A 57,715-nucleotide genomic window follows, 5' to 3' on the forward strand; every position below is an offset into this window, starting at 1 on the left:
TGAATGTATCATATGATCCCACACGTGAATCTCCCTGAAGACTTGATGCGCAGCGGAGGCGCAGTCGCCATGGTGGTGGTGCTGTGTTCCCTTGCCAGGCCTTCTTCCTCTGCCCAGTTGCTGGATCCTGCTCTCCTTGGCCTGATTCAAAAGCTCAGACACCAACTGCCTTCCTGCACAGGCCAAGTCTAACTGTTCTTTTTGACAGTGGGGGCTGCGCTCCTGGTAAAAGCACCAACCAGCACTGTCATCCTAAGTGCCAACTTGTGATGGGTTCCTCCCTTTTCCTGCACAAACACTCCTCCTGCCGCCTCCAGGAGCAGCCGCCACCACTGGAACTTTCTCTTTCCTGTCTTCCCTGAGCAGATCCTCTGGCTTGCTTCTGTCCTTTTGGGAAAGGGAAAGGAATCCAGTGGCAGAGACGGAGCAAGGTGGGGGGCAGTGGGGGCTGTGGGGGTGGTCTGCCCTGGGTGCCATCCTGATGGGGGGTGACATTCTGCATGCTGTGCACCCACATGCTGTTGCCCCCAGTTTTATCCAGTTTTTTTACTGTCTCTGAACTGCACTTCTGTGCTGTTTCCCATGCCCCCTCCAGCTAATCTCTGCCCGGCTTGCTTTGTTTCTTTTATGTTGCTGCTGCTGATCATTTCTGGCTGCAACTTTCCCTCCTATCTGAGGGCATTTACTCTTTGCACTTCGTGGGGTATGCTTCTGAGCTGGAGTGCCTGAGACTAAGGAACACAGGCTGGAATATCCTTTATTCACTTGTAGGATCGCGAATCAGCAAAAAGTCTTGTTGCGGAAGTGACGTTTAGCTGGAGTGCCGTAGCAGTCTAACGGTGCCTTGAAACCACATGCATTTTCCTTATTTTCAACAGGAAACATTTTGACAGCCCCGCGCTCCCAGGCTGCTGGAGGAAGCAGGGGCGTAGGAAGGGGGGGGGACAGTCAGCCCCGGGTGCCATCATGGAGGGGGGTGACAAATTATCGAGGAACAATTACTGCCCTACTAGGGCGGTTCATACAAAACTTTTTTTTTGAAAATGCCTGCTCCAAAGGTCTTATCTTACTACACTAGGGATTATATAGCTATATATGAAATTTCATGCATATCAGTTAATATCTTGACCCTCCTCCACAAAAATAGCTGTTTACTTGGCTAGTTTCCTATGTCATGAAGGCTGAAATTTCAGTTCAGTGGAGCACTTACAACCCTAAACCTGCGGAAAGCCATCTAATTATACTTCAATTTGATTTTGACATGGTTTTAGGATTAATTTAATTATTGTTTACTTTTATACCAATGTTACGTATCTGATGTTAGCTGCCCTGAGCCCGACTTCGGCTGGGGAAGGTGGGATATAAATAAAAGTTTATTATTATTATTATTATTATTACTATTACTATTACTATTCCTTTGTAAGAAAATATGAAATAACAGAAAATCATTTTTGTAGGCAAAAAAATAAATCAATCAATGGGGGGGTGACAAGAATTTTTTTGCACTGGGTACCACCTGACCTTCCCCCACCTCTGGGAGGGGGGAGGGGGGAGGGACTCAGAGAGGACGGGAAGGAGGTGGGGGAGCAAACAAGCGGAGGAGGGAGGGAAGGAGAGAAGCCAAAGCTCCCTCAACTCAGGACCCAAACCCTGGAACGCCCAGGAGGAGAGGTGGGGTGAGAGAACAAAGTTAGGGGGGGGAGGTTTAGGTGTTTATGCTCACAATGTTAAGTAAATAAACCAGAAAATAATACTTGCAACTGTAAGTTTCTTATTTTCCCTTCTTTTAATAATTTCAATGGGGGGGGGTGACAAACAATTTCCGCACCAGGTACCACTTGAGCTTGCTACGCTTCTGTCCAGTGGCTTGGGCCTGTTCCCAAATGATCCAGGATTTTGAAAATAAAGGGTAGGGGGCCCCAGTCTTGCTCCTTCCCCAGAGTAAAGGCCAGGAGTGTGGATGGCAATGTTTGTGTGCATGAAAGAGGTGTGTGAATGTTTACCAGCATCAAGTGTGTGTGTGTGTGTGTGTGAGAGAGAGAGAGAGAGAGAGAGAGAGAGAGAGAGAGAGAGAGATCGTGTGTACTCAAGGAGCCCAGCCCCCCCCCCCCATATGACTGGACTCTTGATCTCATGGAGGCAATGTCAGGAGTATGGGCAGATCCTCCTTCAACAGGTGGAACCAAGAGGATGCTTGCAACACCAGGACAGGGACAGTGTTACAATCAGCTTCCCCATTAATAACATGGGACCCCATCGCATGACATAATAACTTGGGTGTTCTCCAGTTCTGATTTCTGGAGCCAATCCATTATGGCACAGCTTGGAAGTAGCTATTAAGATAGGGTTATATAAAACCTTCTAGGATTCAGAATCTTCTTGCACAGCAACATTGCAAAGGGTCATCTCCCTGCTACACAGAGTCATTTAGCTGCAATGTTCAGAATCTGCTCCCTGTTAACATCCCCTCTTAAATATGGTGCTGACTGTCTGAGGACTGAACTAGATTCGTCCACCCATAAGCAACAATTTCTCCTTATATTGTTATATTGGGCTGCAGGCTAGGGATAGAATAATCTGTCAGTTTGTGTTCTCTGTTTCTCATTTTTCCAATCTTAAACTCAGTTCTCCACATTTCTACAGAAATTTGAAAATTTCTTTTTCTTTTTTAATTCCCAGGAAAACTCTCCATCATTTCAGGGTGGATTTTGCCTAATCAACACTTTTTGCTTGATGTGCACATTTCTGCAGGTAAATTCTCCTAAATATAAAGCATTTGGTGTGTTATTTATAACTAGTAAACTGATCTTTCCTTCTAATACATGCACTTTTGTTTGTTTTTTTTAAAGCTGTTTGGCTGGAGAACTACATCACAAAATTTGGGTAAGTGTGGATTTCAAAGGATCCCTGTGATCAGAGCACAACTGGTTGGCCTGAGAGGGTGCTGCAGCAATGATGAATAATGGAAAAGCAATGATGAATAATGGAAGATGAGCACTGAAATTTTAAAGCCCAAAGTCTGCCACTGCTGTGCTTCGGTTCCCATACTGCTTTTGAAAGTACAAATTCGAGGGGGCCACCAGGTGGCGCGTTGGAAGATGGCCGACAATAACATCTCTCTGACCCATACAAGTAATTAAGGGGCTGCTATGGGAAGTATGCAGTCTTCCTACCCCCCCCCCCAGGAGACGGGGGCGCTGCCTTGCCAGCGGTGTTCACAATGCACCCCCTGATCCAAGAGATGGGGGTGCCGAACACTTGGCACGAGCCCTCGGTGAAGTCAGATCTTCCTGACGCCGATTCCAATTAGCGCGTGCTGGTTGCTTCAGCTCGGAATTATAATTGGAAACATATGATTGGAATGAAGCTGAAGCACATACATCAAGTAATGTTCGAGAGATAAGACTGCTGATTAATGGATCTCTGTGACCGGGAGTGACGGATGGATAAGTAAATCTTCTGATGAATCACCACTAAGAGACTGTATGTTTGGAATGAAGGGGGGTGGAGGAAAAAACTTTTTTTTTCTTTGCACGATGTGATATTAATAACCCTTCACCCAGATAGAAATAAGATCGTTGCGTTTTTATTCATCACAAGCAGGAATTCAAGAACTGTGTGGGATGGATTATAACAGGAGAGAGGATTGGTGAACGGTAAAAAAGAGGAAAATTTTTATGACGCAGTTAAAAAATGGTGTCTTGCCAAGACAGGCTTGCCGGAGAAGAAGGACAGGGGGAGGAGAATCAGGATCGTTCGAAAGAGAAGGAATGTTGGAACGCAATCTTGACCTGACAGAGCCTCCTGATTCATTTGATTTATTTGGCAAGCCTGAGAAAAGTAAAGGACAGACCGAAGATTTTTTTTTTTTATGGAAGCGTTGAACAGAGGCTGTCCCTGAGCGATATGATCTTTGAAGAGTACAAAACCCACACAGAGGATGCCTGTTTTCAATCTGCTTGTGAAAATTATCAGAGATCGCAAAGAAAGGAATATACGATAACAACAAGAAGAGGAAGAAAGTAATAAAGGACTATCTGGATTGAACTGGATAGAACTGTCTAATTAAAGCAGTAATATAAGTGATGTTTGGACTTGTTCGGAGTTTTGGACTCGTGCGGAGCTTGATGTATGGGTACCCCCAACAAAATTTAAAATTTGGCTGTATAATTTGGAACTAATGTGATTTGGATAATGTGATGTGATTGGCCTGTTAATAAAAATTATTTTTTTTAAAAAAAAGAAGGTACAAATTCGATCGATATGCCTTTAAATGCACACTGAATGAAACTGATTCCCCCATCCCTATCTCCTTGCCAAGATCCTGACAAAAATAAAAGGTGCACTGTACACTCTAAATTTAGGCTCCATGGTATCAATGCAAGCCTATTTTGCAATGCACGTAGTAGCACTCTAACCAGGTAGAGCAATACTACTGGTGCCTGGCTGGGACTACTGTAATGCCAGGCCAATGTCACTAGAAAAGTCATTTCCATTGCTTCTAAAAGCAACAGATTTTTTGTTCAACTCCCTAGTCAGCATTTGTAAAAAAGAGGAAAAGGTACATTTAATCCCCTATTTCTGAAGCTACAAGTAACAATTGCCACAAATACCTTTCCCTAATCTAGGGTGCTTACCAGTATATCTTCACAACAATTGCCAAGGTATCATTTGACACCTCTGCAAAGCACAGACCTCCCTTTGATAATCCTGGGCTGAACTTCAACATTTTCTTAATATTTTCTTTAAGGGGTGGCTGCCAAGATTGCAAAATCAGAATGTGCTGATGAGTCGCTGAGGATGATTTAGCAAATTACTTCAGGTTTCACCACTTGTGCATCAGGCAGTGCATTTCCTTTTATACCAGATGCATTTTGTGCATTAAACAGCAGACCAAGTGATTCCAGAATCAATATTTACATTTCCTGCACCATAATATTGAATGGAAATAGTGCATTAACCAGAATGTCAATTTGTTTCTTCAAAACCGTTCTCTGCTCTCCACATCACATTAATAGCATAACTCACTGGAGACCAAAAGTAGTTTTACCATGATTTGTAAATATTCTGATTGTCATCAATGCAGTTGTAAAAAAGAAACTACCCAGTTTTTAAAAAATATATTGTTTGTTATATATCATAACCACTAACATATTGGAGTTTGCTAAATAAATCATTCAAGGGCTTCTGTCAGCTAATGCCTGTGTCTGTTACTTGAGCAAAGAGGGATACTGACAAGCAAAACAGCTGGGATGGTATTCAACAAAGTTTTACTCAGAGAAGACCCACTGAAATTAATGGATCTAATTTATTCAAGTACTCAATGTCAAGTAAAATTTAACTTGATATTTTTAATGTGGGTGAAATGTAGGCAAAAGTGGGGCGGGGGGGGAGGGGAAAGGGATTTGCAGCTTACAACTCTTGCTGGTCCTTTTCACTGCAAACACTGGGGGGGGGGCAGTCCAGCCTGGGTGTCATCCCTGAGGGGGGTGACATCACCACAGGCGGTGCCCCCCTTGGGGTGCTTACCACCACTCCCCTGTGAGGCTCGCTGCCGCTGCCGCCCCTCGGACGCTTGCTGCTGTCGCACCCCCGCAGCGGCTAGCTTCGCCCCCGTGGGCAGGGGCAGAGCAAGGGGTGCAGTGGGGGTGGTCCACCCCAGGTGTCACCACTGAGGGGGGTGACAAAATGCCAGGCGGCACTCACCGCGGGACCTGTAGCACACCCAAGCCATGTGTCTCTCAGTGGCTTGGGTCCTGCCCAAATGGTCCGCCCGCTGCCTCCCTGCCCCCCAGCTGTAGGGCAACTGAGTGGGAGGAGGCAGGCAGACTACTTTGAATGGGATCAGAGTTTACTGATAGGCACCTAGTGCCTGCCCCCCCCCCCCCGCGGCTGCTGCTGCTGGGCAAGCGGAGTGGGGGGGGGTGAGCAGCAGGCTCCTGGCTGGCTGCCTCGGAGCTCCAAGCTTCCCCTCCCGTCCTCTCCCCCCCCTCCCCTTTGCTCCTTCATTCGCAGCTTTGGAGAGCGCAAGGGCTGCTGTTCCTGCTGGCCTGGCTAAAATTAGCTGCCGCAGCTGCCTACCTGGCGAGCAACAGCCCTCTTAACTTGGGGGGCTCCTTTGCACAAGACCCAGCCCAGCTTTGGGGCTGCTGCTGCTGCCGCTACTGCTGAGCAAAAGATGCACTGAGATTGCAGGGCTCAGGCTGGAGTGGGGCAGGGAAGGAAGGAGGCAGAGCATCTTAGCAGGATACATTTTTTGGTCTTGGTAGGCAGGCCTATAAATTAAGGAATACAGGCAGCAGGTCTGCCAGCCAGCCATGGTGGACTGCATAAGAGCCAACTCCTAGGGCCCAGGTCCCTTTGGTTCCCCCCAGAAAATATTTGAGCCCCCCCTCCCGTTAATGGGCATTGCCATTCAAATAATAATGGTGTGTGCACACTGCATCTTGTGATCAGTTTTGCAGGGTGGGGCTTCCTTGGGTCCATGGGCGTAGCTGCCCCCCATTAAGTACATAAATAAAAATCCTTAATTGAGATTCTGCCCTCCTAACATAAATGCTGACTGTGCCCATGCCTGCCTCCCCAATATTTTATTCAAGATTGACTGTAGTTACCTGTGCTGTTCACTGCTGCTGCTGCTATTATTATTAATAATAAATTTGTACCCTGCCCTTCATCCAAAGTTTGCAGGGCAGTTCACAACATAAAAATGCAAAATGAGAACACAAAATGCATAATAAAACAAAGACAAAGACAAACCAATGATCTCTCCTCCCACAAACATGTTTAAAAGGCCACAGAATGTTAACCAGCCAAAGGCCTGGTTATAGAGAAACATTTTTGCCTGGCACCTAAAGATGTCAGGAAGGTGCCAGGCGGGTCTCCCTTGGGAGAGCATCCCACAAAAGGGGAACCACGGCAGAAAAGGATTGCGGCCCGTCTTATGCACCGTCGGCTCGGGAAGAAGTCCCACTGATCACGATGAGACTCGCAGGCGAGTAGATTGCTGCTGTGCAGTCCTGCTTTTTAAATAAATGTTTTCTTTTTCAGATAATACAGAGCATAGTGAAATCACAATAAATAAAACCTCCCCTTCCGTAGTTTCAAGCACTACTACAGGTTCCACATAATATCTGTACTACATTGTTTAGTGTGGCAGCACCTGCAGTTTGGAACCCCCAGCCTATTACAATAAAGCACGTCCCTTTGCTAGACTCTTTTCAGACACCTGCTAAAAGCATTCTTGTTTAGGCAAGTGTACCCAGATGCTTAGGAAGTTGAAGTAATTTTAATCTGTTTTAGTACAGTGGTGCCTCGCAAGACGAAAAGAATCCGTTCCGCGGTTCCTCTTCGTCTAGCGGTTTTTTCATCTTGCGAAGCAAGCCCATTGACGGCTTAGCGGCTTAGCGCTATTAGCGGCTTAGCGGCTTTTAGCGGCTTATCGGCTTAGCGGATCAGCTGATAAGCGGCTTAGCGGCTTAGAAAAAGGGGGGGGAAGGGAAAAAAAGTCGGAAAAACTCACAAGACATTTTCATCTTGCGAAGCAAGCCCATAGGGAAATTCGTTTTGCGAAGCGCCTCCAAAACGGAAAACCCTTTTGTCTAGCGGGTTTTCCGTCTTGCGAGGCGTTCGTCTTGCGGGGCACCACTGTATTTTAAAGTAGGAACTGTTAATTTTTCTTGATTTTACTGCTGTGGTGGTGTGTTTTTGTGTTTTTTGGTAAACCACTTTGCAGGTTTTTAAAAATAAATTTTATTAAATAAATAAACAATAAATATAAATAAAATAACACAAGCCAAAACACAATCCATCCTGTAGATTTAAGTATCCGTCCACAGTTCCCTACTTGTTATCAGAGGCCCAGAATCCTCATTCCTTTGTAAGAAAATATGACATAAAGTCAAACCATTTTTGCAGGCACATTTTTTTAAAAAAAAAAATCTTCACCTTGGTACCACCTGACCTTGCTATGCCACTGCCTGCAGGTGTCTAGCCCCGCCCAGCATGTGTGCCGCTCCAGGTGCCAGAGCAGCTAGCTCCGCCACTGATTGCAACCCCTCGCCTGCCACTTTTCCCATTTGATGAGGCAAACAGACACATGGAACACCTGGACAGGAGAAAAGAAAATGGGGAGCAGTTTCAGGAGTGAGGTGGCAATCCCTAATCCTGCAAATTCCCCCCTGTTGTTTTTTAGTTGAAAATAAACATCCCAGCCTACAACCAATTTTCAACTGACTCTGAATACCTTTCTGGAGGCTTGGCTTGGCTTTAAAGGAGAAAAGTAAAAACCCCAAATCTAGATACATATTGGAAAGGTCCCTACATGTGACTTTCAATATAATGAAATTGTGCATAGAATCCAAAGGAGTTCCCAGAATAGTAGCTCAGGAAAAAACACAAAGATTACCTGAGGTTATAGAAGATTATCAAGGGTTATTGGTAAACTGCTTAGAGGTTGTACAGTGGTACCTCGGGTTACAGACACTTCAGGTTACAGACTCCACTAACCCAGAAATAGTACGTCAGGTTAAGAACTTTACCTCAGGATGAGAACAGAAATTGTGCTGCAGCGGCAGCAGGAGGCTCCAATAGCTAAAGTGGTGCTTCAGGCTAAGAACAGTTTCAGTTTAAGAACGGACCTCCAGAACGAATTAAGTTCTTAACCCAAGGTACCACTGTATTACTGTTGAGGGGTATGGACATTTTGTCAAATAAATAAAGGAGATAAGCACTGAAATTGGTTGCCACTAGGGATTTTCAAAATGGAGAACTACAAGAAGATTGGACACTGAGTCTCCGGCCCCTTCCCATCTATGCTGTTCTCTCATGATACTTTTGCTGTTCAAACTAGAATCGCATTAGCTTTTTATATATTTATAAAGCAGGAGCATATGATTCAATAACATACAAGAATTAAGAAATAAAGATAGTACAATTGGGTAAAATTAAACTCAGAGACACAAAAGACATTTGTGGGTTGCTTCATTCATAATCACATCACTGAAAAATGTTGTTGTTGTTGTTAGTGCTGGGGTAGTAATTTTTTTTAAAAAAAGATTTGTTTTATTAATAAATATTAGTTTTTTTGACCACCAAGTCACACTGCTGACTCAAATTTAGCTTGTGGTCTCCTAAAACACATAGATTCCTCCTCTTTATACGTACTGCTGTCAAGCCAGATGTCAGCAATCCTGTATTTGTACTTCTGGGTTGTTTTTTAACTTGGATCTCTGTTCCGTTTCAGTTTGTTAGTTTTGGCCCTGCTCCTATCCAGGCAAGGCTATCTTGAATTCTCTTTTTGTTTTCTAAGCTGTTAGTTACACCACCCAGTTTGGTGTCATCTCCAAATCTGATGAGTATCCTCTCCACCCAAGTGACTTACAAAGTAGTTAAACCACACTGGACTCAAGAGAGAACCTTGCAGCACCCTTGCTTGTCACTTCTATTCAGGTTGACAAGGAAACATTGATGGCCCCTATTTGGGCACAGCCCATCAGTCGGCTACAAATCCACCTAACAGTATCAATGTCTGGCCCACATTTTACCACTTTGCCAACAAAAATACCACACAAGACTTTATTGAAAAAGTCTTGCTGAAAACAAGTTTCATAAATTCATATTACCATTATAACCAAAACACATTAATCAAATCATAAGAAAATCAATACTACCACTTCTGCTTAACCTTATATTTTTTCCAGGTTTCTTGCTTCATTTGGGTGAATTTTTCTTAAGAACAGGACTGTTATGAATTTAGGTCCCAAGGTGGCATGGATTGGCTAGATGCAGAGGAGCGGTGGGAGGAAAACCCCAGGGGAAGAAAGCTCAATGCCAGGGAATTGGTGGTAGGATAGTGATGAGTGGCCAGAGGTAGAAGGAGCAGACTGTGCGCAGGAGATGTCAGAAGCAGAAGAGGTGACAGGCTTTGGTGAACAGGAAGAGGCTGTGGCAGAGCACAGTTCAGACTCTGAGGCAGAAGCGGGGCTGGAGACGAGTAGGCCTGGGAGACAGAGAGGCAGGCTGCTGAAGCCAGGGAGTCCTTCCCTCTTGCTGTGACCAACTGCCCTTGCCCCTGGTCTCCTAGAACAGGGGTAGGCAACCCACGGCAGCCCATGGGAGTTGTTTAACTGGCCCACGAGCTGCCCCCAAACCGAGCCACCCGCTCAGTGAGTACTTGCGCGCTGCGCTAAACCAGCGCAGGGCGGCGTGGGGACTCACTTCCACGGTGCCGGAAATTGTGTCTGTGCATGCTCAGATGCTGAAAATCACGTCTGCACAGACACAGACACTGGAAATAATGTCTGTGCAGATGCAGACACCAGAAATTGCAGCCGTGCGATCTCTCTCTTGTGCTGATCCAGCCCATGGAGGGCTCTCTGCTGGAGTGAACTGGCCCAGGCGAGGTAAACCTTGCTGACCCCTGTCCTGGAACATGCAGAGAAAGCAAACGGGCAGAGCAAGTTGTGCACAGATGCAGCTTGAGACTTTGTTGGAAAGACCCTGGAGAGTCCTTGTGGGAACTGGGGAGGCAGGGATCTTTTGTACTCACAACTGCTTCATCAGGGTGAGACCTCTGGGCCAGAGTTTTACTTTAAACTGAGCCATCCCCAGACCGCCTTTCAAATAGAGGGCTCCTACAAATAAAAGACAGTCTTCTCAAAAGTAAGACACATGGGCCCCTAGACCAGCACAGATACTTTCTTCTGTAAATTTTTTGACAGAAGGCATTGGCCAGACATGAATGGTCAGCTGAGTTTCACACAGATGTACTGACTGAGGAATCCTAGGTGTGTTTACACAGAAGTAAGTCCCATTATATTCAACAGGTCTGACTCCCTAGTAGGTGTTGTTAGGGTTGCAGCTTTAGTAGGTAAGACAGGTGGGATTTAATTTCAAAAGGGGTTTAATTTTCCTTCTGCAATTCTGGACATGTTAATACAATATTTAACCATTTCTAGGTACATAAACAAGGAAAAGCTTAAAGGGGATTATAGTGCTGTTACTAACTTACTGACAGGTATTTAACATGGGCTTCTGATTGGCCTAAAGCTACTCCCACACCCATTGTGTTCCCCCCACCCCCCCAAAAAAGCTAGCTGTTGGGTATAAATGCACCCAAACTTTGTCACTGTGCACCAGCAGTTCTAGAGAGGAACGCAAGTTTGGTAAGATTTTGTACTCATTAATTTTTTTATAGGGAAGTATGGATGTAGCGGGGAGTTGCAGGTGCTAATTAGATGTGTTTCATTCTCTCTCTCTCTCTCTCTTTCAGCTCCAGCATTCAACGATCCATTCCAAACATCTGACATGGATTTCAAAAATTCTTATGCAGCTCTAGTTAAGGCCGTTCCTTCTTTTGACTTTAGTGGGGGGTTCCAGCCTTGTGAGCTTCTGCTTACAGGAGATAAAGCTTTCCCTGTCCTTGTGAGTGCAAATGGGCAAGTGCTAATTGCTGCATCCCAGTACGGGAAGGGGCGCATGGTAGTTGTGTCCCATGAAGATGCCCTGAAAACTCCCCAGTTCTTGCCATTCATTAGAAATGTTTTGCAGTGGCTCAAGCCCCCCGGGGCATCGCAGGTGGGTGTCCATGCAAGCTTGGACTCCCTCTCTCAAATGCTCCTCCGTGATGGTGTGAAAGTGCAGGCAGGGGCAGCGCTGGGGTCTTCCCTGGGAGTCTACTGCACAGATGCCTATGAGGAGGTGCACACGGATGACCTTGTGCAGTTTGTGAAGAGTGGTGGGGGCCTGCTCATCGCAGGGCAGGCCTGGCACTGGGCAAGTCAACATGGCATGAAGAACGTGCTGCTTGGGTTTCCTGGCAACCGGGTGGCGAGTGTGGCTGGTGTGTACTTCACTGGCAACGTGGGAGGCAATGGGATCTTCCCTGTGTCCGCACAAATGCCGAGGATTCCACTTATCACCCAGTGAGTAAACCTCTCATCTGCATTTTTCATTTTAAAAAACCCTGCAAGCCAATTCCCAACATTCCATCCATGTGTGTGTGTGTGCGCACTCAGGAGAAGCACTCAGATGCTGCGCAGGGTCCTCCACAAAATGTGGGCCTCCTCCCATCTCAGTTGTTGCTGTTGCAGAGCCTTCATGTTCTCTTCTGGGATGTAACGGAGAAGCCAAGGGATCTGACAGTGCTTGGATTTCAAACCTGTGTGAGAAAAGATTGCCAGGGATGTAAAACTCTCTCTCACAAACCCCACCTTTGAGGTTCCCAGAAAAGTTCCCAGAGGTTTTTCCCCCTCCCAAAACCTACCTTGGGAGACATGCGAATAAAAGACAAGTTACATATAAATTAGCCAGGCCAGCTCACCTGCCAGCCCATGTAAGGTACTGGTGGTCAGGATGAGCCCTAGGCCCAAAAGAATGATTTTGATAATCACTGAAGCCAAGTTTCCTCTTGCATCTTGCTGGCCATACAGCAAAAAGAGCAAATCATGCCAGTGGGGTGTACGCATCTCTCATTGGAAAAGGTCTGGCTCTTCTGGAACTGCCACTGTAGAAGTCTAAGGAATTTGCTAGGGAAAATGTAAAGCAATGAATTCCAGCAGTAAATTACATATAAATCCTAGTGACAAAACTGCAATTTGTTGTATTTGAAAGTATATACTGTACATGAAATTGTAAGAATCTCTTGAGATCCTTCAGAAAGGACAATAAGATGCTGTTTTGCCATATAGTGTTACTCCTCATGATAAGAATTGATATTGCTTTTCTTCCAGGCATGGATTAGATATCCAAAGTGATTTAATAGCTCTACTTAGTGGAGTGAAAGAATTCAAGATTCAGGATGGTGTTCCATCTGAGCTGCTAATCCATGGAACCTTGGCATTTCCAGTTGCCATAGATGATGCCAACCAGTCGTTTCTTGCAGCTGCTCGTTATGGGAGGGGACGGGTTATCGTAAGTGCTCATGAAAACCTGTTTAGCACACCATCCATGAAACCTTTTGTCCTCAATGCAATCCGGTGGCTTAGTTCTGGGAAGGGAGGAAAGGTGGGTGTTGGAGATTATCTCCAGGACCTTTACTCCATGCTAGATCAAGCGAAGATCACATGTGAGCTAACAGACCTTAAAGATGGCCTCAGTGTGTATTGCTGCACAGCCTACTATGACACAGAGGTGGAAAAAATCCAAGAGTTTGTCTCTGAAGGAGGTGGTCTCCTGATTGGCGGACAAGCCTGGTCAAGTGCTGCTGAAAATACTGGTTCCAGTATTATTACTGAGTTTCCAGGAAACAAAATACTGGAGAAATTTGGAATTGGGATCCTTGGAAATGACATCAGCTCATCTGATGAAACCTTCCCAGCTAGACCAGCCAGAGAAGTTGCTTTGGCCTATCACTTCCGGAAAGCCTTCTTCCAATTCCAGCAACACATTGAGAAGCGCCAAGCTCTGAAGTCACCATATTCCTCATGGCTTAAGAAGCTAGGGCAAGATTTGGTTACACTGATAAAGATCCCAGCTGCTGAATCCCCTACTATATTCTCTGTGCATGAAGATCTGATGGAGCTGATGAAGTCCAGGGGAATTCCTGAGATCAGTGCAAGCAAACCCATCAAATCCAGTTCAGAGGAGGCATTTTTTATCAAGCTGTCTTCAGAGCTCTACAACGTTTCCCCAGAATTCCAGAAGCTAGCGCCCAGCCTGAATCAACAGCTAGGAGCAACTTACCCTATTTCCCCTCCTCAAACTATCAGAATAAATGGAAAGAATAATGGTAAGAAGTATTTTCGATTTTTCACTCAGCTCATTGCTTGATCTGCTGGCTTTAGCTACCTGAATACAGTATCTGACATCCTGAGAATTTGCCATAAGCTGGGAAGGGCCTTGTTGAAATATTGTCTCAGCCATAAAGTCATAGTGACCCTGAGCAAGGCAAAACTCAGTTAATTCCTCACCTGCAATATGTGTGAATAATTACTAATTACTGCTGAGCTGAAAGGTTAACACAACAAACTTTTGGATTGAAATAGGGGGTGCAAGGTGAACAGTGTTCTGAAAACTATTTCTCATTTGGCTCCTGATTGTGGGACTTCAGGGAATGACTTAACTGGAGCTTCATGCTGCCGTCTAATAGAGATGTTTTGTTTGTATACTCAGGACCTCTCTTAACAACAAACCACAGGCTATTTAGAATATGTAAATATGCAGATATGTTCTCTGGGAAAGATGGTAACTAACTGAATTCTAATAAAGTCCAGCTTCCTGAAGCTTTGTTCTGGGGATAAGCGCCACCAAACCCAGAGAGAATTACTTCTGAACAATGTTGGGGCCGTGCAGGAGCAGCACAGATGCCGTTTTGGAGAAATGGTGGAATCAGAGCCAAAGAAATTGACATCCTCCTGTTGCTTACAAGACATTCCAAGGATTATATAGTAAAATCTCTAGTTAACCTATACAAAGTTTGAAGTCTTGGACTCAGTGGGAAAGTATTTTTGAAAAGGAAAGCTAACTAAACTGTTTTATTTGTACCAAACAACTTTTGACTGATTTATACTCTGTGTTTCAACTGCTTTGACCTCTTTGCAGGAAATGAAGCATGGAGAAGCACGGGCCTCTATGTCCCCCCAATGAAAACAGCCAGCTTGCTATTTCCCTACAATGCCATCGGTGCTAAATTACAGGTGCTAACCAACTTGCAATAACTTCAGCTGAATTGCAAACAACAGACTCTGTACTGTTTTTACTATATGGTTCAGATCTACTTTGGGGGCTGGAATTTCTTGTGAAATTATTGTGTCAGAAGACACAATAGGTACCTCTAGCATGCTATACCTTGCATTCTTCCACTTTCTGTTTGTTGAAGACAATCATTGAGAGCATAGGAGCCAACTCCTAGGGGCTGAGAGGTCTTTGCCCCCCCCCAAAGAAAAATATTTAAGGGTGCCAGGCTTCCCCCAAGTTGATAGGCATTGCCATACAAATAGTGTGCATGCACCACATCATGTGATCGATTATGTGGGGCGGGGCCTTCCCTGCTTCCCCCCCCCCCCATATTGGTGGCACTCCTGATTGAGAGGACTGACCCTGATCTGTAAGACCTGGGAATAAGGCTTACCTGGGAATAAATCCCAATTAAACTTGCTGCTGAGTAGACAATCAATGTACTGCATGGAAATGGATTCTTTCTATCCCTGGATCTTTCTAACTTAGCATCAACACATCAGTTTCAAGATGGGAGTCATGCCAAAGGGACACAGCAGACCAAACAGTGTTGAATGGCCCATTGTCTTTTGTGGCAAAGTCTGATTTGAAGCATCATCCTTCCTTTCTCTAGGTGCAGATTGGTTGTCATTCGGATGACTTAAGTGATGCTGAGGAGCTGAAACGTGCTCCTGTAGTGACCAGGAGGTTTGAAGTTAAGGCTCAGAGCGTGGAAGTCTCCAGCCTGTGGGGTGGCCTCTTATACATCATTGTGCCAGAGAAGTCATCGGTGGGCCTGATCTCTGTTACCATCAAAGGAGCGGTCCAGGCACCGTATTACAAACATGGTAAGTACACACCCACGGGTTGTGCAGAAGTCTCAGTGGCACTTCTTTCTGAGTAGACTTGCATAGGGATGCCCTGGAAATGTCCTTTGAACTATAGGAAATGGATCTGAATTCAAATGTAAGGGAATTGGCAAGCTGGTCGGAGCCCCACTGCATTCTGGGAGCTCCGCAGAGCACAGCAGGTGCGCACAGTCCGATGCTGCCAGTTTCTTGCCTGGTGCTGCTCATAGAAAAACAAATCTTGCAGATACTGCCCCCTCTAGACTTTCCTACCTCTTTGGCCATTCTTCTTAGAGGGAGAGAGATAAAGTAAGTATGGTACAATTTTTAAAAAGTACTTTTGAATATGTTCAGAATGCCATAGCCTCACTATTGCACCATTTCAGCCTGTCCCCCACTCCACCCCACACATTAATCCTTAACAAACAGTGTGTGGGGCAGGCCTGGAGTGTGGGTTGGTCCTTCTGTTCCACCACCAAGCCACGTTCTCATGCACCGCACCTGATCACGTGTGATTGTTTTCACCTTTGTTGTAATATCTGAGCAAACTTTGTGCAACTCCTGTAACCATAACGGATCTCCAAAGGACCAGCTGCCATGTCTAAATTCTGTTGGTGTTTCCAAGAACTGCTCCTCTCTTTGCAGCCACTTATGAACACTTTGCAGCTCCTCCTATCATTGCAATGAACCTGACATCTATTGCTGCCTTCAGCCTGAAGTGCCACCTGGCCTGTACTTTGAAAGGATGGTGGAATCAGCTGAGGCACTCCAGGACTTGTGAATCCCCTTCTTTCCACAAATGGATGCAAATTCTGTTAATGAGTGTTATCTGTAGTTTCTTTTTTAGAGACTGGTTATTTTTTTCTTTTAAATGAACTTGCCTAATTACTTGGTGTTATCTGCATAATGGAAAAGTACGCAATGTGTTTTTTCAAAATAAACATCTCCCTTTAAAATATTTCACTAGGTGAAACCAGCACATCTGCCTGGCAGAACACTATCCGCCACTTTCCTGCTCCCTGGGCTGAGCTAGAAACCACAAACGTTATTTTGACAGTGCCAGCGGACAATGTGCGGACTATGGACAATCCTGGGGTTCTTCTCACCATCTGGGACAACATGATGAAGGCAATGGCTAAGTTAGCATCCGTCCCTGCTGTTTTCCCCAGGCCAGAGAGAATTGTGGCAGATGTTCAAATATCAGTTGGCAAGTACAATATTTAAAAATTCATACATATGTGGCTGAAAGTGGCATTTTGCACAATGCAGCAGTTTTTAGACAAGTGCAACTCATCCTAGAAAAGCAGTCCAGAGGGCACTGATGTGCTGGAAACTTAAGCTAGCTAGTTATTTAGCCATTTCATTCTCCTGACTTACCCCTGAAGATTTCTGGGAGTTGTAGTCTGAAGGGCCAGGCATGCATAAGAGGAATTTGGCATTCTACCAGATTCCCTTGGATCTGTGCCACCCGTTTCACATCCTAGGGCTTGGCAGTGAGCAATCTACATGTATCGCCCTGTGATAGTTATAGCCCTGTACAGTTATAGCTTCCCTTAGGTCAAGGGTAAGGGTCTTTTTTGGATCTACAAGTCAGATCCTTAGTAAGATTGGCCAGTTTTGATGGGTGAGTGGAGCCACCTGTCAAATCACCAGCTGTCACAAAGATGTCCACTCTTTTGATGCTTTGAAGTCCCAAAGTTGGAGGGGAAAATGGAGAGGAGGGAGATACTCCTAAGCAGGAGTATCAGTCCAGTCACCTTCCCAATGACAAAGGATTTGCATTGAAACTGCTGCCAAAACCAGGGGCATACTCCTCCATTTCAGCAAGAGGGAGGAAAACCTTGAATAATTGAAACCATCAACTGACATCATACTCTCCATCACAGTGACATCAGCTGATTGACAGATGGGTTGTTTTCTTAATGGTCTTGTGGGCCAAACTGGCTGGCCGAGATTGTCCCACAGGCCAGGCAACTCCACACCACTACCCTAGGTCCTCCTTGCCCAAAGGTCTTTCATGTCAGACCACATGAACCTTTGCCCTAAGGAAGCCTGCTTGCTATACGAAAGCTGGTTTCCCACAAGCATCTAGTTGGCCACTGTGAGAACAAGCTGCTGGACTAGGTCTCTTCTGGTTTTCTTTAGTTGTCAAAGTGTTCCGTTATAATGGGGCATCGCCTGAGGCCATATGATACAACCACATTACTAAAACTAAGCAAGTTTGGATTGGGTCAAGTGCTTTGGTAGGAAGGAGGTTAGGAACCATGATGGAAGATAGAAGAGAATTCAGTCTTCTGTCCTACTCTCAAAAGGCAATGCACACAGGCGAATGCACAAATCCTAAACCTGGCTGGCTTGGTGCCTTAGCCAATGCCTGCTCTGCTCCAACAACATTTAAGCACATCAATCTGAGTAGTTTCCTCATGTTTCCCAACAAACAACATCACCTAACCAGAAAGCCATTTGTGTTGCCATGGTTTCCAAAGGATGGCCCTCAACTGCATGCTTAGACTATGTTTTATCTACAGCTGGTTCCTTGGCATTCAGCTCCTAAGGGTCTATTTTGTGTGTCTTTCTCCTCACTCACCGCTCCTTAGGTTGGATGCATGCTGGCTACCCAATCATGCTTCACTTGGTGTCAGTGCAAGAGATGATAGATGTGCAGTCCATACATGCCAATGGCCTATGGGGCCCCATTCATGAGCTAGGGCACAACCAGCAGCAGGCCGGATGGGATTTTCCACCTCACACCACTGAAGCCACCTGCAATCTATGGTCTGTCTATGTAAATGAGACTGTCCTGAACACCCCAAGAGAAAGGGCCCATGAGGAACTTCTGCCGGAGCTCAGAAAGAAAAGGATTGAAAATTACATTAAAAATGGCCAGCTAAAGGACTTTGAGCTGTTTACTGCACTGGAACCATATTTGCAGGTAAAATGCAATAAAAGTATATTAACATTCCATGCCTGGTTTCTGTGGGAATCGAAGGCTGTGGCTATGGGAGAAGCAAGAACCTCTTGGGCTGTTAATGCCATGAGGCTCAGGTGGTATATATGTGTAAATGAACCCTATATCATAAAAACAGCACAGTCTCCATTGTCCCTCATTCTGAGGAAACATGAACCTTGGGTAAGTGCCTGGAACCCCTGGAATCTTGCACCACTCAGAGATTGGGGTGGCATGCAACAAAATATTAGACAAAAAGGGCATTCTGAGCATAACTTATGGGAACCTCTTCCTTGCTTTGTACACAGAAGCCATGATGAAGTACTTAAGAAAGGGACTGAATACACTTTTTTTCTGATTTTCAGCTGCAGGAGGCATTTGGATGGGAGCCCTACATGCACATTTTTGCTGAGTACCAAAAAATGACCCAAATCCCAGAAGACAACGAGTCCAAGATGAATCTGTGGGCAGAAAAGTTCTCCCAGCAAGTGAAGAGAGATCTAGCCCCCTTCTTTCAAGCCTGGAAGTGGCCTATTAAGAAAGAGCTTTCTCAGAAGCTGGCCAGAACCTTCCCCACATGGGCAGAGAATCCAATGAAGCAGTATGTGTCTCCATAAGGAATCAGAAGAGCTTGGATCTGAATGAATGAATCTGAATGACACAGTTAAATGGGATGAATCTGAATGACACAATTAAATTGAATCAACTTCAAGAAGAATTCCGCTTAAAATTGCTTGCTGCTGATTTGGGTTTGATGATTTGCCTAATGCTTTTTTATGATTAGTGCCTCTTTCCTGTTACGAGTCCTATAGTATAGCTATGATACATAATAAACGTGGAAATGATTATGAAGTCACCTGGCTGTTTCCATCTCCTTTTATGGGTGTTCTTTATACAGCACTGTTTTCTGCATTGTGTCTACATAAACTCATAATCTGGCAGCTAGCTAACATATCAGGGAACAATCTGGTCCATATTTTCATGCATGAATCTTAAAGCAGCTCTTGCTTTCTGGAGCAAACACCTTACAATTCCACCTCCTGTCTTGGCTTGGCTTATCCAAGACAAAATATTAACATAAATAGCACAATACTCTCAAACTGTATTGTGTGTGGCAATAGTCTTTTTATGGCTTAGCAGAATGAAAGGACAATCCAATCAGCTGATTTCAGTATTTTTATTTCAGGTTCATTTATTTCAGTGGGAGAGGTTTAACTGTGTGTTTTAAATCAACAGGCTTCAGAAGCATTTACCTGTGGTTGGATTGCTCGATCCCAGTGGTTTTCAAAGGGTGTGGCAGGAAGATTCAAGGAAAATCAATATAGTATAATATCAAAATATTTATTTGCATAATTCACGTAGAAATATTTTCAAAAGGAAAGCAAGGGCATCAAGTGATACTGAGGACAATCCTAGTTGTGTTTCCCCATGTGTTTCTTAGCAATAAAGAATTTGGTGTGCTGCGAGCAAAAAAAAAATTCTGAAAGTGTGGCCCAGAGGTAAAAGTTTGAGAATGAGTACTCTAACCAATAATATTAAAGATATTGACAATTTCTCTGACCAATATGCTGCCTGCTTCCTCTCTTCCTTTTACTTCCGCCTTTGGACTTGCCTTCTGCACCTTCTTAGCTTTGTCTTCTCCAATAACTGCTCTGTCTTCAACTTCTCTGCTGCAGAATTTCTTTGGCCAGACCACCACTTGGCAGATTCTTTTGCTTCGAACTTTGCTGTATTAAAGCTATTACTTAAGGACAGTGAAAATATGGATTCCAGTTGCAACAAGTGTAAAATCTGTAGCACTTGGCCATCGTGTGTACTAAAAATTCCGGCATCTGACAGACTTCATGACGAGGCATATGATCACTATGCACTTTCAAGAAGAGGCACCCAGCCCGCCACTTTCTCAACTGGGCTTTCTCTCACAAAGAGAAAGAGCCCAGTTAGTCATTGTAAAGTCATTTCTCCACTGCAAGTTGGAGCTGTCACTTATAGAACTGCACCACTTCCTTTGCTCCCCTTCTTGGAATAAGCAACAGCCTTTAATACTCGCTAAAACCTCACTAAAAAGGAACTGCAAGTGGCCTTCCCAAGTTGTGAGTTTTGTTTCTCTTTCCCCTTTCCTCCTTGCTTCTGCTGCAAATAGTCTGGGCTGATGCTATTAAAGCAAATTATCCAGTTTATAACTATATGGCTGCTTCTGTCTTCCTGGCTGCAAAGTCTTGCTTTGCAACACCCCTCTCCTCCCTGCCTGGACAGTTTGGAGATTACAAAAATGTATCAAATGGCAACACACACACACACACACACACACACACACACACACACACACACCACCACCACCACCACCACACCACACACACACCACACCACACACAGTCTCCCAGGTCTCTAAGGTGGATGCAAAAGTGACCCAAAAACCTCTGAGGCAGGATCTTTCTCATCCTTACCAAGTAAGGAACAGCAAATTATGGCAGCTAATCTTCCTTTAAAAGGCTTTGTTCGTCTTGTTGCTGTTGATTTACTACTACAGTTGTTGATTACAACTGTGCACTAAAACTTATATTTGCAAATTCTCCATCCTGAGGACAAATGATTGGCCACTCTTTTACAACACTACTTCCAAATATCCTGAAGGCCAGTCAGTTGTAAAGCATCACACACTCCAGCAAAGATTCCATTTCTGGCATGGCCAAGCTAGCTTCCTGCTGAGGTCATGACCTTTGTGTTAGATAGCAGGTGGATGGCCAACTCCCTCAACCCACCCCTCTCTTATTGTCCATTCTGGGTTGTCCAACCCCTGCCACAGTGCCTTTTCTCCTGGCAGATCAAGAGGAGCAGACAATAGCAAAGGTTGCAAGGTTTTTAGCAGGGGCAATCAGAATAAGATCCACTGTTTGACTGATGATTCAGGACCCTAAACTGTGCTTTATTATAATTGACTTTTATTGTGTTTTGTGTACATTGTAATGCTTTTTTATTACTATGGCCAATGGCTAACGCAAATAAAGATTCATTCATTCACTCACTCACTCTCCAGTAGTTAGAAGATGAAGCTCAGAGTTGAGAGTGGAGTTAGGTGAGCTAGAACATAGAAGATGGCAGGCTGCAGGCTGGGCAGAGCCAGGCCTGATTTCTGCTGGAATCCAAGGCTGCGGCTCTGGGAGAAGCAAGACCCTCTTGGGGTGCTAATGCAGTGAGCCCCTCCATCATAGGCTCAGTATCTTTATATCTTTTAATATTGTTATGCGTTTGTGGGCACCTTGACTCCCCTGAATTCCTGGGACTAGTGGGTGTTGGAGTTTAATCAATGTTCGGAGCATTAAGATGGGCTGCCAGGTATTGAGTTTAGCAGTGCCAAAGTACAGGCCAAATCAGTTTTTCCTTGCACAAGAAATTGCATGGGAGAAGGGGGGCCATCAGCAGGGAAGAAAGGTAGGCTGATGAGCCAGTAGCAAAGATGGCAGAGGGGCGGGGGCCCTTCTCCCTGAACTCTGTGTTAGTTAGCAGAGAAAAAGGCAGAAGTGGTAGTGTTTCAGGATTGAAGGGGGAAAGGTTTTTCAGTCGGCAAGCAGTGATGCAACAGAGAAGCAAGCTAGGCGGCTGCCTGGGAGTCAGGAGTTGTGTGGGTGGGAGAGCAAGGTAAGTTTCAGGGCAACAGGCAGAATGGCTGTGTCTGTTTGAAACCAGGGCTGCATCTATGTGAGAAGCAAGACCCTCTTGGAGTGTAAAGCTGGGAGCCCCTCCATTGCAGGCTCAGGTTCTATATATGTGTAAATAAACCATAGATCCTAAAGACACCACAGTCTCTGCTGTGCCTCATTTCCAAAGGAAACATGAACCCTAGGCAAGCGCTCAGAAACTCCCACCGCTTTACCCCACTTACCTAGTGGTAAATCTCATTGAATTCAATGGACCTTACTTCTGAGAAGATGTGGTTAGGGCTGGAGCTACATGCTATGGCTACATATTAATCACTTTCTACTGAACTTTGGATTCTCCCAATCATTTGAAAATTTCTATACATTACATTTCTTTAGGAGCACAGTTGTGGAATAAGAATGCACGCCTTTCTTATGTGGAGCCCATGCTCAGAATGGATTTAGTCTGTCCAGTCAGGGGGCCCATGATTAATAGTCTGAAGTGTTCTTTTGGCTCTAGATCATCCTTTAAATGGGAAAAGATACTGTATTTGTTTCACAAACATAATGATGACTGTCCACTAAACACTGGACATCATTCCAGTTATTCTTCATCTTGTTGCCTTTTCCTTTACCTATATGCATGACAACACAGTTTTCATCAACATTACTAGGTTCGTTGCTTCTCCAGAACCTGAAAGAGAAGAAAATTAATGAAAGAAGGATGCAAAGCTAGGATTTAGTAGACAAGCCCTGTACATCGGTCCAAATAGCACAAGGCATACCCAAGGCTCATTAAACTTTGGGTTCTCAGAAATCAAAGAGGTCTCCAACGAACAAGTAAAGGGCAGAAATGGAGCCGTTTGAGAGTTTAGTTTTCAGATGCCAAGATGGAGAACAACAACAAACAGATAATAGAAGCACAAAAAATGATGTTTTGGACTTAGCACCCCAAAGAAAGATCATGCTGAACAAGCATGACATATCCAAGGAAAATAACAATGTAAATATGCTTCTCATGGAATAAGAAAATACTTACCTCAAGATATTCTCATAGACCTGGCTCTGCCTGAATTTGGAGAAGGTTGACTGGAGTCTGAATGACTTCAGGCTGCCTCTCTAATTGCTACCAGGGACACCAGCGCTGGTGAATATGTTTTTTATTTAATCCTCTAATATATTTTTACTTATCTTTTGTGACAGGATTGTAGATTTCTTGTTTATGGCTACGTTGGTGGTGGTGGTGGCGGCAAGGAAAAATAGGTATATAGCTCTGCCACGCATTGCACCAATCCCCCTCACCCCACCAAATCTCTATTTGCCTTTTAAAAAATACTCTATTAATTTTGCACATAGTTTAGAAAACAATAAAGCACAGTTGGGGAGAAATGGTGAATAATGTTTGGATGGACAGTAGATGTAAATAATATAGATGACTAGTGTATCTTATATGTCACAGAAAGAATATAAACATAGGAAATGAGCTAAAAAGATGGGGAAACTGGGACACATAAAATTATCAATATAACTCTACAAAAATCCTACCATTTCCACATACTCCACATATATGCTGAAGCTGCTGTCAAGGAGTGTGGCAGCTGTGCCTTCTTGGTATATTCAAGAAGATCTCTCCAAGCTTTCTGGCTTAATCCTACCAGACAATAATCTAACACGCCATGTAAATTTTTCCTGTATAGCTGTTCTCCAAACATTATCCCACCATTTTCCAATGTCCCATTCCTCTAATATCTTTTATAGTACCACATGCTGCCACTAGTAAAACAAAGTAAATAGTTTTATTTCTGAATTTTTCTACCTTCAAATATCGGTAATAGTACCATTTGAGGTATAGCTTGAACAGGTACTCTAAGAATATTCCTTATTTCAACAACAACAAAAATTAAACCAGAACATCTGAGACCAAGGGCACTCTCACCACAAATGAAAATATGTTCCTTTTTTGGCCTTTTGTGAAGACACACATAATATTGGATTTGATTGGAGCTCCTGCACATGAAAGCAAACCCTAGCACCTAACTTTGTAAAAAGTATTCACTCCAGAATACTGTGAACTACCAAAATAAAGAAGAACAAGGGTTCTGTCACAGTGCTATCCCTATCCCACGACTGTTTGGTGAGAGGAAATATGGAGTGTTTGAAATTCCCTGCCAAACCCCTGGGACCCTGGTTGCCCGAGCACCCAGAAAATTCCCCATGAAGGGGCCAGGCACTCACACATTTCAGTGCCAGGGCCATAAACGCTGCATGACACCCATGGCGCTGGGCACCCACGGTCACAGGGCCAAGCTGGCACACCTGGCCTTCTGCAACACAAAGCAGTATTTGCTCAACCTCAGCTGCCATCCCAATCTGCAATGTGCCTATGAAGCACATTTGAAAAGCACAATATAAATGCTAAATATAACTATTACTATGTAAGTATTACTCACATTAGCATGGGGTCAAGAGGAGTCTCATCCACCCAAAGCCATTGATCTGTTCCCTTCTGATTTGTGAGACCGATACAAAAATTTTCGACTTGACTGTTCTGGGTATGGTTTGTAAGGAAACCCTGCACAAAAATGTGAACCAAACTTTCAGTTCATTAAAATCACAGAGCAGTCTATACAGGTTAGCTGTCTTTGTGGAGCAGAGATCTTTGGGGATCCTTTTGTGTCAAACAAACCCCAAACCCAAGGCTGCCTGTCGTAGCATGTAAACACCAATGCAACTAAAGACCACAAATATAGCTGAGTGGTGGGAGACAAAAATGCTTCTTCTTCTAACATTCTGCTTCCAGGCATGATAAATGTAGCACAAGCTTCCCCAGCCTGGAACCCTTCAGTTGTTGTTGGATGGCTCCCATCATCCCTGCCCAACGGTCATGTTGGAGGGCACCAGGTTGGGAAGGCTGACCTACGGTAGCTCACCCAGCACCACATGGAGTAGGAGAGGGAGGGAAATGGACGGCGCATGCGCATACAACTTCCTAAAAGCATCCACATCACACAGGAGATAACAGCTGCAGTGATAAGAAAAGAAGAGTTGTTCTATTGTCTGGAGAGGTCACTTCCTGGTTCACATGGAGAAGCTGTTCTCAACAGTGCCCAGTGAGGCAGCACTGGGCGTTGACATTTTGCGCCCCTAACAATTTTGCGCCTGAGGCCATCTCCATGCTATGCCACTGAGCTCACCTGCTCAGCTTCTGAATTTATAATCACCAGGTCGAAGCCCTTCTTCATGCATTCTACCCTGCTCTTGTTCCAGGTCCTTTTGTCTTTGGAGAAATAGTAGCAGCTGGATCCAAATTGCTCTAGGTCCCCCATGCAACATGACAGCTGTGGTTCTGTAAGGAAAGCAGAAACAACAAGAAGCAACCTGAAATCTTGTTGCAACTGGAAACAGGTCTGTCCCACCAACTCCCAGCCCTTTTCCAGATCTTTCTTTTGCTATTTTTCATCACATTCTGTTAAGTTGTCCCACTTTTAAGTTGCATGTTCCATTTGTAGTATTGCACATCCTTTATTTTGTTTCAAAAATATGCACAGGGAAGGCTCAGAAAATAAGTGGACATGCAGAATTTAAAGGGGTGCAAAGAGTGCTGCTCACAGTGTGCACACTCAACTCACCTTTCCCTTTGGTGAACCATCATTTGTTCTTCTTTTTGCATAAAGGAGCTCAAGGTGGCGTACAGTGTTCTCCCCACCCTCAAATCCCCACCACAACCATGTGAGGTAGGTTAGGCTCTAACCACTACACCATATCATTTACTGCTATTAAGATAGTGGGCACTTGTCCTCAGCTGAAAGCTACGTGACAACATTCAGCCTTCTAGAGTTCCCCTTTTGAAGCCTGGGAAATTGCACAGGTTGCAGCAGCGATTTCCGGGCTCATGTGTCATTGTTCACATCAACAGACAAGTCCCATAAGTGAGGGAAGCAGCTTGGAGTTAAGTCTAGATTTTTATTTCTTAGTTGTTCAAGGGTTGACTCACCAGCAGGAATTCACATGTTCAGATAGGCACTATAATTCGGATTTCATATGGGGTTTTCAGTGGGGATATAGTCCTAACCTGGCAGGCTTTGTGAACCCCAAATTCACCCCAGGGTAGCTGGGGCAACCCAGTCAGATGGGCGGGGTATTATTATTATTATTATTATTATTATTATTATTATTATTATATTTCACAACCAAAAGTGGCCAAAGCAGTGCTCAATAAGACAAAACAAAAAAGATGACAGACTCAGTAAACTAAAAGCAATAGTACTATTAATATTCCATAAAACTACTGGGTCACACAGGGTCTAATTAGGCACTTGTCTAATTTCAGTTGTTAACTGACTCCAGAGGGCTGGAGCTGCAATCCTAAAAACCTGGTTTCTAGTACATGCATATTAAGCACAAACCTAGGGCAAGTGGTACTCTTAGCAATACCCAGCCGAGGAGAGTGGTATGACACAGTCCTTGGGTAACCAGTTCCCAAGTTGTTTAGGGCTTTAAAAACTAAAGGGAAAAACCTGAACTGCATGCGGTAGCAGTTAAGGCAATGTGTATCATGAAAAGAAATGATAAATGAGACACACACTGTGGAGGAGCTTTAACTGGTCAGACACACAAGCAAGGGAACTCCATTTCCTGCTACCAGGGCTGAACTGTGGGCAGCAGTCTGAGGAGAGCTAGAAGCTGGGACCCAGAAGTGATAGGGCAAACCAGCAGTCATGAACAAACAACAATTCCGGCCTGAACTAGGAGGCAAGGTTGAGGAGCAAGCAGCACTCAGGAGCAAAGAATAGTGAAGGATTCAAGCTCAGACTAGAGCTCAGCAATGCTTTATTTTTCAAACTAAGCGCAGCTGGAACCAGCACATTGCTGCTGCTTACCAAGAGGGAGACTGGGAAAGACAAGGCAGTGGGGTGCGTAATGCACCGTGAATGCTGTGGCAGAGCCAATGCAATGCTCCCCAAGGAGGCTTAAGGGAACCTCCAGATTTGCAGAACTGCAAAAAATGATCAGAAAAAACTAAGTCAGGGATCAAGAGTGAATCAGAAACAGTTCAGCAGGCATGGAATGCTGACTGTCTGGGAGAACGGGTGGAAAACTGGAAAGTGGGTGGAATGGAGTATTTGGGGAAAGGGCATGGCCAGCTGCCTAGAATCCTGAAGAGGACCATGCCACACTGCAGCATTTCCTTGCAGCTCCCACTTGTGTTATGTGGTTCTCAAAACACTGGAACCAGTGCTTTTTTCTGGGGGTACTCAACAGTACACAGTAAAAAAAAATGAAGTGTTGTTTTATCACCACCACGTTTATTATGGGAGAATATGCAACTTTTTTCTTTTGGCAGAAGTGAATAAAATTTGCAGACATATTAGCCCCTCTGGAGTGGATCAAGGCAAATACACTCAGGAATTTTTATGTGAGACACATTTAAATGTTGTTGTTGTTGCTGCTGCTGCTGCTGCTGCTATTGTTGTTGTTTTAAAAAGAAAACACTTATATATTTAAAAAACTTTTTGGCAGACTATTCCAACTGCAATTCTGGATCAATTCCTGCTTTTAAGGACTTCCGGTTGGCGCCAGCGCTAATGGCGGCTCGTTCTCCGATCTCCGGAGAAGGAGCTGCTCCACGAGTTCGGGTCTGACCGCTACGGCGAAGCGGGGACCCCTAAAATCACAGGCGCGGAAGCCTGTGAACAAGGAGACTCGGTGGGCACTTTTTGCGCCCCCCTTTACTGCAAAAGAGCCTTTTTAAAGGCTCCGGAGGAGCATCGGGGGTGCACGGAGCTGAGAGTCGCTACCCAGCCCGTGGAGTGAAGCCGCATCGCCATTGGCGGAGAGCGCCGATTCCTTCCTGAAATTTGGACTGAAAAGAGATTCCCGTGAGTAGGATTGGCAACTTTATCGGGACTTTAAATTAAAACCTTAAAAATTCGGCCGAAAGTGGGGACGGTAAATAAAGGAAGTCTGCCTCCCCCGGATTGCATGATTGCTAAAGCAACGGATCCAGGAAGCTGTAATTGATAAATTTATGGAGAACTTTTGAAAGGACCAACCCTAGCATTGAGCTAAATCCGCCCCCTAGTAAGCAGGAACGGGGGGGGGGGAGAAGAGAAGGAAACCTGCAGGAAAAGTATTAAAGGGACAATTTACTGCAGCCTCTGACTCTGGGAACGGACTGTCTGGGTGAAGCACTTTGACAGGGAACTGTCAGACGTGTTGCAAAGTGGGGACTTTATTAGATACAATTTTCTGAGACTCTGTAGAAATAATATTGTTGCAACTAAAAAGACTGAAAGACGTTTTTTAGTAACTTTTTCCCTCTGAGGGCTGTTGGATTCTTTGTTTCTTTGCTTATTGGATATCTTGGCTCCCTCTAGAGGGCTGAAGGCAACAGTTGCAACACTGACTGTTAAAAACAAAGTCACTGGATTTTTCCATTCAAGACCTGTTCCTGTGGGAACGACCTTGGGACATGAGTGGCCCTGCAGATGAGATAGCAACAAGATCTAAGGCTAAAGCAGCACAAAAGAAAAGGGGCTCTTTATCAGGACTATTGCCAACAGGCCCAGGTGGACAGGAAAAAGGAATAAGTGCATTCATGGAGTCAGTGACGCAGGCATTATTGAAGATAAATGAATCCTTAGAAAAGTTGAATAAACAGAGCACAGAAAACACCAAGCAATTGGCAGATCTAACGGCAAAATTAGACTTGAACACTAAGAGCGTGACATCTAACACAGAGATTATACACAAATTGGTCGAGGAAAACGCCACAATTAGGAAGATTGCGGAAGAAGCTAAATCTACAGCGGAATCTACACAGGAAAATTTAGTACCGGTTTGCAGGAGGCTGGACCAACATGAGGCGACCCTGTCTTTATGGGATATGCAACGTAAGGAGAAGAACCTGAGACTTAGGCTTGTTCCAGAAAGTGAAGGGGACAGCCTTGTGGACTTTCTCACAAAAGAAATTTCAGAATTTTGGCAGGTGAACCTAGAGGAAAAAGAATTTGAGATAACAACTGCCTTCAGATTGGGTAGAAGGCAAGGCAGGAAGATTCCAAGGGACTGCCTGATAACATTGAGATCTAAAGAGGAAAGAGACAAGATATTAAGTTTGCACTACCAGAAGACACCAGATTCAAAACGTCTCTGTGCAAATCTACAGGGATATCCCAAAATATATTCTGGAGGTGAGAACCCAGTTCAAGACTTTGGTTGACCTGCTGAAGAAAAACAACATACCGTTCAGGTGGGAATTTCCACAGGGTCTGTCTTTTAATTTCAGAGGAAAGAAAGTTAAAATAAGAACAGTACAAGATAAAGAACAATTTTTGGACAGGTACGGAGAGGACCTGGTGAAAGGAGTGTTAAACTCAACAGCGGATACAGACTTGGGGAACTTGACATTTGGACTTAAATCACCAACGGATGAAGAACAGCTGCAGGGTGCAGTTGGAGGTAACTAACTAACAATGTCTCTGCGATTCTTAACTTGGAATTGTAATGGACTGAACCTTCCCAGAAAAAGGCGTGAGGTTTTTCATATTTTGAAAAGAGAACAATTGGATCTGATTTGTCTACAAGAAACCCACGTGACAAGGGCACATAGAAGATTACTTATAAATAAAAGATTGGGACAAGAATTTATTTCATCAGATAAAGTTAAGAAAAGAGGAGTGGTGATTTATGCAAAAGAGAAATTGGCTCCAAAACAGATTTTCAAAGATGAACATGGAAGAATTTTGGCAATTGAGATACAGATTCAAGGAGAAAAAAATTTTATATTTGGAATTTATGCACCGAATGAAGGGAAGGCAGAATTTTACAAGAAATTGCATGAGACATTAATGGACTATTTGGACTGTAAGGTGATTCTTTTAGGGGATATGAACGGCGGCGTCTCTACAAATATGGACAAAGCACAAAGACAGGTGATCTCCAAGGACGGGAGATTACCTAAGACTTTCTTCGAAATGACTGACAACTTGGACCTGATTGACATCTGGAGAACAAGAAATCCTCTCGAGAGGGAGGGAACATTCTTTTCGGAATCACAGATGACCTGGACAAGAATAGATCAAATATGGATTACTAGTGGAATGGCTCCAAAGATAAAAAAGTGGAAATCTGCCCAAAGACATGCTCCGACCATAATGCGGTAAAGATGGAAATGAAAATAACAACAGCTGGTTCCTTTAGATGGAGAATGAATGACACCTTATTTAGAGATCCAGAGGTTTACCAAAAGGCCCAAAAGACTTTGAAGGACTACTTTGAGATAAATCTGAGGACAGAAGTGGAGAAACGAGTGATCTGGGACGCAAGCAAGGCCGTGATGAGGGGTTTCCTGATACAACAGAATTCCTTAAAAAGGAGGAAACAGCATGAGAAGAAAGATAAAATTCTGGAAAAGATAAAAGATAGTGAAAAGAAATTGAGATCTAAACCAAAGTCACATGAGATCTTGAGAGAAATTAAACTGTATCAGAAGCAATATATGGAATTGATGAACCAGGAGATTGAATGGAAAATTAAGCGGATGAAACAAAAGACATTCGAATCGGCAGATAAATGTGGAAAACTCCTATCATGGCAATTGAAGAAGAGACAGAAACTGAACACAGTCACAAGTTTGGAGGTAGATGGAAAGAACATTTCTAAACCAAATGAGATCAGCAATTGCTTTCAGAGTTATTTCAGAAGACTATACGCACAAGGGCCGGAAAACGAAAGAGAAATGGAAGAATTTCTCAAGAAATATGGATTACAAAAAATTTCGCAACAAAGTATGCTGGTCTTAAATGAGAAAATAACTGAACAAGAAATAGAGGGTGCCATTCAAAATATGCAGTTGGGGAAATCTCCAGGGCCAGATGGATTAACCTCCAGATACTACAAAGCTTTGAAGGACTGGATAATACAGCCGCTTAAGGAGTTTTGTAATGAGATACTAGAGGGGAAAAGGGCACCCGAGACGTGGAAAGAAGCTTTTATTACACTTATACCAAAGACTGAGATTGACAAAAAACAGATCAAGAACTACCGCCCTATATCACTACTTAATGTGGATTATAAAATTTTTGCAGACATTTTGGCAAAAAGACTGAAGAAGGTGTTGGTGGAGGAGATTCATAAAGATCAGGCAGGCTTTCTCCCGGGTAGACATATATCTACCAATGTAAGGAATATAATTGACATTATAGAAATGTTGACAGTGAACATTAATACAAAGGCAGTTTTAATTTTTGTGGACGCGGAGAAAGCCTTTGACAATATATCTTGGAAATTTATGAAGAAGAATCTCCATGGGATGGGGGTAGGCCAAAAGTTTGAAAATGGTATAAGTGCAATTTATTCTGAGCAAAAGGCAAAGTTAATTGTAAATAATGTGGTCATGGATGAATTACCTATTGAAAAAGGGACACGGCAGGGGTGCCCAATATCCCCATTACTTTTTATATCGGTCCTGGAGGTTTTGTTAAATATGATTAGGGGGGACCAGTTGGTAAAAGGGATTCAGGTCGGAGCCAGACATTACAAATTGAAGGCCTTTGCAGATGACTTAGTATTGACCCTGCAAGAGCCAGACACTAGTACCAAAAGAGTTCTAGAATTAATTCAAGTATTTGGTCAGGTCGCAGGATTTAAGTTGAACAAACAAAAAACTAAGGTACTGGAAAAAAACTTAACAAATGTTGAAAGAGAGAGATTCCAAGAGGAAACTGGGTTAGCGGTGGCAAAGAGTGTAAAATACCTGGGGATTAACATGACATCTAAGAATGTAAACTTATTTAAGGATAATTATGATAAGTGCTGGACAGAGATAAAGAAAGACTTAGAAATATGGTCGAACCTGAAGCTCTCCTTGTTAGGTCGAATTGCGGTAATTAAAATGAATGTATTGCCTAGAATGTTATTTTTGTTTCAGACATTACAAATTGTTGATAAATTGGACTGTTTCAAGAAGTGGCAGAAAGACATATCTAAATTTGTCTGGCAGGGCAAAAAGCCCAGAATTAAGTTTAAGATACTTACTGATTCTAAAGAAAGAGGGGGGTTTGCCCTGCCGGACTTAAGACTGTACTATGAATCGGCAGCGTTCTGCTGGTTAAAAGATTGGCTACTTCTTGAAAATGCAGACATTCTAGACTTGGAAGGATTTGACAATAACTTCGGCTGGCATGCATATATTTGGTATGACAAGGTTAAAGTGTACAAGGGTTTCAAAAATCATATTGTTAGGAAAGCACTATACAATGTTTGGATACGGTACAAAGATTTATTGGAAAATAAAACTCCCAGGTGGCTTTCACCAATGGAGGCCAAGGAGGTAAAGAAACTCAATATGAGAACTAATTGGCCGAAATATTCTGAAATTTTAGAACAAGAAGGTGGTGAACTTAAACTACAAAGTTATGAGAAAATAAAGTCCAAGGTACGGGATTGGCTCCATTATTTTCAAATAATGGAGGCCTACAAACAAGACAGGAAAATTGGTTTCCAGGTGGAGAAATCGAAATTAGAAACAGAACTGTTAGAACCCAATACTAAGAATTTATCAAGAATGTACAACTTGCTGTTGAAGTGGAATACAATAGATGAGACAGTGAAGCCAGCTATGATTAGATGGGCACAGGACATAGGTCATGACATTATGTTTGCTGACTGGGAGCAGTTATGGACCACAGGTATTAAATTCACGGCATGTAATGCCCTACGAGAAAACATTATGAAAATGATTTACAGGTGGTACATGACCCCAGTCAAGCTTGCGAAGATTTATCATTTGCCCAATGACAAATGTTGGAAATGTAAAGAGACTGAAGGTACCTTCTTCCACCTTTGGTGGACCTGCCCATTCTGGGAAATGATTTATAATGAGATTAAGAAAGTACTTAAATGCACCTTTCACAAGAAACCAGAGGCATTTCTCTTGGGTATGGTCGGCCAGCTGGTGCCGAAGAAGGATAAGAATTTCTTTTTGTACGCTACTACAGCAGCAAGGATTCTCCTAGCAAAGTATTGGAAGACACAAGAGCTACCCACGCTGGAGGAATGGCAGGCGAAAGTGATCGACTTTATGGGACTGGCAGAAATGACCGGCAGAATCCGCGACCAAGAGAAAGAGACTGTGGAAGAAGATTGGAAGAAGTTTAAAATATATCTTAAGAGCTATTATAAAATTGAGGAGTGCTAAAATGCTGAGGGAGAGGAAGACGTAGAATTGCAGCGGTAAATTGTGTTTAGTTCAGGGTGAAATTGAAAAGGAGAATGAATTTATATTTAATTGGCTAAAAAGGGTTGTTGAACAATTGTTAAAATAAAGGATGCAAAAAGGGGAAGGTATGGGGAAGTCCGAGAAAAGAGGTTTATGGAAATAAGGTAAAGAAATTATGATTTTTTGTGTTTGTTTTTGTGTTGTTTTTGTGTTTGTTAAAAATTGGAAATTAATAAAAATTTTATTAAAAAAAACACAAAAAAAACAATTCCTGCTTTTAAGGGGCTCCTTTAAATAGGAGTGGCTCTCTACTTTTTATTTTAAAGCGTCTAACCTTTAGTCGCATACTAAGGTGGCTTTCTTTGTTGCCCATCAGATCCTCTAATTCATAGTGACTCACCTTTTCCTTCAGGTCTCTTCAGGAGGCAATTCCATTCTGTTGATTTCTGAAACTGGCTTTTGAGGAATCCCTTCTTTGGACTTCCTTTGAGGATAACTGGGAAAAGGGAATGAACAGCAAGACCATATAATACTGCAGAGTCCAAGAAAAAAGGCTCGGCTACAGAAGGAGGTGTTAACACTGTGATGAACCCCCTGAACAGTCTGGAATTGGGCACCTCTGTAGTAACTCCTGAATGGATGGACATCTTCAAAAATGCCAGATCAGCTGCCACTGCCTAGTTCACTAAAAACTACAGTGGTACCTCAGGTTACAGGTGCTTCAGGTTACAGACTCCGCTAACCCAGAAATAGTACCTTGGGTTAAGAACTTTGCTTCAGGATGAGAACAGAAATCACGCGGTGGCGGAGTGGCAGCAGCAGGAGGCCCCATTAGCTAAAGTGGTACCTCAGGTTAAGAACAGTTTCAGTTTAAGAACGGACCTCCAGAACGAATTAAGTTCTTAACCCGAGGTACCACTGTACTGATTATTTAAGATTAGCAGGCACCACTCTCTCACATCATGATGCATTCACTGTATCCTCACCAAACCAGTGACTTCCCTTTGGATAATCTGAATCAGCCATGATGGTCAAGAGAGCAAGTGATCTATCAAAGCTTTGGGTGCCAGATTTTTTTTTTACCTGAATGGATGGGAAACAGTGAGTGAATATGAATGAGGATTCTGATTAATTATCTTAGTGCACCCCTCATCACAACATGTCCGATCCAAACTTCATCAATTTGAAGGGCATTTGCCAACTGGAGAGCTTTTAGGTTCTGTCATCCTCTCTGCTGAAGGGAGAGAATGCCTACTAAGTCTACTTACATCTAGCAGGCTTTATTTCTCCCTGCTTTACTCAGAAATTTTATGCAACCATTTAGCAGAATCTTCCCCTTTCTCTTAAGTTCAGTTTGCTTTTTACTCACCAATGATGAAAACAAGAAGGATGACGGAGAGCAACATCAAAAACCCCGACACCACCCACGGAAACCAGGGCTTGCATTTCTGGAAGGTACTAAGTGGTTTTTCGCTTCCTGAAGATGCTGAAAAGTGAAAATGTCACCATTACAAAGGTAAAGGGTACTTACTCAAATGCACTCAGTGCAAGCTAGTTAACCCTTAAAATGTCTAATCATGCTGTTGCATCACTGTTGCACTCGCAGTCACACTGGCTGAAGAATAATGACCTATGGGAAAGCTAGTTCTGTGCACTAGAAACCATATGCCAACAGCCGTCTGTAAAGTGCAACAAGACTCTCTGTTGCTTGGGGGACATAATGACTCAGTAGCAATGACTTAGAACAATGCCTTAGTAGTAGAGGACATGTTTTGCAGGCAAAAATCCCAGGTTCGATCCCTGACATTTCCATTTAGGGCTGTGAAATCTGAAATATCACTGCCAGTCAGCACAGATAGTCTAGAACAGCACAGATGGTCTAGAGCAGAGGGACCCTCCCCATTATGCTGCAGCTTCCAGCCTCGGGCCATGGGGAAGATAGTTGGCTGGGGATGATGAGAACAGGGGGTTCAGAACATCTGGGGGCCCCCACACTGGCTACTGAACTAGATAGGCCAATGACACGACTGTCTAAAATAGCTTCTTATGTGCCTGCTCTGCACTTCTCATATACACAAATGCCTTGTGACTATGAATCATTTTTGAAAAATCCACTGCCCGCAGATTTTTGGGGAAGATTACAAATTCTCTATAGGCCACCTATGCAAATTGGTTTCTGAGTGTATTTCCCCATTAACTATAATTCTGCTGGGCATTAGCACATCATGCAAGTTGATTCTGCTTGGCAGCCAGAAATTTGTGGAATGCTGGTGTTCAAAAAAGCTGACATGCACATTTGCGTGTATGGAATATTGGGGAAGTGGGGCTTTTTAGGCAAAAATAGCCTTTTGTTCATTTCTCAGACCCACTAGTCCAGAACAGATGTGCACCATTCCTGTTTTTGCCTTTGAAGCCATTTTTTGCTTGATGCTTGCCGGTTAAGTTGCACCTTCTCTAGTCTGCTTGATGAATGCTCTAAAAGGAAAAGGCTCCTTGTGGCATCTTCTTGAAGGTTCGGTTTTTAAGTGCCATACTTTTATGGACAAGCAGCCCATGGCATACGAACATGAGATGGAAGAAAGAGACCACCTCATCCAGCAGCCATTTCCCACAGAGGCCAGACAGCCAGATGCCAACAGCGCTCTCCCCCCTCGTGTTCAGTGGCAGACTCAGTGGCAGACCCCTTCAGTGGCAGACTCAAACATGGCCGTCACAACTTTCAATGGAGGTCACTTTCCCAGTTTGAATATGATAACATGGCCTTTACCGTTGTGAATTTGTCTTACTTCTCCACCTAGTGCTTGTGACTTCCACACTTCAGCCATGCACTTTGTGCAGAAGTACACTCTTGTCTGCCCCAAACCTCGTACCAGCCAGCTTCCTAAAGATGACCTTGAGTTCTGGTATTGTTAGAGATGGAGGAAAACTTATTCATGTCCACTTTTTCCACATATCCACTTTATATACCTCTTATCATGCCTTTTCCCCAAATGAAGAAGCCCTAAGCATGATAACGTTTCCTCAGGGAAAAGGTTTTCTGCCCCCAATCTGAGTCAGCCACCCTGAGGGCCTAGCTACCATGACTATCAAATGTTAGACCAACCAGGCAGGGTCTTCCCTTTGGCAGAGTCCTCTTTGGAGAATCGCTCCCTCAGAAAGCCTGCCATGACCATTCCCTTTGAGCTCTTAGGAGATTGGTTGAGGCCTGGATACTCGAGAATCAGTGGTGTGGGGTGACATTTTTCATAGGGGAGCAGTTAGGGCCAGAGGCACCAGCTTATAAGGGATATTTGCCGGGGGGGGGGGGACATTGTGCACATGAGCATCGCGCTTCCCTCCCTAACCTGGGCAGAAGCCTCCTGGGCTTTGGGAAGGAGGCAACAGGCCTCTGACAGGATGCTGTCCTTCCCAAAGCCAGGAGAGCTCTTGGACCCCATCAGGGCACTGTGCCTTATTTCCTAGGCCGGGCAGAAGCTTCCTGGGCTTTGGGAAGGAGGTGCCAGGGAAACATTTAGGGGACTAGCCTAGAACCCCTAGTCCATCGTCTAGCACCTCTGTGATGTGTTTTTAGACGTGGAGGAAGGCACTTCTACATGGGGTCTGGCAGGGGGGCAGTCTGAAAGATTGAGTGCTGCAGCTCAGACCCTCGATGGCTCTCACCAGCCAGGGCAGAAAACTGGCAGGGAGGGAGGATTTTGCTAGAACTTTTTGCTACTCTAGCTCCAGGATGATGTAGCTGAGGATCTAGCAGATACTTTGAATCCTGCTTTGAAGCACCCAGTTTTGTAGCTTTCTGCTCTCTGCTTCATATGAAAGATCCGATGGTGGCTGCTTACTGCCTGCCCAGGCAAGCCTAGGGTCTCTTCCACGATGAAGCACCCCCTTTCCATCGGCCAGCAGAGGTCAGTGAAGAGCAGATGGCATACAATCCGAACCAATTTTGATCGGGCTTGTTTATGGATTTTTATTTTGCAAGTTGTCTTGAAAGCTCTGCTGAGATCATTAAGTCCGAAGTGTAGATTTAAGAAATAACGACACCAGCCAGTAATAATAATCTACCAGAGACCATTAAAGTGAGGCACACCTGAAGGTCTCCATCTTACTTCTTAAGCATTTTCTAATCTCACATTTATCAGAAAGGAATGGATGGCAACCAAGTGGCAAAAATATAAATGCACCTCCCTTCCTCAAGTTTCTGTGTGTGTTTGTTCATCTCTGACAAAGGAAGCTGCACTATTCTGATCCAGGCTGTACTGTTTCCTCCAACTGGCAAATTCCCACATATCCCAAGAGAGTAATGGGATTACACAGGGGTCAGCAAGGTTTACCTCGCCTGGGCCGAGATCCCTCCATGGGCTGGATTGTGCGTGCGCCTGTGATTTCCAGCGTCTGTGTCGACACGGCTTCTGGCACCATGGAAGCGAGTCCCCGCACTGCGTCGGTTTAGCGCAGCACACGGGAACTCGCCGAGCGGGTGGCTCGGTTCATGGGTGGCTCATGGGCTGGTTAAACGACCCCTTAGGCTGCCAACCCCTGGGTTTACAGGTTGGTTGATTGGTTGGTTGGTTGGATGCAAGAAAGAATTATTTTGGTCCTATGGAGTGGTTCAATCTTGTAATAAGCATTTTTTGTAATTAAAAAATAGATTGTAAGACTGCTGCCATATTTTCTAACAGCCAGCAATGTTTTCCCACTGCTAGGTTTCCATACTAAAAAAGTATACACTTGTCTGAATTCCGCCTGCTCCGAATTTAAACAGAACAGTAGATCAGAAAACTGAAAAGGTATTCTATAGCCCAGCTGTCCTAAAACAGCACAACTGGGGAAGAAGCGCCCAGAGGCTCGTTTCGGTTGCCGACACCCCAGCACACACACGCTTGCACCAGCAGATCATTACCTTTGGATTCAGCAGATGAAGGCCCGTTGTTCTTGAACCTCACTTCAGCATAGGTGACCTCTGATGTCATTGGAAGAGTCCTTTTCAAAGCTTAAGGTGTAACTGGTGGAAAGGGATTTGCATTTGGTTTGGAGAACAGGTTACAAATGAAAGCTCGACTAAAGCAAGGATTTTCTAACTTTCCCTCCCATGAGGTGTCATATTAGGAAGTCTTTGTTCTTTCAGTACTTCTTCATTTGGAAAGCTCCACAAGAGCTGAAGTGAAAAAGGAACTTCCAAGATGGAAAGGGGAAGTCCTACCAGCCCAGTCCCCCAAATGAAAAGGCAATCTTCGCAGCGATTGGCCACCGTCTCTGCCTTGCCCTGGGCTCACCCCTCCCTTCCCTCAGATTGTGCCACATTTCTGGTCAATGCAAAGTGGAAATAACGTCAGTTTACCAGAAATAGAATAAAACGAGGAAATGGAAGACAAGACTATCTTAGGCCATCTGAAATCATGGTGCAGTTATGGGTTGGTTGAGATAAGGAGTATTTTCAAAAACAAGTATTTTAAATCCTGTAACAAAATAAGCAGTGAAATAGGAGGGCCATGTCCACAATTTTCCAATATTTACAATTAAGAAATATAGCTAATTGCTTAATGACAAAATATTGCCCATTGTGGGATGCTACAGATGTGGAAAACCTGGTAAAGCAGGAGATCAAAGTTACTGAGTAAAGGGCATGGACTTTCTATGAGCTGTGATGTTTCTGCTACTGCACATCAAACTAAATGGGAAGAAAACCTGAAATGTGAGATTACAGCTGTCAGTGGAGGTGGCACACTGTCCCACAGCAAACTTTTAGTACTACTCTCAAATAATGTTTTGTAAATTTCTATTTTGTTGGCACTTGGACTAGGCTAAACCAAATATATCCAGGGGCAAATAATAAATGTTGGGAATATGATACATCAAATGCCAATATGCTCCCTATGTTTCAGTAATACTGCAAAATAAAGATTTTCCGGACAAGTATCTTGAATGAATGGTGCATTTTATATTGCTGTACCCACCCTGGGACCTTCAGGTGAAAGGCAGGTAAGAAACATAATGACAATAATGGTTGGGGCACATATTAGACAGTCATCTTGGAAAATTCCAAAACGCAATGATATACAGTGGTACCTCAGTTTACGAACTTAATCCGTTCCGGAAGTCCGTTTGTAAACCAAAACCGTTCTTAAACCGAGGTGTGCTTTCCCTAATGAGGCCTCGCGCCACCGGTGCCCTTCCACCATTCGGATTCCATTCTTACACCAAGGTAAAGTTCTCAAACCAAGACACTATTTTCGGTTTTGCAGAGTTTGTAAACCAAATCGTTCTTAAACTGGACTTTTCTTAAACCGAGGTACTAGGCAAACAATATGCAGAAAGGAATTAAACTGAATCACATTTGCCCACCAGATGGCAGCACATCATTAAAACAGTCTCCTATGGGACTTAACGTGACAGGTGCAGAGAAAGGGCATTATTTAAGTCATTCCTCTGCCACGGTGCTAATTCCCTGATTCATGGGAACTTTCCAAGATTTGGGCAATGGATGTGACTATTTGTTGTGCATGACCCACTTATTTCCCTTCTTTGCAGGGATATCACTTTTCCAAGTTACAGGATGTGTGAGAAGCCTCACAAGAGGTGCACTGCTTCACTGTCACGAGTGGGATGGCGACACTGGCAGAACCAGCACTCACCCCCCCATTGCAGGTTTCCCATGCACTGCATCGCAACACCTGAAGAATGCTTTAACCTCCCGCCATTTCAGATTGAGAATCCATCCACCGTTAAGCTCAACATAGCATCCAGATTAATGTTTTAAACTCTTCTCTATCATATTCCTTCTCTTCCCCTCTCTGTGCTTACCTTTACTACAGGCAAATTCATCTGACAATCTTCCTCCTCCAATAAATAAGGAGTTGGGAGAACGAAGAGCTCATCTTGAAGGTCTTGGCAGACACCGCCAACCGGGAAACTTACCTTCAGCCCTTGCTATGGGTAAGGTGGTGAGTTTGCTCTTGATGGGTTTATACTCCCTCTGAAAAAGTGGGTACACAGATCGGTGGCATTTCTGGAGCCTTTGCTGTCGCTTGAGGCTCAGCTGGCCTTGGTGGCCTGGAGCACCTTCCATCAGCTTTAGCTGGTGACTGAGCTGTGCCCCTATCTGGACAGACATAGCCCAACTACTGTCTTCAATGCTCTGGTAATCTCTTTAGATTAAGGGACGCGGGTGGCGCTGTGGTCTAAACCACTGAGCCTCTTGGACTTGCTGATCAAAAGGTTGGCGGTTCGAATCCCCGCAGTGGGGTGAGCTCCCGTTGCTCAGTCCCAGCTGCTGCCAACCTAGCAGTTCAAAAGCACGCCAAAAAGTGCAAGTAGATAAATAGGTACTGCTTCGGCAGGAAGGTAAACGGTATTTCCGTGCGCTGCTCTGGTTCGCCAACAGCGGCTTAGTCCTACTGGCCACATGACCTGGAAAGCTGTCTGTGGACAAACGGCGGCTCCCTAGGCCTGTAAAGCGAGATGAGCGCCGCAACCCCAGAGTCGTCTGTGACTGGATTTAACCAACAGGGGTCCTTTACCTTTTAATCTCTTATATTACTGCAATGCATTATATGTAAGGCTGCCTTTGAAGATGGTTCTGAAACTACAGCTGGTGCAGAATTCAGTGGCCAGCTGAATTTTGGTGTAGAGCAAGAAAAGAGAGACTTTGAAACTCAACGGTACACAGATGATGAACATGTTATTGCAGAATTCAGCAGCCTGGCTGCTCATCAGGGAAAGATGGTTTGAGCACATTACACTGATTCTGGTCTGACTGCACTGGCTGCCAGTTTCCAGTCCCAATTCAAAATACTGGTTTTGACCTATAAAGACTTAAATGGTTCAGGACCACAATACTTTTAAGGGTCTCCTCTATCCAAATGAACGGATCCAGGCCTTGAGAGCCTCATTTGAGGTCCTTCTTCATTTGCCTACTCACTGAAGAACCAAGAGAGACTGCTTCACCACAGGGAGACACATGAATTCTTAAGAGGGTGCCAGGCATGTATTAGTATCGCTTGATTTACTTATACATCGCTTTACACACACACACCAAAAACACAGCCACCCCCAATTTTATCCTTGATTTTAATTGCTAATATTGAACCAGTACATCTTATGCTTTATATACATATAGATGAAATGTTACTTCAGTTTCTGCCAATACATAGTATATTATCTTGATAATAACAACTTAAAAAAACAACAATGGAGGGAGAGGCTCCTGATTAGTCTCTTCAAGATATTACCAAATACTTGAGGTCTGAACAGAGTTACTGAAATGATAAGACCTGCTACAGATATGGAATATTTGGCCAAATTCGAGAATTCTTCGGCTGGCTTATATGATAGCACAAGGAAAGGAACTTGAAAACAGTTTATAACCAGCAGTGAAACAAGAGAAAGCTGAAGAAGCAGATAAGCTTCGGGTGTGTCTCAGTGAGTGAGATGAATATCTGTATATTTAATGAATGGAAAGCCTTAAAAAGCAGGCCTCCATCCCCCAAATCCCACAAGTGAAGAAGCTAGAAATCAGAGACAAGATGTGCGTACAACTTTACAAAACTCCTTAGAAGACTTTGCTTCCCAATTACTAACTAACAGAATTTCTGTAAGCTATTCTGGTATCAAAGAATTCAGAAAAGGGTTTGCAAGGACATGATCAAAGGAGAAAACATCAGGATACTTGTTCAGAAGTTCCCCGAATCAACTACGCCCACCTAGAAGCACCAAACCACAGGGTCACAGAGGACACCAATTGTGTCTACATACAAAGCCTCTAGCTGATATTACAGGACAGTGACAGGTTTCAAGAAGAAACCACTGTGAAACTTACAAATCTACTGTTCAGTAATGAAGTGCATCTTGCTGCTAGAAGGTCAAGCAAAGCAGGTGCTTTAAAAGTTATTTCCAGCCAATAGAGTGAAGGGAGGGGGCTGCACAGCCACCAAAGTAGCTGGTGGGACAAAAGGACAGAGGAACTACAAAATAAGGAGCTTTGTACAGCATGTACAGTGAGGAAGAGACTCTACCCAAGATAACTTCATGATCCACTAATATTTTCTGGGGAAGAGACTATCACAATATAACAAGGTAAATCACACTGGCCAAAAAGTACAATTTCAGAACCTGAAATTCATTTTTTGGAAGTCTGTGCAGAGACCACTCTGCTGCTTTGGCCAATCTGGTGACAGCAGCCTGCCATTGGCAACAAACTATGCGTTAAGTGCCTAGACTTCTTTCACATTAACCAACACAATGAAAGTGCAGAAGTTCCACCAAACTTGAGTGAGAATCGGCACCGAGCTGCCTTGCCCAAAGAGAGGATTTCCGGAAGACACCAAGCTCCTCCTCCTCCTCCTACCAACTGGCGAGCAGGCAGCTCTGCTCTTGTTCCCAGTAAGGATGGAAACAGGAGAACGCCTTGCCATGCTAGCGCCGTTTCCACACATTTCCAGTTTTAAAGGCGCCAACTGTCTTTAGTGCTTTGGGGTGGAGGGGGTGGGGAGTTGAGGGATTTGTGGGACCCTAACGGCAGGGCTGCACCGCAGACAGGTTTGCACAGAACCCCGTCATCCCTCCCCTACTACAGATTTGATGGGAGAAGGAACATTTGAGGAAGGATTAAATTAATTCCGTCATAAAGATGCTACGACAAAGCAGCCTGTCCCAGGTAACTCCAGGGTGGCTTCTTCAAGAATGGCTTTTGTTTTCCTTCTTGGTTGAAATGTACAAATTAGTGTCAGTTACACGGTTAGGGTGATTAGCAGTCAGCCTGCAGATCAACCTGCCCCAGCTAAGGTCACTGCTGCTGCTGTGGAAGCTGGGAGAAGAAAAGGGGAACTGAGCATACCTAGAAAAGCCAAGTCTGTGCAACCTTCTCCCGTTCCACACAGTGTCAGCTTAATTCTCCCTCAAAGAGGCAGCCACTCAGCAGGCAGGTATTATTTATAGAAGCCAGTCTGGGCCCCCACTCTTCTGAAGTGACCACAGAGCACGCCTCTGCAGTTCTGTTGCACGAGAGAAAAACTGAACAAATCAATGCAAATGGGAAACATTAACAAAAAGAGGAAGATTGTCCAGAAGTCAAGTTTTGACTGAAGAGCCAAGGACATCAGCTCACTCCCCTGCCACTTCAGGCGCCTCGAGTCTCCGTCATTGGTCCAGTCCTACGTCACCAACTCAGATTCTTTCAGAATTGGACCCAATTGGGTGCCTGGGGCGATTGGCTGGGAACTGTGCTGGGGAGAAGAAAGGAAGAGCAGTGTTAATGAGGAAAGTGGCAGCCTCTGGTGCTGGTTCAAGGGGCTGCTCTGGCCTCCAGGGCTCTGCCCCCCCCCCCCCGACTTCCGTCTCTCCCTCAGCAGCTGCTCCAATCCAAGGGAATGGTTGGCAAAGGAGGAGGCAAAGTTGCATTCCTAGGTCCAGGCTGCTTTAGGAAGAGGCATACGGTGGTATTCAACTGAGTTTTACTCCAAGCAGTCCCACTGAAATGAATGGATAGGGCTAAGGCCACTAATTTATATGGGTCTACTCTGAGTAAAACTTAGGTGAATGCCATCCATTAAATTCCAACAAAAACCTGTAGCACCCATGTGCCCAAAGGGAGGAGGCTGGTTAGTTAGCTGACCTGGTTGTCTCTTAGTCTAGGAAGCAGTGAAATTGCATTATTGTTTATTAAAGCTCTACAGTTTCTACTCAAGATTTTTTTTAGAAGCTGGATTGCTTGCCAGTGTTTGTTAAATATATATGCAAGTGCACCTCTCATGATCTCCCTGGGCCAATGCCCCCCCCCCCCCCCCGTTTTCACAAGGGTTACCTGGACGCAGTGTTGAAGTCTCCCCAGAGGTCTGTGGTGGCTGGGACCACAGCAGGTGCAGGCACCTTTGAAACAGGAGGTGTTAAATCGAGGTCTAGCAGGATATCTGGGAGTCAAAAGAGGGAAATGCTTATTTATTAAACTTCTATAAAAGAACCTGTACAGGATTCCTATTGTGGTCTTTTTCCTAGCTCCTGATGAGGGCCATATATGGGAAATGTAAATTGCCTCAATTCTCAGTAACCTGAGTGGAGAAAGAGCAGCAACCACACACACCCAACCCAACAACACTTTGGTTGGCAATTTGTTGGGGGGGGGGGAATCTAGCATTGCTATTATGAGGAAAAATACTGTCACTTCTTGGGGCAACATCTAAAAAGGCACACAGGAACAGTGCACCACTGTGAAGGGGGACAACATCTGCTAGCAGCCAGACAAGGCTTTGCCTCTCATTTCCTGGTGCATGCAGAAGGTTTGCTTTTCTCCAGCTTTTACATGATGATCCAACATCCCATAGATCAAGTCTCTTGGCCCTCAGTAGCTGGTGATGATGTAAGGAGCAAGGTATTCAGAGAAACTGCAACTGTATCTATCTAGGAGCTGCAGCTCAGTGGCATTGATTCTCAGGTAGGACTAGGAAAGACCCCTGCTTGGACCCAAGAAAAATCATTGTCAATCAGCAGAGACAATATTGAACTACATAAACATTGGCATAAAGGGCCTTCCTACGATCATATGATTACCTGCAAAGGACAGATATTCCAAGCAGAAATCAGAGAGGACACTATGGAGTAGTGAAATTCCCATAAGGCAGCAGGAATTTGTAAGAGTCACACAATTACACACCTTTTTTAAAAAAATCATTTACTACACTCTCAAAGTAGTTTACGTCCTGGTTCCCGAGCAGCCTTCCATCCAAACAGCTAACAATATCTGTTTTGATTAAGACACAGTATTGCACTAAGTGCATTCAGACCATTCACTGGGTCTCCCCTCCCCAAATATAAACCAACATCTTTCTTCCACATTAGCTTTGTTGGATATGGCTTTTTAAAAGGACACTTTGTAGAAACGACTGCTCTCCACTCCAGAGACCCAGACCTACCCATATCCTAGATCTGTGACCCATGTTATTTGATAGCAATCTTGCATCTGCCACCGACTGTACACACATCAGGGAGTTACAACCAATTCTGGCTTCTTGGAACGTGTATTTGTATGATACGGCCAGGTGAGGAAATGTGCTTGCTACATGCACCTTTACAAACTATGTGGCAGTTACCTGCGTTGCCCACATTGCTGGATTTCAGCACCGGTGGCGGTGTGACATGATTGGAAATAGCAGTTGAGGAAGGAGGTGGCACGGGAGGAGGTACAATTTTGCCCCCAGGAGGTGGCGGGAGCAGGCTTAGTCCCCCTGACCCAGCTGGACGTGGCTTGGCTGACCCACTTTTCTTCGTTGGCATGTTCTGTGAAGAGAGAGACAGCATCAAGGCACACAACTCACACTAGCAGCAGCTTACCAGAGCACGTCAAGAAATAAGACCTATGAGATCCTCACCCCAATGTTCAATTTAATTGTCTGTCCTTCCTTAAACCCTAGGTCAAGCTTGGGACGGCTGTCAATTTCCTGGGACTCCTTGGAGATTTCCGTCTCTTGTTTCACCCACCTACATTGTGGAGTGGGCAACAAAGACAAACAAATTAACAAAAGAGGAGGAAAGATTAATTGCAGAGATGAGGAAAAATGATTGCAAGGAAAAGCCCAACAAGGATTCTCTAGTAAGTACTCTGGCACTTTGGTTTCCTGCCCCATGAGTACTTGCCGCTCCTCCAAATATGTTCCTATTTTACAGACATCTGCATCACATTTCCCCCCCCCCCAAAGAGTACAGGGATGGTTTACTTAAGTTTGCTTTGTTTAATCCACACAAACCTATGCTTGGGTTAAGCCCACTTTCAGGTCCAACATTCTAAGCTGTACACTTTACAAGTTCTTCATGCTAAAGAAGCCAGCTAATCCTAACAACCTCAACTAATACATTCGTCTGAACGGCGTCTGAATTTTTAATCAGGATACAAGAGTGTCAAGAGGCAAAGCAAAGTTCTGCTACTAGTATATTGTTGATAGATAATGAGGCGTCTGACTGAGCCTGCCCAGGGAAGGTGCTCCTGGAAGGACCAAGTAAAGTATCTTATTTCCTAAAGACTGTAGGGGCTGAGATCAGAAGGTCTGTATGAGAGAAGATGCTCCAGCAAATATAAAAGTATAAATATAAAAGTATAAAAAATATAGAATATTTGCTGCCAAGGAGTGTGGTGGAGTCTCCTTCTTTGGAGGTCTTTAAGCAGAGGCTTGACAACCATATGTCAGGAGTGCTCTGCTTGGCAGGGGGTTGGACTCGATGGCCCCTGTGGTCTCTTCCAACTCTTCTATGATTCTATGAAAAGGGCCAAGTTATTCAGTGACCTGAACTGGGCCCTGCAGCACACCAGAAGCCATGGCAGGATCAGCAATAGTTTAGTTTAATATATTCCTGGGGACCCACCTCAAATGGGTAGCTAAATTTTATGCTACTGAAGATTCCACCAATCTTAAAGGGCAGTCTCAATAGAGGATATTAGGCAATCTGAAAAGCAACAAGGCGGCAGAAAAGGTACCATCAAATGTTCTACTGGTGCTCAGCAGCTTCGACACTTTCTATTAGCTCCTGCTTAGCTTTCCAAGAAGGAAAGTGTCCCTTCTTGAAGTGTGACTCTCTACAGCACCCCAGGGCCAAGGCTGCAACTCAGTAGCAGATCACATGCTTTAAATGTGACAACTGCATGCAAGTCTGGGCATCTCTGGTTAAAATGGAGGGCTGGAAAAGAGTCTCTCTGCCCTAAATCCTTGAAGGGGACTGTGCTGCAAGTCACAGTAGACCAGAATCTCTCAATCTTGGGTCCCTAGATATTGTTGGACTAAAACTCCCATCATTCCTAGCCAGTCAAGGATGATGACTGTCACTCAAGAACATCTGGGGAGCCAAGGCTGAGAAACAATGCAGTAGACAATAACAAACTGGATGGACCAGTCCTCGGGACTCAAATGTTCAGTGGGAAAGAAGTTACCAGAGAATCAAAGTCCCAGGGCACAGCGGAAAACTTACTTGAAGTGATCCTGCAAGGAAACATTGAAGTCAAACGCATCTCCCCGGTCTCCAAAGCCAATGCCAATAAAAGCGCTTCGCCCTGACAAGGGAGGTGGAGAAACCAGTCAGCAGAAGGGATGAGGACAAAGGTTCAGACCACTCATCCTTGCTACTAGACTGTCTTGGGAGAATCAGGCATGAGGGGGCACAGCAACACATCACCAGCATTTGCAAATATATTTGAAGCTACAGACTGCCTTTTGCTAAGTTGTCCTTTCGGTGGGATCCCTTTTATCATGCCTCAATTTACAGCCTTAATATATTAAGCCAGAGAATTTCAACACAGACAAATTTGAGGGATCTCCATGTAGCAAGGAATTAACATCTGTACAAATATAAGAGGGACACCTAGCTTGCCAGTACTACATGTGAGAAGAATCTGGAGGGTCTTAGTAGACCACAAGCATAATGCATCAAAAGTGTGATGGAGCAGCAAAAAAAGCTAATGCTATTCTAGGCTGTATCAACAGAAGTATACTGTCCAGTTCAAGGGAGGTAATAGTACCACTCTTTTCTGCCTTGGTCAGACCACAACTGGAATACTGTGTCCAGTTTTGGGCTCCACAGTTTAAGAAGGATATTGACAAGCTAGAATGTTTGCAGAGGAGGGTGACCAAGGTGATTAGGCGTCTTATGAAGAATGGTTGAGGGAGCTGGGCATTGTAAGAGGAGATTGAGAGGCGATATGAGAGCCATCTTCAAATATCTAAATAGTATCTAAATGGCTGTCACATGGAAGATGCAGCATGCTTGTTTTCTCCTGCTCTGGAGGGGGGGGGACCTGAACCAATGGCTTCAAGTTACAAGAAAGGAGATTCCGGCCAAACATCAGGAATAATTTTCTGATGGTAAGAGCTCTTCGACAGTGGAATGGACTCCCTCAGAAGGTTGTGGAGTCTCCATCTTTAGAGGTTTTAAAGCAGAATTTGGGTGGTCGTCTGTTACGGATGCTTTAGCTGAGATTCCTGCATTGCAGGGGTTTGGACTAGATAACTCTCGGGGTCTCTTCCAACTCTACAATTCTATGATTGTAAGAAGAGTCATTTTGGATCATGCTTCCTAGGTGGCAACAGAACAGAAGGGAGCCTTAGGCCTAGGTTTGTTGGGCCCTATATAGTAGCTCAGGACTTACCAACCTGGTGCCCTCCAGATGCTATTGGAGCATAACTCCTATAAGCTCCAGCCAATGGTCAGGGTGATGTAGACCTGTTGTAGGAGGGCATCAGATTGTTGTGCTCCCACTCCCAAGAACCACTTCATTATTCAGCCACACCACAGTTCAATTAGTCAAGGTAAAGGTACCCCTGCCCATACGGGCCAGTCGTGTCCGACTCTAGGGTTGTGCGCCCATCTCACTTAAGAGGCCGGGGGCCAGCGCAGTCTGGAGACACTTCCGGGTCACGTGGCCAGCGTGATGAAGCTGCGTGGCCAGCATGACGAAGCTGCTCTGGCGAGCCGGCACCAGCGCAGCACACGTAAACACCATTTACCTTCCCGCTATAAAGCGGTCCCTATTTATCTACTTGCACTTAGGGGTGCTTTCGAACTGCTAGGTGGGCAGGAGCTGGGACCGAAAGACGGGAGCTCACCCCGCTGCGGGGATTCGAACCGCCGACCATGCGATCAGCAAGCCCTAGGCGCCGAGGTTTTACCCACAGCGCCACCCGCGTCCCATTTTGTTCAATTAAGGAGTAATAAATCCTTAATTCTCTCACCATTCCCATCCTGAATCCGGATGACAAAGTACCGACTGGAATCAGTCACAGTCTCCACCGCAATGCCAGGATATTGATCTATGGGAGCCTGAGCAAAAAGCTCCCCTAAGGATACAGAAGAAGAGCACCACTTTCAAGACCCAAACAGATTTATCAGTACAAGCAAACTAGAGACACTATATTCTTTGTTCAAAGGAACAACCAACTTATTCAGCATTAAACACCATGAAGCAGTCTTTATCATTTTCATAAAAATCAAAGAGTACAACACAGTAAATTGCTGCATTGTCAGTCACACAGTATCTGAAGACTTCCAAACATTTTGAGTTTGCTTTCAAATCATAATCTATCCAACACCAGTTACACTAGCTTTTACTGCTAAACCTTAGCTCACAAGATTAGATATTGCAAATAAATTTTAATTCTGCTCAGTGTGTGCATTTCATTAAGCCCATTTACTAATAGTCTTCTAGTACCAGGGGTTCACCGTTTCCTTGGTTAATAGACTGTATTTTTCCATGTATAACACGGCCCCATGTATAAGAGGACCACTATTTTTGGGAGCCTAAAATGAGGAAATTAAAAAATTAAGTTGTTGAGCTATTTTTGGCAAATTGCAAAAACAGTTGTTGAGCTGAACTATTGAGCTGTATAAACAACCCCCAATTTATCACTAAAATTTTTCAGAAAAAAGGGTCTTATACATGGAAAAATACAGTACTTCACTCCCAAAATGATTATGAAAATCAACACATGTAGATTTTGCTTAGGTCAGAGCTTTAATGCTTACAGTATCTCATTTTCAAGAAACAATTCCTGGCATGCCTGAACGGGTGCGGTACCTTGATGTTCATCAACAATTTGCACACAATAAAAAACGTTACATATTTGAGAAAAATACTACATTCTCTGCCACCTTGAATTACAACATGGATTCTAATGGCATCTTCCTCAACTCTGATTAAACATGAGTAACGAAGTGATAAAGGTAAAGGTAAAGGGACCCCTGACCATTAGGTCCAGTCGCGGCCGACTCTGGGGTTGCGGCGCTCATCTCGCTTTATTGGCCGAGGGAGCCGGCGTACAGCTTCCGGGTCATGTGGCCAGCATGACTAAGCCGCTTCTGGCGAACCAGAGCAGCGCACGGAAACGCCATTTACCTTCCCGCCGGAGCAGTACCTATTTATCTACTTGCACTTTTACATGCTTTCGAACTACAGTGGTGCCCCGCAAGACGAACGCCTCGCAAGACGGAAAACCTGCTAGACGAAAGGGTTTTCCGTTTTGGAGGCGCTTCGCAAAATGAATTTCCCTATGGGCTTGCTTCGCAAGACGAAAATGTCTTGCGAGTTCCTGCGGGGGTTTTTCCCTCTCCCCCCCCCTTTTCCTAAGCCGTTAAGCCGCTTATCAGCTGATCTGCTGATAAGCCGCTTAACAGCTGATCGCTAAAAGCCGCTAAACCACTAATAGCGCTAATCCGCTAAGCTGTCAATGGGCTTGCTTCGCAAGACGAAAGAACCGCTATACGAAGAGCCTCACGGAATGGATTAATTTCATCTTGCGAGGCACCACTGTACTAGGTTGGCAGGAGCAGGGACCGAGCAACGGGAGCTCACCCCGTTACGGGGATTCGAACCACCGACCTTCTGATCGGCAGGCCCTTGGCTCAGTGGTTTAGACCACAGCGCCAATTGTGCATAAAAACTGTGTCGAGATATGGATGTTAATGACTGGTCTTGCTTTTGGGTGACAGTCAAGTAAGTTTTCCTCAGAGCAGACCAACTGAAATTAATAAACCCAGCTTAGCCATGTGGATTCATGTTAATGGGTCCACACTGAGTAAGACTGAGTTGACTATCACTTAGCCTGTAGCTGATCATCATCTCTGCTTGTTTCGCCTTACATCTGTTTTGGTTACAACTGTAATATGCCCAAGTGTGCACACTGCAATCATAACTAGCACAGCTAAGGATACAAAAGCCCCAAGGATCATCTAAACTAACATACAACAGAGGGCTTAACGCCACAGGGCGGGCGTGGAGAACCCTTGGCTCTCCAGCTGTTGCTGAACTACAATTCTCATCTGCCCTGGCTACTGGCCAGGCTAAGGCTTCCCAAGGCGGATGGATCTTTGGAGGGGTCAAAGGTTCCCCAACACTGCCACAGAGGCTGGGGGGAAAAATACAACAGAACAGAGTGATAAGCAGCAACAAAAATTTAGGGCAGAAAATTTTCATAAGACAAAGCTAACTCCTCCAAGGAGAAGGGAACATGTTTTGATGAAAACACACTATCAGTAATATCGCCTTCCCGTATGTAATTCTGTCTAACGTACGCATTGTTGCAAAGCAATCACCCCCCCTCGAATACACTTTAGCCAATGAATGCATTCCTATGTATACTTTTCCCTGGTATATGCATTTTTGTACACATTACTGGGCTAGAAAGCTGCTCTGCAAAATTTGGAGAAGTGCAACCAGCAACCACAGAGCCGTTATGTATTGACACACTTTTCCATAGATTTAGTATGTAGGCAAACCTCCCCACGCTAATCATGTGGCAAGTCGACCGTCTGTATTCCCCACAACATATTTAAGAGCAGAACTAATCTGAAGCAACACCAAGTGAGGTGCTACATAAAAAACCATGCAGGGCAATATCACCTACAGGAGTGAAGACAAAGGAAAATGACACTGAACTGGATATGTACACACTGACAGAAATTAAGTGGAGCAGTCTCATGACAGAGAAGTCCGAGAAGTATTTGAATCCACCCCAACCAGAGCACAGAACCTGGGCAACCACGACTTCAGGACTACATAATGTCCACCCTGTGATTTCCTCACCTGAAACTTTGTCCTCTAGTTTTATATATGCAACTTTGCCTTTAGAGGTAATGCGGAGGCGTCCTGTCCAGTCCGGCTGGTCCAGTTTCCAGTCAGAAGCCCTGCAGGGTAAACAAACAGGGAGAAATTCGCTGAGAAGAAACTCCCGCCAGCTGCCCATGCCCTGTGGGCTTCCCCTGCTGATTTCACCACAATCCTGGGTCACGGCAGATTTAGCTTAACTTCCCTTGCGGCCAAGGGCACAAGGTGCTAACTCACAAGCAGCATTTATATCTTTAGATGCTCCAGGACAGAATGCGGCCACAGAGTATCCCACCTTGTTCCTTCACCATCAATATTATCCACCCTGCTTCTCAGCCTGCTGCTGAACAGAATTCATAATTAGGATGAAAGCTATTATGATTGTTGTTATTGTTTTGAGGCTACTCTTATTTCAATAGGAACTAACTGCACCATCACCGACACAACGTTTATACAGGAACTAAAAGCTACGTGTAGCACAAAAGGAAAAGGAGACTGACCTTGCCTGCTCAAAGTGGAATGTAGACAAAAACAAAGAAGGGGAAACACCTTGTGGAAAGATGATACTACCATAAGGACATAGGAAGAGCCAGCATCACGTACTCACAGCGGCTGAACAGTTGCCCGTGCAAAGCCAGCAAGCGGGATTTGAGCACAAGAGGAGTCCTCTCCCCTGCAGTGGTTTCCAGCAACTGGGACTCAGAATCATTGCTGCCTCCAACTGTAGAGGCAGAGCAGAGCCATCCTGGCCAGGAGCCAGCGACAGCCCACGCCTTCGTCCTTTTTTAAAGCCACCCAAGCTAGTGGCAGTGACTGCCTCCTGTGGGAGCGAGTGCCATAGTTTAACTATGTGCTATGTGAAGAAGTATCACAAGAAAGTGTTGCGAGTAACCTCAGATCCCCACTCAGCGGCCGACCTTGGGCCAGGCTAGCATCTCTCTGGCTAATCCAACTCACTGATATTTATCTGTGGGACCACCATGACTCACATGACCCCACACCTGCCGAGATCAAAGGTGGCCATACAACACGTTCTATCTATAGAGAAAAGGTGGTGGAGGTCCCGTATGGGGTCCTTCTGTATAGAGACATCAATTATGTGGAATTCCTGTAGGCTCACTCTTCTAGATCTGAGGTATTAAGAGCATATTGGCATGCTTTGATGTTTTATTGGTATTTTGATCATGAGCTACTTGGGTTCGGCTGTACATTTTAACAGTGTAGTGGTGGCGCTGTGGTCTAAACCACTGAGCCTCTTGGGCTTGCCAATCAGAGGGTTGGAAGTTTGAATCTGCTTTACAGTGGTGAGCTCCCCATTGCTCTGTCCCAGCTTCTGCCAACCTAGCAGTTCGAAAGCATACCAGTGCAAGTAGATAAATAGGTACTGCTGCGGTGGGAAGATAAACGGCATTTCTGTGCACTCTGGCTTCTGTCACAGTGTCGCGTTGCGCCAGAAGTGGTTTAGTCATGCTGGCCATATGACCCAGAAAGCTGTCTGTGGACAAACACTAGATCCTTCGGCCTGAAGCGAGATGAGCACCACATGACATAGCCGCCTTTGAATGGATTTAACCATCCAGGGGTCCTTTACCTTTTACCTACCTACATTTTAACAGTATTTTTTTTCCACACAATGAGGTCAATATGCCCCAGAGACAAATCTACAGAGAATCCGAAGTTGTTGTTGTCGTTGTTGTTGTTTAAACTACCCCACCCATCTGGCTGGGTTTCCCCAGCCACTCTGGGCAGCTCCCAACAGAATATTAAAAACATGATAAAATATCAAATATTAAAAACTTCCGTAAACATGTGAGACAGTGTGAAACAGTCTCTTCACAGATACAACTGTGGCCTTCCCAGAAAGATTTCTCTGAATACACACTTTCAAACCACTTCCAGGAGTCTGTGACATCTGAAAAGGAACTGAGCCACCCATCAGACTCATCTTAAACAGTCAGTCCTCAAAAGCATTGAAAAAATGCTCAACTGCTGAGCTGACGTTTGAAAAGCTTTCAAATCTAACAAGGTTCTTCTATAGGCAACAGCTTTCAAAAAAGAAACATCAGCTAACATAGTCTCCTGTGTGACCAGGCAGGATTCCTTATCATCTGGATGCTCAGGGTTTCCTGAGGAGGTTGTGAAATTGGCTCAGTAGGCAGATGCAGACTTCAAAACTTTTACAAGCAACGGCCAAGGACATGTAGTAAACTTTTAGTGGAGCAAATCTGTTTGGTGAAGAAATGCAAAAGTTTCCAAGGAATCTGAAACCATGGGTGGATTTTCCTCATGCTTGGGGGGCAGAGGGGTGGAACTTTTTGGAAATAGCACAAATGTGCAATTCTCATTTTCTTGAAAACTCAACTTTCTTTACTGATAATGAAAATGTATATAACCTGGAATTTAGAATTGGGTATTTGATATATCTATGAGATTTAAAATCAGTAATACATTTGTGTGTCCCCCCCCAAAAAAAAAATGTATTTTTTTTTACAAATATATCAGTGTTAGAGATGGGATCCTAAAGGGTATCTGAGTTTTAGACCACTAGAAAGGCAGGGACTGTGGGGCAGGGATGATGTTTGAAAGTGATACCAACCAAAATGTAATCAACTAAACAATGTTTTATTTTGAAGTGTGATCCAATCATTGAAATGTTTTCATTGCTTTTCATTTAGTGGATATATATTATTTGTATTTTAACTTATTGAACACTGCTTTGGTAGGTTTTGACTGTGAAGCTGTTTATAAATCTGCAAATAAAATTAAGTACTGGGGCTCAGAAACAGAACACTGACCTCTCCAGTTTTGTGCAGAAAAAGAGTACTGTATATTGAAAGAAAAGGCCCAGGAAATAAACGCACCTATAATGTAATCAAGAAGTAGTGTAAGTAATTGTGAGCGAGCGCCATTGAAATAACTGGGAATTGCATGTAAGAGTAAGTGCAGAGTGGGTAACAGAACAGACAGTTGGCTATCCTGGCCCCAAATGTATTTACATCCTGGTCTATATCAGTAAATGGCATATCCTTGAGAATACTACTAACATGACTCACTTTTATTTTCCCCCAATTACCCTGGAGGATTCACAGTTCCTGATTCTGAACTTCTACTATGGGATTCATTCCAGAGGCATTTCAGCCCTGAATTTGGGGAGATGCAGAGCCTAATGGAAGCCACACTAATGGAAATCAATGACTCCTCTGATTGCTCTGCTCCTTGAACAAGTAACTGGGCTGCAAACCATTTTAAACTAACAGTGTGTGCCTACGCAGGGAGATGTCAGCAGAAAAACAAGTGTAATTGCTTAGCAGTTATCCACGTTCCCTTCCTCTCTGCTCATCTAAGCAGTGTGGTCAGCGCTGATGCACAATCTGGAAGATAATCCAGCTCCCTTTGTGACTGTTAGTGACGAGAGGAAAAGGGGAAGAGTGGATTTGTCACTAATGAGAACCGGGATAGGATGACTCAGAGAACACACGTACCGCAAAGGAACAGAGATGGGGGAAGGGGAAAGAGAAGGGAAGAGAGGATTACAGAAGAAAATGATGTTCCAGAAGCCAACACCAGCAGAAATCCACCTGTGCAGCTAAACACTGAACAGTGGAGCAGCAAGTCTGAGGAAGCAACGCTCTCCATTTTAACATCCCGGTGGGAATGACACACACAGAGACCCAGTAGATGTCACACAACTCCCTTTTGCGCTCCTACAAGGGGAAACATCGCAACAGAGGAAAGGTTGCCTGTCAGATGAAGACTGATGAGCAGAGGCTCCCAAATGAGGGGCAAACCAAGGGAAATCCATACAGCAGAGCTTCTCCTGAACTGGGAAGAATTCAACCCCAGGGGTTCAGCTGCAAAGATCTACGACAGGCCTTTCAATTTAAAAACATTAATAACAATGTGTTTGTCTGCTTTTAATGTTTACTGATTTTACAGGTCTTTAAAAAATATAAATGCATTTTATATAAATGCACACGATTTTAATGTCAGCCTCTCTGGTGTCATTAAAAGAATGAGGTAAGCGTCATTTAAAAGCAGGGCGTGTAGAGTGTGGGACGCGGGCAGAGGAGCCCAGGAACCAAAAAAGGCCGCGACATCTCCGCGGAAGGCGGAGGGGAGTCCCAAGGACAGCAGGTGCGGGCCGGCAGCGATGGATCAGGACCGCCTTACGTAAGAGGCTCCCCCCGAAGTTGCACTGGGTCGCCATTTACTCCCCGAGTAAACGGACCACTGCCACTTCGAGAAGCCTGCAGAGAACGCTGCTCCTACTGCCATGGTTGCTATTAACGTAAAATGAGGAGGAAAATTAAAATGCGTTTTTTTAAAAATAACATAAAAACCCTCAAATGAATTCCAAGCTCAGCCACCCTGCGAGCTCTGATCGTCGCCTCCTTATTCCCGCTGGGTAACAACTCCCTCTCTCTCTCTCTGTCTCATCTAGATACAGAGAAACAGGCGGACATCTGCGCTGAATGAGTCCCGGGCGCAGCAACCACAGCCCTGCCTGACCCTCAGCTCCGCGTGTGAACCCGTGCGCCCTCAGACGCGTGTGCCCGCCCGAGGGGAGCATGTCGCGGCCCCGCAGCCTCCCTCCCGCCCGGCCCGCCTCTCCTGCCTGTATCCCCGGTTCGAGGCCCTCGGCGGGATCCTGTAGACGCTGATGTCGGGCTTCACGCACAGCACCGACTCGTACTCCACCTCGGGCGCCGCCGCCGCCGCCGCCGCCGCCATCCTCGCCGCCACTCTGGGACGCGGAGCCGGAGGGAGGGAGGGAGGGAGGGGGGGAGGGCGGGCGGCCGGCAGCCCCGCGCGCGTCCAGCGCCGCCTTTGATTGGGGCAGCGGCGCGGGCGAGGGGACGCGGCCTATCACGTTCGCCGAAGCCCGGGCGGGCGCCATCTTAACCCCGGGCGCACTCTTACGCAACCAGGCCGGCCATATTGCGCAGTCACCACCCGCCGAGGGGCGCCATCTTGGATTTCTGGGCGCGGGGGGGGAGGGGGCGAGGTTCGGCCGCCTGGCGGCGTAGACTTATCAAGGGCTAGAGTCGCTTAAGTCGCCAACTCCCGGGTTCTTTAAAGATCTTTTCCCCACCTCGCCGAGCTGTTCCAGAATTGCACCCCTTCGACAGAGCGGCCCCTTCCGGCTCGGCTCGCGCTCGGCGCCACGTCGTCCACCTGCCACTCAGGACGCAGCACTTGCCGGGAAGCGGAGCGCGGTCTCCCCAGCTCGGGCTGCCGCAATGGATCCCTTGTCGCCTTGAAGGAGCCGCCAGGCCGGGGCATCTCGGGCGGGCTGCTCGGAAGGCGACATTTCTGGCTGCAAATCCAAACCGGCCCGAGCTCCTCTGAATTGCACCATTTACAAATCACGCAATATTGAGATAAGAAGCTGTATTGGCATTTTAAAAAAAGCTTTACATTTTTTTTTAAACCCACACATTTTTTCACCCAAATAAGCCTGGGTTCTTTTTGCTGCTGCCTTTTGCTTTGGGGAGGGCGCATTGCGATTCAGTCACAATTGTGTGTTAAAATCCTGGGTATATGCCTCTCTCTATTTTTTCTTTTTTTACAAGGGAGCGGGCGAAAGGAACCAAAAAGCTCTGCCTTCAGTCCCTTGTATGCGTCTCTCTGTTTTCTTATCTCTGTGTCTTTCTACTTGGCGGCGGCGGCGGCGATTAGGTTGGGCTGCTGAAGTCGCGCCGGAGCCATCTTTCGCCCTGGCAGCCAAGTTTCGGGCTCGGAGAGAGAAGCGGCTTAGAACGAAGCCCCAATTGGGAAAAGCTGGACCACAGTTTTTTAAGTTTTCCCGAGACGAAACTGAGAGCTGCCCTTGGAAAA

The 57,715-nt window shown here is 44.8% G+C and overlaps 3 protein-coding genes across 4 annotated transcripts; 1 reads left to right on the forward strand and 2 right to left on the reverse strand.

The window, feature by feature from the left end:
* Positions 1 to 11,129: 11,129 nt before the first annotated feature.
* LOC307224132 (TRPM8 channel-associated factor 2-like) lies at positions 11,130 to 19,306 on the forward strand. Its single transcript, XM_079990639.1, has 8 exons — positions 11,130 to 11,165; positions 11,273 to 11,924; positions 12,732 to 13,729; positions 14,542 to 14,636; positions 15,290 to 15,503; positions 16,471 to 16,710; positions 18,101 to 18,435; positions 18,816 to 19,306. The coding sequence occupies exons 2-8, from the start codon at positions 11,308 to 11,310 to the stop codon at positions 19,065 to 19,067; spliced, it is 2,751 nt and encodes a 916-aa protein (XP_079846765.1). The 5' UTR covers positions 11,130 to 11,165; positions 11,273 to 11,307; the 3' UTR covers positions 19,068 to 19,306.
* A 307-nt stretch (positions 19,307 to 19,613) lies between these two features.
* On the reverse strand, positions 19,614 to 38,818 carry CLEC4A (C-type lectin domain family 4 member A). Its single transcript, XM_079991752.1, has 6 exons — positions 38,207 to 38,818; positions 34,679 to 34,795; positions 33,710 to 33,805; positions 25,283 to 25,434; positions 24,539 to 24,660; positions 19,614 to 22,782 (listed from the first exon to the last, which is right to left on the reverse strand). Exons 1-6 carry the CDS (start codon positions 38,274 to 38,276, stop codon positions 22,617 to 22,619), a joined length of 723 nt encoding a protein of 240 aa, XP_079847878.1. The 5' UTR covers positions 38,277 to 38,818; the 3' UTR covers positions 19,614 to 22,616.
* A 2,538-nt stretch (positions 38,819 to 41,356) lies between these two features.
* On the reverse strand, positions 41,357 to 56,648 carry NECAP1 (NECAP endocytosis associated 1). 2 transcript variants are annotated; one of them, XM_079991729.1, is made up of 8 exons: positions 56,493 to 56,648; positions 51,857 to 51,957; positions 49,011 to 49,115; positions 47,254 to 47,335; positions 45,666 to 45,774; positions 45,387 to 45,573; positions 44,105 to 44,210; positions 41,357 to 43,526 (listed from the first exon to the last, which is right to left on the reverse strand). In XM_079991729.1, the coding sequence occupies exons 1-8, from the start codon at positions 56,606 to 56,608 to the stop codon at positions 43,478 to 43,480; spliced, it is 855 nt and encodes a 284-aa protein (XP_079847855.1). In that variant the 5' UTR covers positions 56,609 to 56,648; the 3' UTR covers positions 41,357 to 43,477. The 2 variants fall into 2 exon arrangements, with proteins under 2 accessions (XP_079847855.1, XP_079847856.1); XM_079991730.1 differs by having other exon boundaries at positions 41,357 to 43,521; positions 56,493 to 56,623.
* Positions 56,649 to 57,715: the final 1,067 nt, after the last annotated feature.

This window comes from Podarcis cretensis (genome assembly GCF_951804945.1).
Source record: "Podarcis cretensis genome assembly, chromosome: 9".
Lineage (NCBI taxonomy): Eukaryota > Metazoa > Chordata > Lepidosauria > Squamata > Lacertidae > Podarcis > Podarcis cretensis.

Coding starts and splice junctions, on each gene's coding strand:
- LOC307224132 (XM_079990639.1), top strand. CDS start 11,308: ATGGATTTCAAAAATTCTTATGCAGCTCTAGTTAAGGCCGTTCCTTCT. Junction 11,925..12,731: donor AGGATTCCACTTATCACCCA/GTGAGTAAACCT, acceptor CTTTTCTTCCAG/GCATGGATTAGATATCCAAA. Junction 13,730..14,541: donor AATAAATGGAAAGAATAATG/GTAAGAAGTATT, acceptor ACCTCTTTGCAG/GAAATGAAGCATGGAGAAGC.
- NECAP1 (XM_079991730.1), bottom strand. CDS start 56,608: ATGGCGGCGGCGGCGGCGGCGGCGGCGCCCGAGGTGGAGTACGAGTCG. Junction 51,958..56,492: donor GCCTCGAACCGGGGATACAG/GCAGGAGAGGCG, acceptor TTTACCCTGCAG/GGCTTCTGACTGGAAACTGG. Junction 44,211..45,386: donor CAGCAATGTGGGCAACGCAG/GTAACTGCCACA, acceptor TTTGACTCCCAG/ATATCCTGCTAGACCTCGAT.
- CLEC4A (XM_079991752.1), bottom strand. CDS start 38,276: ATGACATCAGAGGTCACCTATGCTGAAGTGAGGTTCAAGAACAACGGG. Junction 33,806..34,678: donor CCTTCTTGTTTTCATCATTG/GTGAGTAAAAAG, acceptor CCCTTTTCCCAG/TTATCCTCAAAGGAAGTCCA. Junction 25,435..33,709: donor GAAGAGACCTGAAGGAAAAG/GTGAGTCACTAT, acceptor CTTTCCTTACAG/AACCACAGCTGTCATGTTGC.